Source organism: Xenopus laevis, chromosome 3S (assembly GCF_017654675.1).
Source record: "Xenopus laevis strain J_2021 chromosome 3S, Xenopus_laevis_v10.1, whole genome shotgun sequence".
Taxonomy (NCBI): domain Eukaryota; kingdom Metazoa; phylum Chordata; class Amphibia; order Anura; family Pipidae; genus Xenopus; species Xenopus laevis.
The window spans coordinates 2,597,211-2,658,094 of NC_054376.1; the positions used below are offsets into that span (position 1 = coordinate 2,597,211).

The window sequence follows — 60,884 nt, forward strand, 5'->3', positions numbered from 1 at the left end:
ATCTTCTCTGATGGGTTTGGCCCTACTGAAAAGCCCCGGGGCCCTGTCCATATGGTAAATGTCCGTTAATAAGAGAATGAGGTGAGGAGGAGGTTAAGGCATCACAGATCACCCTGGGGCACCGCCAGATGAATCCAGTTACAGAACCAGACAGGTAGCAATAAAGGATTAATTTTAAAGGCACAGGTCACGACAAAGGAAGAAAAGGCAATTAAATATAAGGCATAATAATTATTTTTATCACTTCCAAAACATAAAACCTTATATATACACAAACATCTACTCCCATTATACACATATGATACAGTAAGAAACAACATCCAAACAACTCATCCTCCTCTTCATCCTTCATTATTTTTAAATGTAGAATGTAGGGAATAGCCAATCCATTTCACTCCGAGCTTAATTCCTTCCAAAGCCTCAAACATGGGGCTTAGTAACCCTGGGTCACGCTGATGTTGCTGAACTACAGCCCCTTACAATTCATCCACATGTGATTAGCTAGGAGAGCATGCTGGGAGTTGTAGTTTGACCACATCTGGTGACCGGGGGTGCAGAAACAGGGCCTTAGAGACCTTTGGTGTATAAATAAATATATTTATATATTACAGAATGTGGCAACCTACATACTTATCCCAGAGACACCGACTAATAAATACTGTGCTTTATTACCAAAATCTTTGTGCCTCATCATCTTTACAAAACAAAACTTAAAGGGGAACTAAAGACTAAAAATGAATCTGGCAAGTATTTTTTATACTGTACTTACTGTACCAGAGCCAGAGGTGCAGCAGCCCTAGAAAAGTAATGATCCAATTGCCCCACAGTAGCTCCCCATCTTGGATCTTGTTAGGCATCTTTTGTGAGTCAGCGGCACTGCACATGCTCAGTGGGTTCTGAGCTGCTGCTGAGAAGCTAAACTTAGGGGGCGGAGAAAATCATCAAGAAGTTTATAAATACACTGTACATTGTGAGTGGGTCCCTAAGTTCAGGTAAGTGACAGCTCAGAGCATGTGCTGGGTATCAGCAGAAGATGATGGGGAGTTACTGGGGACATCTTTAGGGGCCACCTGCTGATGGGCTCTCGGGGTCTTGGGCTGTACAGAAACCCAATTCACAAGGTGCAGCATTTCTAGCCCAATTCTTTGTTTTATATATATTAATGTCAATATTATTATCCATTTATTCCCCTGCCCATGAACTGACTTTCCCATTTAACTCGACAACATAAATGCATCTGTGTGCTTTGCCAAGTCGTAGAGATTCCGATTAAGACTTTAAGGGGATGGGGGGGGGGATCTCAGTGTAGTGCAACTTCAATTTCTTCACGTTTTGTGGTCTAAAAGAATGATCAGTCACCAGCGCTTCTTCCTCTTCTATGAGGTTATACACAGAGCTGTCCTCAGTGGTGGTGGGGCTTCTGAGGTCTCATTTGGCTTCAGTGTGCATGCAATGTCCTACAGTCTCCCTCTTTCCCTACTGACTCCAACTGGTTCCATCATCTCCTACTGTCTCCCTCTTGCCCTACAGTCTCCCTCTTCCCCTACCATCTCCAACTGTTTCCATCATCTCCTACTGTCTCCCTCTTGCCCTACAGCAGGGATCCCCAACCTTTTGAACCTGTGAGCAACATTCAGATGTAAAAGGAGTTGGGGAGCAACACTAGCATCAAATATGTTCTTTGGGTGCAAAATAAGGGCTGTGATTGGCCATTTGGCAACCAACATAATGCTCTGTTTGGCAGTACATGTGGTTTTTATGCAACAAAAACTTGCCTCCAAATCAGTAATTCAAAAATAAGCACTTGGTGTGAGGCCACTGGGAGCAACATCCAAGGGGTTGGAGAGCAACATGTTGCTCACGAGCTACTGGTTGGGGATCGCTGCCCTACAGTATCCCTCTTCCCCTACCATCTCCAACTGTTTCCATCATCTCCTAGTGTCTCCTTCTTGCCCTACCATCTTCCTCTTGCCCTGCCATCTCTAACTATTTCCATCATCTTCTACTGTCTCCTTCTTGCCCTTCCGTCTCCCTCTTGCCCTACCGTCTCCCTCTTGTCTGACCATCTCCCTCTTGCCCTACTAATCTTGAAGCTACAGTGCAATCCCAGGGGTTGTTACAACCCCTGCTAATACAGGTTCTTCTATTCTTCTCACACAGTCTGGTGGTAAATGTTATTGTTCCTACAGTCTTCTAACCTTTAGCTGCAATAACCTATACCTGTAGCCCTGCAGAGTCCAGACCAGTCACATCTTACGTACCCCCAACTACAGACAGCTCCGGTTCTGGATCCACTGGTGGGATCAAACTGAATAGTTCAGTCCAAGGATATCAATGTGAATGGCTTATAAGCCAAAGGAATTCAGTGGATGGCTCAGGGCCGCCTGAGAACATGATTGGACTCTCCCATTTTCTGGGTTGGGTCTGACCCGGAACAAACTGGGCCTTAAACAACAAAATATAAAATCAGGTGGACCTGGCACTGCAGTCCTATCACAGAGAGAAGGAGAGTTCACTTGAATGGAACTGAATGCTGCTGTCCCTTCCCACCAAAGCAAGGGGAGATCTCAGCTTTCTTCATTAGAAATAAGATTTCCGCTGTTGTGATCCTGATTAAATCAGACTCTGGTCCAACTAATGAGAAGGTTACGACTGTCCATCTGACGCTGGGGGAGTCTCCTCCAGTTCCTCGGGTGTCTCCCCTATGACCGCCAGCTTTATCATCTTCAGCCACTTCTGTTTGAGCTCCTCCGTGTCTGCGGAAAACGTGTGCACCGACTTGGACTGGGTCAGCCTGAAGCTGTGGGGCAAGTCCACGTGGCGGGGAGCATCATCAACCATGTAACCCAACAGTGGGATGGTGGCCTGGGCCTTCACGTCCTGCAGATACATAAAGAGATGACTTGTTCTGAGCTCAGTGGGACAGAACTGAATCCCAGACAGAATATTCCCATAATTCTATACCTGAGCAGCGCCGTACATATAGAGCACCAGCGCCTCATTCTTGGGGATCACACACCAGACCTTCTGGCAGGGTTTGGACTTCTCGTTATACTGGAGAAAACTGCAGATGAGGCTGTTCCCTGAGACTTCAGCCGATTCAATCTGTGAGATAAAGGGGAGACCATAGTAGTATTGGCTTGTGACTCCCCCACAAGTCAGGAGTCAGGGGCAGCAGTGCAGAGAAGAGAAGAGAATGAGGAATGAATGGATATTGGGAAGCAGCTTAAAAGGAAATTTTCTTTCAAAACACAATTATTGGGGTTGGGAATAAAGATCACCCCCTCACCTCCAGGATGCCCCTCTTCTTCTCCTTCTCCTCGCTGTCAATGCTCCCCCGCAGGATCTTGTAGCAGTCTTTACACACTTTGTTCATCTTATTTCCGTCATATTCAAGGAGGGCTTTGTAATCAGAACATTTCCAGCAAACCACCTGCAATAGCATGTAACATAGAGGCAAATATGAGATTCAGCTTTATATTATAACAACAGTCACATTTTTGGATCAGAGCATTACATACATAGCCACAAGCCCGGCAGTGATGTCTTCGCCGAGTCAGAGCATTGAACTGCTCCTTACACTTCATACACATCGTCACTTCATTATCCCGAATCCAGCGCGGGGCCCTCAGCCCAAGCTCAGCTCTCTGGGAATGAAGAACACGAAGAGTTAAACAGGAAATAGAAATAAATGATGGCGGGCCACAATTAACCCTATTTTTGCCAGTGACCCCAAATCACCCCCTTATTGAACTTCATACTGGGCCCCCTTAGCTCATAACAAGGTTACAGATATATAGAAACATTGGGGTGTCACCCTGCTATAGTTCCAGGGGTACCCAGGGTACAAATAAACACTCACCCCAAATCTCCCCCTAACTGACCTTCAGAATGGGTCCCCTTAGCTCATAACAAGGTTACAGATATATAGAAACATTGGGGTAACAGTCATCCTGTTATAGTTTCAGGGGTACCCAGGGCACAAATAAGCACTCACCCCAAATCTCCCCCTAACTGACCTTCAGACTGGGCCCCCTTAGCTCATAACAAGGTTACAGATATATAGAAACATTGGGGTAACAGTCACCCTGCTATAGTTCCAGGGGTACCCAGGGTACAAATAAGCACTCACCCCAATTCTCCCCCTAACTGACCTTCAGACTGGGCCCCCTTAGCTCATAACAAGGTTACAGATATATAGAAACATTGGGGTAACAGTCACCCTGCTATAGTTCCAGGGGTACCCAGGGTACAAATAAACACTCACCCCAAATCTCCTTCTAAATGACCTTCAGACTGGGCCCCCTTAGCTCATAACAAGGTTACAGATATATAGAAACATTGGGGTGTCACCCTGCTATAGTTCCAGGGGTACCCAGGGTACAAATAATCACTCACCCCAAATCTCCCCCTAACTGACCTTCAGACTGGGCCCCCTTAGCTCATAACAAGGTTACAGATATATAGAAACATTGGGGTGTCACCCTGCTATAGTTCCAGGGGTACCCAGGGTACAAATAAGCACTCACCCAAAATCCCCCCCTAACTGGCCTTCAGGCTGGGCAGCTTTGTGGCCCCACAATTTGGGGGCCAGTGCAAGTATAGTCTCCCCACCAAGCGACACTTACAGACACTTCTGCGGGTGATTCCTCCAGTTCTTTTGCAATTGCAATTTTAAAGGTTTCGTTCTTGTGCTGCACTTCCGCAATGGTGTCTCGCAGGGCCTATGGGAAATATTCTGGTTATAATCAAGCGATCGCATGAAATGAGCTGGGACTGCCAGTATGACATACACAGAGCTGCTTTACTGATTGTTATATAGAGCAGCCATAGGCAGAACGAGAATGTACCCCAACAAACAGTGGGGTGTAACAATATCATTGCACTCACTTTAATCCATTCTTCTTTGTTCTGTTCGGAGCTGGGAAGAAAAGAAACCAGTGATTAGTTCAGAGTAGATCATCCTTTACTGGCTGCACTGCTGCTCCACACTACACAATCAGGGTCCCTAGTACCTGGCCTGCAGCTCCAGCGTCCGCTCCTTTCCGGATATCTGGAACGTGTGCGGATAATCCTCGTTCTGAGTCTCCACGACCTTCATCCCTTCCAGCCCGATCCTTATGCGGAGGGTGTACTTTGTGCCCACCAAGCTGAATTTCGGCACGCAGTAAAGCAACATGTTGTTCAGCTGGGAAGGAAAGTGATGGCAGATCATTAGGGTCTTAGTTGGGGGCATAACTCATGGCTAATCCAACAATACATCAATGTCACCCTGTGGGGCTCAGGAGGTATAGGGGGTCCAGCTCCAGGATACCCTTCTAAAAAATGTCTTATTTCTAATTCCCAACCACCACCCCCAAAAATGAGGGGTTCAGGGCCCCTGCCCTACACCATTCCTCTTGACTACAGTTTAGCACACTTACCAAGAAGAGGTACCGCTCTTGGGCCGAGGTGTTGCGGGCAGCGAGCTTTAGGATTTGCCCTTCCTTGATTAACTCATTGGACGGGTGGACAATGTCTTCCTCTTCCCCCAACATTTCATAGATCGACAGCAGCTTCTTCAGATTTTCCTGAAATGGCCCAAGAGTTATAAATACCAGACCAGGATTCCAGTCTCCTTCATCTTTACTTAGATCAATGCAGCTTCTTGGTCGGTTTCTTGCCCTATACCCTTCCCTGACTATGGGAAGGAGAACAGTCCAGTGGGCTGCTCTCCTTCCCATTGACAGGTGAGGGGGTAGGGCAAGACCCTGACCAAGACTTTGCATTGATCTTTATATGAATACAGAATAATGTAGGTGCTTTGAGCTCCAGTGTCAGACTGGGATGCCAGGGGCCCACCAGAAAACGTTAATCCAGGGGCCCATTCTCCAAACTATTTCTCCTCTTCCTCACTCAACCTCTATTTTTCAAGACTCTTCTCCTTTTATTCTATTATTTATTATTCTTTATCTATTTAGCCTCTCTTTTACCATACAGAAGTAGGCATTGACCATGAAACAGGACAAATAGTTATAAGCAGGAGGGCCCACTGACACAGGAGGGCCCACTGACACTTGGGCCCACCGGGAGTTTTCCTGGTATCCCGGTGGGCCAGGAACACAGTTGAGCTTTGATCACTAGTATCAGACCAAACCAGGATTCCAATCTCCTTCATCTTGGTCAGGGTCTTGCCCTACCCCTCACTTGACTATGGGAAGGAGAGCAGCTCAGTGGGCTGCTCTCCTTCCCATAGTCAAGTGAGGAGAAAGGCAAGATGTTGACCAAGACGTTGATCTTTATAAGAATGATGTTTATAAGAATACAGAATAACGTAGGTGCTTTAAGCTCTCACCACTAGAGGGAGCTCTTGCCCAATCAAACTACTTGCCCCAACCTAATAGCAAGGATTACTATGAGGATACTCACCATATTCCGGATGGCTGTGTTTGAGTGAGTGGCTGCAAACGAAATGAGCTCCAGGGACTCTGAAATCGGAATTAGAAATGACCTATGAACAAGCATCAGAGGTAATATAGATGCACTAAGAATAATATCCCCATCTAAAGGGCAAGTTGGAAATAAACGTACTTTCGGCGTCTTTGCGGTCCAGCGAGTCCGCGGGCAGTTTGCGGAGATAGTCCTTCAGCAGCATCTCGTAGCGAGGAATCCGCTGGACCGGCCCCAGCATGTGGTGCTGCAGGGTTAAATTGTCGCATTTTCCTTCTCTCTGTAACAGACAGTTGATTATCACTAGATTAAAGGGGAAGTTTGCTTTTAGTATGTCATAGAAATGCCAATTCTTAGAAGTTTTCGAGTGTTTTTTGTTATTATTTCTTATACTTTTGCCTTGTTCTTCTGACTCTCTCCAGCTTTCAAATAGAGTGTCACTGACCTAATCTACAAAAAACAAATGCTCTGCAAGGCTACAAATTGCTACTTTTAAATTACTCGTCTTTCTATTCAGGCCTCTCCTATTCACATTCCTGTCTCTTATTCAAATCAGTCCATAGTTGCTAGGGTAATTTGGACCATAGCAACCAGATGACTGAAATTGCAAACTGCTGCTGAGCTGCCACAAATAATAAAAACTATGAATAATAAAAAAATAATACCCACTGCAAATTGTTTTAGAATATCCCTATCTACGTCGTACTAAAAATTAATTTAAAGGTGAACAGTCCCTATAATAACGGAAGCCCAGTGCAGCTTTGCTGTAATGAAACTACAAAATGACCCAGCAGGGGGCAGTGTAACACCAATCATGGGATCCTATTCTGGGATTGCCGCCTTCACTAATGCAGCCTATTTCACGGCACAGGATGGGATACAATAATTGGAAAAATGGAAGCTGATTGGTTGGTTCGACCTTGATAGTCTAGTATCCCCTAGCAACCAGCAGGCGCCTTAAACTTGCCTGGCACCATTATAGAAATGCTGAGAATTACCTGGATTTCTTCCAAGACATTTTTGAACTGCACGCTCTTCTCCATCCACCCTCTGAGGGTTTCCATGGCGTTGTCGAAGTTTTTTACATACTCCGCATACATTTTTAGGAATGGCGCCAGCTTTTGCAGGATGTCGCCAATCTTTGGGGTGACGGACCTGCAACATAGCGAGTAAGATAAGGTTAAAGGAAGGGATCAGAGACCAGGAGGTTTGGGGGTTCAGTGAGTTGCAAGAGCCCCACCACAATGGAGAAAGTTGGTCTTCCTCCTTGGAGCAAGGGGACACTTCGAAACAGTCAACACTCCTTAAAAAATTTAAGAATCCTGACGCTAAACCGTCAACCCAGTTAGGTACATTACCAACTCTCTAAGGCTGTTCTCTTTCCTATGGCCAAGGGTCAGTGATTTGCACTTTGAAACAGTCAACACCCCTTAAAATATAAGAATCCTAACCCCTAAACGATCCTATTTCTAAGCCCAACACGGTTACCCAATTAGGTACATTACCAACTCTCCAAGGCTGTTCTCTTATCTTTGTCAAGGGTCAGTGAGTCGCAACAGCCCCAACGCAATGGAGAAAGTTGATCTTCCGCCTTGGAGCAAGGGGTCACTTGGAAACAGTCAACACCCCTTCACATTTAAGAATCCTGGCCCCTAAACTATACTATTTCTAAGGCCAAAACGGTTACCCAATAAGGCACATTACCAAGTTTCCAAGGCTGTTCTCTTTCCTGTGGTCAAGGGTTAGTGAGTCGCAAGAGATCCACCTCAATGGAGAAAGTTGGTCTTTCTCCTTAGAGCAAGGGGTCACTTTGAAACAGTTAACACCCCTTAAAATGTAAGATCCTGACCCCTAAACTATCCTATTTCTAAGCTCAAGAAGTCAACCCAATTAACAACTCGGGTACCTCTCCAAGGCTGTTCTCTTTCCTATGGTCAACGGTCCAGATGTAATATTGCTTTGGCCACTAGAGGGAGATCATTAGTCCTCAACCTACTGTACTCCCAGACTGATTAAACCAATAAAAGCACGACATTTTTATTTCGGGTATTTAACCTACTGGCTTGGCCACCTCCAGCTTACCATTCCTTCATCCGAGTCTCCAATTCCGGCAGCAGGAACTGCCCGTGGAAGCTTTGGATCGATGAAATGTTGGAAAATATTTTATTTAAAACCTCCACTGGGAAAGATCCTTGTTTGGCTTCCTTCATTAGGGCATCGTGGAATGTCTGGAAAGAGAGTTCTATGGATCATTATACCAATATAGTGCCCAGTTAAACCAAGTCCAGGCCTCTCCAGCCAGCAGTGCTGCAAATGAGCCTTTCCCATTACATTTCCATTTTTCAAGGGCTGAGCTTTGTTTACTGTACACGGACATGGAGAACAAAGTCTGTTTCTACCGTTGGGGTTGTTGTTTCAAGGAGATTATGATTAATGAAGCAGAGATCTCATCTCATTAAAAATGAGGCATAAGGAATTGTCACGGGGTGTTCCTGTTCCCTTTGCAACAAGTACACGGTGACCCCAAATATATGTGAACTAGATTTTATCTGGAGTTATCTGCCTCCTATTTGTCAGTAAACCTTATGCGAAGCAGTCACCCCCCATTGGTTTTATTACTGGAGCCATTGTGTAATAAACACCACTCGGTCCTCCCTAATGTTACTTAAACCCAAACAGGAGGCACTGAGACTTATACAGGGAACTCGGAGTATCACTCATGTATTATAAGGGATAATGTACCCCCTACTGTAAATGATAAGGATATTAGAAGTCACTGAGGGGTTGTTCTGTGACCATATAAAGGCACAAGGCTGCAGGCTGAGTTATACAGGGAACTCTGAGTATCACTCATGTATTATAAGGGATAATGTACCCCCTACTGTAAATGATAAGGATATTAGAAGTCACTGAGGGGTTGTTCTGTGACCATATAAAGACACAAGGCTGCAGGCTGAGTTATACAGGGAACTCTGAGTATCACTCATGTATTATAAGGGATAATGTACCCCCTACTGTAAATGATAAGGATATTAGAAGTCACTGAGGGGTTGTTCTGTGACCATATAAAGACACAAGGCTGCAGGCTGAGTTATACAGGGAACTCTGAGTATCACTCATGTATTATAAGGGATAATGTACCCCCTACTATAAATGATAAGGATATTAGAAGTCACTGAGGGGTTGTTATCTGACCATATAAAGGCACAAGGCTGCAGGCTGAGTTATACAGGGAACTCTGAGTATCACTCATGTATTATAAGGGATAATGTACCCCCTACTGTAAATGATAAGGATATTAGAAGTCACTGAGGGGTTCTGGAATATTCCATGTACTATAATTATTATAAGCGCAGGTTATATGGAGTATGATCTATAGCACACAGAGTGCATTAGCTTTACAGGAGTTGCTGCTGCTGTTCGGGTCAGAGATCCTGCAGATTTCACCGGTTAAAGGGGAACTGAGCCAAATAACAAGGGGAAGTGAAAAGTCAATGGAAGGGGGGGGGTTGTACCTGCAGAAGTGCCAGGCGGCTGACATAGGCTCTCTCCGTCTCTAGGAGCTCGTTGGCGATGTTGTGAAGTTTCTGTTCGTTTGTCTCCTACAAAACCATAAGAAAGCGACAGGGGGGGAGATTAATTAACAGGCTGATCTTGCCTCATGCACATTAATGAAGCAGATGCCGGGGCTTTAATAAAGCGCGTGAGGCTCAGAGAGACTGTGGTGCCTGAAAGCAGAGACCCTATTAAACGATCATTTGACATTTGCTTGGCCCCTGCTAATGGTACCTGGAATTCTAATTGCCCCCCTCCTTTATTCCAGCACCTTTTCTTGTTTATCCATTGGCTAATCATGTGCTTAAAATACAGACGGGTTTAATGAGAGACAAACGTCCATCTTTTTTTTAAAGACATCATTATATGTATATGTGTATCTATATGGTAAATAATGAACCCCTACTGTAAAATATAAGGATATTAGGTCACCAAGGAGTTCCATTTAAAAGCCCCAAGAGCTTTCGAGGTGATTTCTAATTTCCTCATATTTTACAATAAGGATACATTATTTACTCTAATACACAAGTTTCAGGAAGTCATGTGACAAAATTACTTTTAATCACATTTTAACAACATTACATTGGGTCAACCACTATACATTGGGTTACCAACCCCTACAATGTTTCCAGAGCCCTACAATGAAAGAGCAGCTTTTGGTCTCACTACTCTTCAGTGGATCACCAAACCTACAATGAGTGAACATGCCTACACTGGAATTAGCCAACATACACTGGATCACTAAATGCTATCCTAATTCCAAATATCCAAAGGGTCAGCATTTTAAGTCAACCTACAAGAAATCATCAACCCTACACCTAGTTATCAACCTTACATTGGGCTGACCACCCTTTATCAAGTCATTATCCCTACATTGGGTCACCAGCACTGCATTGGGTCACCTACCACACACTGAATTACTAACCCCTGCACTGATGCTAATGCCCTACAAGGGTTCGATTGACCTACAATGAATCACCAGCTATACCTTGGGTCATCAACCCTTCACCTGATCACTAACACTAACATTATACTGGGCTAATCTCTAGAGTGACCAAAAATACAAGTCAACAGACCTACTCTGAGACACCAGATTCAGCAACCCCTACAGTGATTCCAATGCCCTACTATGAGTCAACCTCTCTTTCATTAAGTCGACAGCTCTTCACCTGGTCTTCAGCCTTACACCTGGTCACCAATCTAACATTGGGTTGACCACACTTCAGCCCTACAATGGGACACCAACCCTACGATGGGCTATTTTTTCCCCCCTCTGTAGATTTAATTAAGAACGGGGAGAAAGAGACACATGGGATCCTCAACACCACTCAGCACCCTCTTGGAACACTTATATGACAATTTCTCCAAATACAAATGCGTTTTCCCTGGGGTTTCCTGGGTCGTCAGAAGTAATATCTGTTTCTGTTTACTGTTTGACCTAGTTGGACCTCATATTAACTTGGTTGAGAGGGCTCAATCATACAACAACTATGCCTTGCCTAGTTCACTAATGGAGTGTTGGGGGTAAAATGGAAGTGCCAGAGATGAGTTCCCCTTCAATTATTACACTTTCCATTGTCCTGAATTCATGCCTCATTTCATCTGTACCAAATCAATCTTTCCAGGCTTTATCTTATTAAATCCATGTCAACAACAATTCAAGGTCTCTATCGAGGTGGTGGGAGGGAGGGGGGTGTTAGAAACAGGAACCAAAAGAGGAACCGCAAAGGACAAAACTGAGCCAATTTTAATTCACACATGGGAAATAAGGATGGCAAACAACACGGGAGCCCCTGGAAACTAACATTTATGCCATATTAATGGGCAGAATTACATATATACAAGGAGTTATATGGATTTATATTATATACAGTGTACATGCACAAGGTACCTTAGCATCACTGGGCTCAGCAAGTGTGATGTTAATGCTGCTTATATCTTCCAGTGCTTCTTCAGTTGGGCTCAATGTTGTAGGAGGTTCTGTCTCCTCGTAGTAGTTGGTTTGGCCTCTAACGCTGGGATTTTGGGACACATCCTTGATCACTTGAGACCCTTCTCCATTCACCAACCTCTCTACAGTGGCCTTGTTAGGGGGCAAGGGAGGTGGTAAAAGGGGTGCAGTTTTTGGCACAGGTAAAACCTTTGGTGTCCCCAATGGAGGACTTGGTTTGCCATAGGGAGGAGGAGGAGGCGTTTGTACGGCAGGAGACGGTAGTGTGTTTTTCCTCCCAGATTCGGTTGGGATCCCATTGGCTGTGATTTTGGGTGGCTCCTGGATGATGTCCTGGCTCATGCCTTGCTTGTGCAGGAGCGGGTGCTCGGTAAACGGCTGCAGAATCACTTTAGTCCTCGGTTTGTGGTTGTGACCATTGCTAAAGTCGCTGGAAGAGGCTTTCCGGATCTCTCCAGGGCTGTGGGGGGAATGAAAGGAAAAGCCTTTTAGTCCATCCATAATAATAATAATAATAATAATGAACTCCTGACAGAATATCAGAGGACTTCAAACCACTTGCAGGAGAATTAAGAGCTGTGGCCATGAAGGTCCTCCCAATGAGCAGATACAATTAGCACTACGAGTAGGACTTCCTTAATGCGGTGGGGCCCGGTTCTGCTTCTCATGCACACTTCCCCCCCCCGGAACACACAGTCCAAAAATACAAAATCACAAACTGAGAGGATGGAACCTACATGGGAGGCCTTGTGCCAAGCATTTGTGTATTCAATAGTTCACTGATTACCACCGATATTCCACACATGGTGCACGCTGGGATCTGTCGCGTGGTTTAGAAAATGCAGAAGGATGGCACCAAAGTAGGGCCCCCAGCAAACTAAGAGTTGGTTCCTGTGTCTGCCGACCCATGACTACATGAAGATGACAGATAGAGGAGGAGGCAACCAGGTTCCGCTGGGATATTCCCTGGCCAGTCTACAGGCTACTAATCTACTGTTCCAATCCAACTGGTGTTGGGTGGTAGGGACCCAATCTGGGTGCTCCCTTGAGAACGTTTTCAATAGATTTTTTGCACTGCTATCCATGCCCATAATGCACCCAACTCACTTAGTTATGCATGCATACATGATACTCCAGACAGGATCCTGCATGTTTTCTAATTTTGTTCTCATGTCCTTGACATGGAGGAGGTTTGGTTCTCTCCTTATCAATATGCCAGTCTTATTAATGGGAAAGGGAGCTAAATCCCATCATATGAAGACCACACCAGATCATGACTGCTGACCTTTCTGCAAAGGCCCCCCAATGTGATTGAATAGTTGGCCGAAGCGCTGAACTGAAAGGATCTGGACAATTAAATACTCGACTTAGACTGGACTAATTGGGCAAAGCTTGTCTTGTTTTTGCAGCTTTACCAAACAAGTGGATCTTCCGCAGAGATTGTTCCCCTATAAATTAACTGTTAGTATAATGTAGAGAGGGATATTCTGAGACAATTTGCAATTGGTCTTCATTTTTTATTATTTGTGGTTTTCGAGTTATTTAGCTTTTTATTCAGCAGCTCTCCAGTTTGTAATTCAGCCATCTGGTTGCTAGGATCCAAATTACCCTAGCAACCATGCACTGATTTGAATAAGAGACTGGAATATGAATAGGAGAGGCCTGAATAGAAAGATGAGTAATAAAACTAAGCAATAACAATAAATGTGTAGCCTTACAGAGCATTTGTCTTTAGATGGGGTCAGTGACCCTCATTTGAAACCCGGAAAGAGTCAGGAGGAGAAGGCAAATAATCGAAAAACTATAAAAAAAGGAAAAATGAAGACCAAAAAGTGGCCAAGAATTAGCCATTCTGTAACATACTAAAAGTTGCCTTAAAGATGAACCGCCCCTGTAATGAATCATGTCAGTGAGATGTAGAGAAGGTCGTTGTTTATTATAAACCCACGTGCGGTGCCGTTAGAGAAGCCAGAGGATATGGGACGTTTATCTGGAGTCACTTTAATATCCGTCAGTATCTCTGTCACTGCACAATAAACAAGCGGCAGATTGATTCTGTATTTTTGGACAGATTCTCGGGCAGAGGAAACAGGCTGAGACCAGGTGCAAAGACACAGCTTAACGGAAGCACCGGGAGAGAGAGCCAAAATAAACATCTCGTCCCTCATTCCACTGCCTCTTATCAGTACCTTCTCCCTAAGCTGAGGGCAGGCAAAGGGCTTTAGGCTGAGGCCCACCATTCATTTGCGTGTATTCAAATCCACTATGGAGATTGTGTCAGGAAGGGAGGTGGGGCGGCCTGGCTACTTAATGTGGTCACAGAACAACCCCTCAGTGACTTCTAATATCCTTATCATTTACAGTAGGGGGTACATTATCCCTTATAATACATGAGTGATACTCAGAGTTCCCTGTATAACTCAGCCTGCAGCCTTGTGTCTTTATATGATCACAGAACAACCCCTCAGTGATTTCTAATATCCTTATCATTTACAGTAGGGGGTACATTATCCCTTATAATACATGAGTGATACTCAGAGTTCCCTGTATAACTCAGCCTGCAGCCTTGTGCCTTTATATGGTCACAGAACAACCCCTCAGTGACTTCTAATATCCTTATCATTTACAGTAGGGGGTACATTATCCCTTATAATACATGAGTGATACTCAGAGTTCCCTGTATAACTCAGCCTGCAGCCTTGTGCCTTTATATGGTCACAGAACAACCCCTCAGTGACTTCTAATATCCTTATCATTTACAGTAGGGGGTACATTATCCCTTATAATACATGAGTGATACTCAGAGTTCCCTGTATAACTCAGCCTGCAGCCTTGTGCCTTTATATGGTCACAGAACAACCCCTCAGTGACTTCTAATATCCTTATCATTTACAGTAGGGGGTACATTATCCCTTATAATACTTGAGTGACACTGACCTGTATATCATTTTCTTCCTTTATACAGTGCATAAGAACCATAGATACATTATAGACCAATCCCATTGCAGGTGCAATCTGTATACCCCTAGTGGCCATAAATATATTGCAGTCTATTTTTCCTATTATTGACCGATGATTGAAAGCTCATGTGCCAAATCCGTTCTCTCTCTATAGCGCTTTTATGTCCAGTTTGTGACCCATTTTTTTCACCATAATAATCTGGAACATACCTGCCACCTTCAAATCGACTAATGAGATCGGAAATCTTCGTAGTCTTTTCCCCTGAGTTGGCGGTGACGTCCTCCATCTTTGGCCGCCCCCTGGGAAAGGTCCGGCTGATGGGAGTTTGGAGTTTTTTAGGAGACGGAGATGATTTCAGAATTTCTGGCTTTGGGGGAACTGTCCCAAACAGAAACACAAAAGGAGCACATTAGTCAATGGCACTTTCCTGTAATGACATCATAGCACAGAACACCCTGATATAATGCCCCCCAATTTCCTCCTAGTTCTGAAAGTTGATGCCCCTCAATCACCTTCTGCAGACACTGCGCAAGGGGAGGGGCAGCACAGACTCCATATACACCTTTGAGCAGAAAGCACTTTTCTATGATGATATCACAGCACACATCACTTTCCTATAATGACATCATAGCACAAGACACTCCCCAACAATGATGCGCAACAGTCGGTCACTTCTTTGTAGGCCGAGGTGGGGCATATAAGTATAATGTATATATAAATTATGGATCTTCTGCCGTCTCATTTAATACCCTGCAGAGCTGCTTCAATACCGGTGCAGCCATAGGAGAAGTGGCGATTTTGAGCCCTGTCCACCCTCTATGACACTGGGCAGATACGCATTCAGCATTTCGGAGGTTTCCGTGGTACAGGGAGTTGTTCGGAGGAAATCCAGCCTCTCCCTTATCCACCTTTCAATAAGGATATAAAAGTAATTGTGTCACATTGAGGAAGATGATGTCAACTGTTAAAGGGCAAGCTAAGCTACACCAGGGCATCATTTGCTAACGAGGGCTCAAGGTGCCATGATCTGCGTCTCATACATATACCAATATTATACTTTATTCAGCAACCTCTCTGGGCAACCAGTATAAAGGAGTGCAGCCTCTATTGTGACATCACTCAAAGCCATGAGCAACGCCTTGTTAATAGTTGAGTCAGCTAATCGCTGAATGCTGATATTTATATACGGACTATACCGGGGTGAATGGGGGCAGTAACCCAAAGGTTCGTGCTGCTTAATTCCGACTTCAGGAAACAGGTTCCCAAGGTGCACCCCAGACCTCCCCGCAGTGAGAGGATGCGCCGTGTATCCTGTGCCGGAGTTTAATGTGGGGCTTGGCCTTTCCAGTTCTCTCTGGGGAGTCGGTTGCGCGGGGAATCTCGGAAGGGACGGGCCCCTGAATTGTCCAGGGAAGGGCCACTAGTCAGCATGTTCCTCCAGGCTCTCCCTTGTTCTTGTTGCACCCGGGGTCACCCTGTGTATGTGCCATTCTCACAGATCAAACACAGACCTGCAGCTCTATAACTACAGAGGGAGCAGACCCTGAGGCTGCACCGGGGCCCCAAATGTATAGGGAGCCCCATGAGGCAATAATTAAGGAGCAATTTCATTGGTAAAACGTCTGCATATGTCCTAAAATGAAATTGCTGTAGGGCCCAGTAATATATGACCTGCTGTGTTATTAAAGGGGAAGTAAATAGGAATATTTTGTACATTCTGGTGGGCAGGATCCAGGACTGCATCTGCTCGTTGATGTGGTCCTCGTCCCAACAGCGGCGATTATGATCCAATGGAGTCCCCGTAGCCCCCCGTTATTCAATATAAAACTGGCGGGGGTCTGAAGCTCTGCATGAATTTAATTAAAGGAGGAAATAACTGCGCTGCTGCCAATATCCCCCAATATTAACCCAGCGCAGATACCGTCGCAACCGTGTAAATTGCTGTAAATAACAATGTCCTTTATTCCAGATTTTTTAATCAAGACTAGCCAAGTGCCAGCCGGGAAGGTGGGGTGTTACATGACAGTTTCTATGGCAGAGCTCCTGCCTCAGATCCTATTGATTATCAGGGAAGAGAGAGTCATTTGGGGCTCATTTATACACACTGGGCAAATTGGCTCCCGGGCAGTAACCCCTGGTAACCAATCAGATAATTGCTTTCAGTGTTCAACCTGCAGCTGACTTAAAAAAAAGCTGATCACTGATTGGTTGCTATGGGTTACTGCCCAGGTGCAAATTTGGCCAGTGTTTATAAATGACCCCCATTATTGTGTCCTCGGCTGCAGATCTATTAACGAGAGCAGACAGACGCGCGGGTCGTTAGCTGGGCAGATTAAACAAGGCGTCATTAATTTATTTCCGCTAATTGGGGAATTTATGATGCAGAAAGCCAACCCATTGATTCACCTGTAGCTCAAGCCCATTGGACAAAACCCAAAATACCTCCTACCTACTCAACTCCTAAGATCAGGGACACTGATAGGGGCCAATGGGATGGCCACAAGCATTAAACAGTCAGTAGTCACGGGGCCCCTTAATACTAAATTATTGGATCCCTCCTCTTTGGGGCCAATTATTATTCTGCTACCTGGTTCCCTTTGATGTTTGGGCAGGGCCAGTGAGACACCGGGAAAAAACCCGGTAGGCCCACGGCTTCCATGGGCCCCTGTTGGCCCAGACCCTCTCCCCTGATTGGCTGGCCCCTAAAGTGTGACACGTCCACCAACAAGTACAGTGGGGACCCAATGAAAAACAAAACTCATCCTCCACGCACTCCACTGCAAGCCCTGTCCCCTGAATCTGTTAACCAGCGGGGTCCTGCTACATTGTTCAGGAGTCAGAAGCAGCAGTGCAGTCATTATAAACCACCAGGCAGATGCTGCATTCAGAAGCAATTACATTTACACATAACAGTGAGAATGTGTAATTGGTGCTCTCTCTGCCCACTTTATTACTCTATTAATTTAGGCTAGAGAATGGCTTTTTTTGTTTCATGGCAGCTTACAAATCCGAGGGCAGCGGCAGCTTCTCTTTCCGCAGAACAGGAAGTGCACCTGGGAAAGTTCCTTAAATGTTTTCTCCCTAATTATTATGGAACAGAATCCATTTATGTAACTCCCTGACTCAACTGACGAGCCATTGGCTGATCAGCAGTGGGAAGTGTTACTGCAGCTCTGGGGTCGTAGGTTCGATTCCGACATGATGCTGAGGGATTTCCCATTTCGGGTCACTTCTAGTCTATAAAATTAGCAGTCTCCCCTTACAGACCCCCTTCCCTGAAATTGGTTTATTCACAGATTAAAGGAAAACTAAAACTCAAAGCACAATTACCTGCGGGCTTCTGCAGCGAAGGGGATTTACTGAGATCCTTCCCCCTCACCCTTCGCTCCTGCTCATTGTGATCCACTAGCCGGTCAGTGCTGCCCAAGATGGGTTTCCAGGCGGGAAGAACTCGGGGACAGTGAACGCTGCTGCCTGCGGAGGAACAGAAATGTCAGGGTCAAAGCAACAAATGCACAGAAATTGTAGATATATTCCTCTCTGTGTGCAGATATCATATATATATATATATATATATATATATATATATATATATATATATATATATATATACACACACACACACACACAGTCTTTGTTAGAGATACTGTCTCTTTAAGACTGTGACTGTACCATGTGACTCTGAGCAGCTTTACCTGTCGCATGTTTCTTATCAGCAGCGCAGTAAGATTAGAAAGTAAATAATTCACTGGACCTGCAACTGGTAACATGGTGTCAGGGTAGAAAAGACATTAGCCCTGAGCTCCCAGCATCCTCCTTGGGACAAAAGTAAAGATAAAAGCATAAAATGTGTGTTATATTGTGTATCTCCCTCAGGGGCCTGATGGTATTGCCTGCATACCTCCCAACATTTTGGAAGTAAAAAGAGGGACAAAAAATGTTTTCGCAAGTAGAACAGCGTCATTTTTGACCACGCCCCTTTCTGTGGCCACACCCCCTAATTACCATGTTCATTTTACAAAATTTGGCAGGTTATGAAAGTTTGAAAATATTTCTCCTTATCTAAACTGTGTTTTTGTGTCTCAAAATTGTTACAAAGTATCTTATTTGCACCTGTTAGCTGTTCTGGGCTCTCTGCTAAAAGCCAATTAAGTGAGAAACTTTGTTTCTTTTTCTGGCTGTTCAGTGCAGAGAAAAGAGGGACTTTCCAGTACAAATGAGGGACTGCGGGTTGAGCTGTCAAAAGAGGGACTGTCCCTCCGAAAAAGGGACAGTTGGGAGGTATGTTGCCTGAGAAAAGGAATGTGGACCTGAAAAACTATGGCACCTCCTCCTCCCATATGTATAAATACAAATATACAGAAGGAATGTTCTGGGCACACAATAAGCTATACCCTCATACTGTACTGTCTAAGGAAATCAATATGGCACCTCCCTCCTCCCATATGTATAAATACAAATATACAGAGAAGGAATGTTCTGGGCACACAATAAGCTATACCCTCATACTGTACTGTCTAAGGGAATCAATATGGCACCTCCTCCTCCCATATGTATAAATACAAATATACAGAGAAGGAATGTTGATGCTTCACTTTATGTATGAGGATATTTTTAACCCTATTGAATTAGAGGAAGTAATAAGCAGTGTGATGTTAAAAATAAAGATTATTGTCTTCCTTTCACAAGTTTGCAGAAACCAATGTTCTTCCATGTCCTGAGTTGTGTCTGCAGTGGTTATTACAGATATGAAGAGCTCGTGGAGTTTTAACCTTGTGAACACCTTGTAGGGGTATTCAGGATATAGTGTTTATATACCTTAGCTTTATAACTATTATATTTACAACTAACAGTGATCACTGTTACATAACGGATACCATAACAAGGAGCTGCTTCTCCCCCACTGGAGATTAATTATCCCTTTCAATACATGAGAGTTCCCTGTATAACTCAGCCTGCAGCCTTGTGCCTTTATATGGTCACAGAACAACCCCTCAGTGACTTCTAATATCCTTATCATTTACAGTAGGGGGTACATTATCCCTTATAATACATGAGTGATACTCAGAGTTCCCTGTATAACTCAGCCTGCAGCCTTGTGCCTTTATATGGTCACAGAACAACCCCTCAGTGACTTCTAATATCCTTATCATTTACAGTAGGGGGTACATTATCCCTTATAATACATGAGTGATACTCAGAGTTCCCTGTATAACTCAGCCTGCAGCCTTGTGTCTTTATATGGTCACAGAACAACCCCTCAGTGACTTCTAATATCCTTATCATTTACAGTAGGGGGTACATTATCCCTTATAATACATGAGTGATACTCAGAATTCCCTGTATAACTCAGCCTGCAGCCTTGTGCCTTTATATGGTCACAGAACAACCCCTCAGTGACTTCTAATATCCTTATCATTTACAGTAGGGGGTACATTATCCCTTATAATACACGAGTGATGCTCAGAGTTCTCTGAATAACTCAGCCTGCAGCTTTGTGCCTTTATATGGTCACAGAACAACCCCTCAGTGACTTCTAATATCCTTATCATTTACAGTAGGGGGTACATTATCCCTTATAATACATGAGTGATACTCAGAGTTCCCTGTATAACTCGGCCTGCAGCCTTGTGTCTTTATATGGTCACAGAACAACCCCTCAGTGACTTCTAATATCCTTATCATTTACAGTAGGGGGTACATTATCCCTTATAATACATGAGTGATACTCAGAGTTCCCTGTATAACTCAGCCTGCAGCCTTGTGCCTTTATATGGTCACAGAACAACCCCTCAGTGACTTCTAATATCCTTATCATTTACAGTAGGGGGTACATTATCCCTTATAATACATGAGTGATACTCAGAGTTCCCTGTATAACTCAGCCTGCAGCCTTGTGCCTTTATATGGTCACAGAACAACCCCTCAGTGACTTCTAATATCCTTATCATTTACAGTAGGGGGTACATTATCCCTTATAATACATGAGTGATACTCAGAGTTCCCTGTATAACTCAGCCTGCAGCCTTGTGTCTTTATATGGTCACAGAACAACCCCTCAGTGACTTCTAATATCCTTATCATTTACAGTAGGGGGTACATTATCCCTTATAATACACGAGTGATGCTCAGAGTTCTCTGAATAACTCAGCCTGCAGCTTTGTGCCTTTATATGGTCACAGAACAACCCCTCAGTGACTTCTAATATCCTTATCATTTACAGTAGGGGGTACATTATCCCTTATAATACATGAGTGATACTCAGAGTTCCCTGTATAACTCGGCCTGCAGCCTTGTGTCTTTATATGGTCACAGAACAACCCCTCAGTGACTTCTAATATCCTTATCATTTACAGTAGGGGGTACATTATCCCTTATAATACATGAGTGATACTCAGAGTTCCCTGTATAACTCAGCCTGCAGCCTTGTGCCTTTATATGGTCACAGAACAACCCCTCAGTGACTTCTAATATCCTTATCATTTACAGTAGGGGGTACATTATCCCTTATAATACATGAGTGATACTCAGAGTTCCCTGTATAACTCAGCCTGCAGCCTTGTGCCTTTATATGGTCACAGAACAACCCCTCAGTGACTTCTAATATCCTTATCATTTACAGTAGGGGGTACATTATCCCTTATAATACATGAGTGATACTCAGAGTTCCCTGTATAACTCAGCCTGCAGCCTTGTGCCTTTATATGGTCACAGAACAACCCCTCAGTGACTTCTAATATCCTTATCATTTACAGTAGGGGGTACATTATCCCTTATAATACATGAGTGATACTCAGAATTCCCTGTATAACTCAGCCTGCAGCCTTGTGCCTTTATATGGTCACAGAACAACCCCTCAGTGACTTCTAATATCCTTATCATTTACAGTAGGGGGTACATTACTGGCTGCATACAATCTAATGACACAGATGAGTGAATGTGAGTTTCTGGTTGTGCAGAGAAAGGGCTGAGAATCCCAATGTAAGTGATAGAAATGCACAAATGTGGCTTCAAAGGAGACGTATTTTTAGCTCCTGAAAATGTTGTTCCAGTCCAGCTGTGCAGGAAAGCCTGGGGCCCAACAAACTCCAGAGAAACAATAAACTGGGGAGCCCATGAAAGAGGGATTTGTTGCCCCCCCTCTCGGATTCTGTAGGAACCAGATGGGGATATGGCAGAGCAATCCGTCGGTTCGAGGGGCTTTTGTTCCGTTCCACGAAGGCTCAGTTTGAGCTGCAGAATTAAATCGAAACATCACGCAGACCCGGAAACCTTTCATAAGTTTGTGGTTGTTTGCACAGGTGGTTGTGGCCCCGGATATTTGCATACACAATATTTTTTATTTAGCCCTATTTTTTTTGTCCATCTTGTTGAGCGAGAGGATCGGATCTACATTTAGCGCTACATTTATTCTTGTGTTTGGCTTTTTCTGACTCTTAAAACACTGTAGCAGAAGTCAGTTCTCCTCCTGCTGGCTTCTGCTACATTGTCTCAGGAGTCAGGACCAGCAGTGCAGAGAATGCAAACAGCCGGTCAGAAACGGCCCCTAAAAGAAGCAATCGCAATGTGTGAAATTAATAGTGTGGCCCTATAAACTAGTGGGGCCCATAAGATAGGGATCTTGGGTCATGAATTAATATGCAAGGATAAAAATAATTGCACAACTACCCCTAGTTCTGGCTTTGCCATTAGCTGTTGGACTACAACTCCCAGCACCCCTAACAGCTTAAAACTCTTCCCCCTTTAAAAGGTGTTCACCTTTAAGTTTACTTTTAGAATGTTACAGAATGTACCAATTCTATGTAACTTTCCAGTTGGTCTTCATTTAAAATAGTTTTTGTATTCTTTGCCTTCTTCTTCTGAGTCATCCCAGATTTCAAACGGAGGTCACTGACCCATATAAAAAAACAAATGCTCTGTAAGGCTACACATGTATTGTTATTGTTACTTGTTATGACTCATCTTTCTATTCAATCCTTACCTATTCATATTCCAGCCTCTTATTCAAATAAATGCACGGTTGCTAGGGCAATTTGGACCCTAGCAACCAGACTGCTGAAATTAAAAATCGAGGAGCTGCTAAATAACTCAAAAACCACAAATAATAAAAAATGAAAACCGATGGCAAATTGGCTCAAAATATCCCTCTCTACGTCCTACTAACAGTTAATTTAAAGGGGAACAACCCCTTTAAGTGTCCGGCAGAGAACAGAGTGAGATAGGGATGGAGACTCTTTCTCTCTGGTGCCCAAATTCTTATTTCAGAATAAACCACAGGGGTGAAATACATGTCAAGGCTTTTTCACTTTGGGGAAATATCGAGGTGCAGCTCTGATCCCTCCAAACGGCTGCAGATTGATCAGTAACAGATCCAAGCTCTCTATTGGGGGATTGAAACTATTAGTTGAGGAGGAAGATTTTTGGCCTGTGGTTCCTCATGACTCGGAAGCCAAAAATCTGAACTGAACTTGGACTCTGAATTAAGCAAAGGCCAAGTAAACTCTGTCCAAGTGGATAATGAGCTCAATACCGAACGCCAGACTTCCAAATCCAACGTTGTTTTAGAGTCTTAGCGTCGTGCCCTGCACCCTATTAAATATATGATGCCCCCTATTTAGTCTGAGTATCTGACTCGACTCCTTAATGTGTTATAAGAATGCCGAGATGGATAATGTCTTTGCAGCAGTGCCATATTCCACTGATGTCAACTGAGCTTTGTCTCCATTCCTGATTTCTTCTACATGCGCCACCTAGTGGTAGAACATCAAAACCAATGATAATATTCATAAAGCTTTATGTGATTCCAGATTTCTAGATCTCTATCTGTCTCCGTGTAAAACGTTTTTTTTACTGTGATCCTTATTAATTGGTTAAAGACCCGGGGGGTGAATATTGGGCCAATAAATAGTTGCATAGTTGAGAATAAAGGGAAACTGGGATACATGCACCAGCAAGGAATGCGGCAAACAATGCGACATTGTGTCGAAGGCAGAAGTGAAAAAAACATTTTAAAGAGACAAGTCGTTTAGCAGCCCTGCGCTTTCTCTCGCTGACATTTTCTTCTGACGAGTTTCCTCTCTCTTTGTTACTGTTCTGGTGGATTTGTTCCAACTTCCCTGCGTCCAGCAAGTGCAGAAGGATAAAATAATATGTAGGATAAAAAAGTAAAATAAAGAAACATCATTCATCCACACGACTGGGCGGCTAAAGGCCTTGGGCTTGTTAAAGGGGAAGCTCACCTTGACAGAGGGTATTGAAAAGCCCAGATGGGGGGACCCCATGACTGAGGAAGAGAGAGAGAGAGGTTCCTACGATTGAGGCAGTTAGAACTAGATAGTAGCTGGGATGCCGCAAGTACAGGGGACCCCAAATGTAGGAGTGAAGCCCTAAGAGGACCCCAAAATAACTTATGCGTTATTGTAAAGCCAAGTGAGGGGTGTTGGGAACCCCCTGTTGACAAAAGTATTATAAGACTTTTTCCTCTTGATTTCTCATCAGTGTGAAAAATAAACACTTCCTTGTCCCATTTTCTTTTCCAGTTAGCGGAACCGTAAAGGGATCTGAGATTCTTTCACTTTCCAAAATATGTTTTGTAGCCAATAATAGCCTGCCCCCCCCCCTTTCTGTAAAAGTCACTGTGGGGTTGTTCTGTGACCATATAAAGACACAAGGCTGCAGGCTGAGTTATACAGGGAACTCTGAGTATCACTCATGTATTATAAGGGATAATGTACCCCCTACTGTAAATGATAAGGATATTAGAAGTCACTGAGGGGTTGTTCTGTGACCATATAAAGGCACAAGGCTGCAGGCTGAGTTATACAGGGAACTCTGAGTATCACTCATGTATTATAAGGGATAATGTACCCCCTACTGTAAATGATAAGGATATTAGAAGTCACTGAGGGGTTGTTCTGTGACCATATAAAGGCACAAGGCTGCAGGCTGAGTTATAGAGGGAACTCTGGGTATCACTCATGTATTATAAGGGATAATGTACCCCCTACTGTAAATGATAAGGATATTAGAAGTCACTGAGGGGTTGTTCTGTGACCATATAAAGACACAAGGCTGCAGGCTGAGTTATACAGGGAACTCTGAGTATCACTCATGTATTATAAGGGATAATGTACCCCCTACTGTAAATGATAAGGATATTAGAAGTCACTGAGGGGTTGTTCTGTGACCATATAAAGGCACAAGGCTGCAGGCTGAGTTATACAGGGAGCTCTGAGTATCACTCATAAGGGATAATGTACCCCCTACTGTAAATGATAAGGATATTAGAAGTCCTACATACTGACTGCAAGTCTTAGGGTGGGGGAACACGTGGCAATTCTGAGTTGATTCTGTGCCCCCACCCTTAAGTCTCACGGTGAGATTATTGGGGGGGGTAGAGCAAATCACATCCACTATTCTTAACTGTCATTAGCATTACTGAGACCTTTAGCACAGCAGCCAGTCAAGGCTTTTTGTCACCATTAGGATTTTGGGAAAGGTGAAACAGTTGAAAGGAAGAAGACTTCCAAAACATCAAAAATCGGTTTTGTTGTAAAGACTTTTTGATAACTTATCCCCTGGTGATAGTTTCCAATTCATTTGTACAGACCCCCTCCACCTTCCCTACTGTCTCCATCTTGCTCTACTATCTCCGTCTTGCTCTACTATCTCCATCTTGCTCGACTGTCTCCATCTTGCTCGACTGTCTCCATCTTGCCCTACTGTCTCCATCTTGCTCTACTGTCTCCATCTTGTCCTACTGTCTCCATCTTGCTCTACTGTCTCCGTCTTGTCCTACTATCTCCATCTTGCTCTACTATCTCCATCTTGCTCGACTGTCTCCATCTTGCTCTACTGTCTCCATCTTGCTCTACTTGCTCTACGGTCTCCATCTTGCTCTACTGTCTCCATCTTGCTCTACTGTCTCCATCTTGCTCTACTTGCTCTACTGTCTCCATCTTGCTCTACTGTCTCCATCTTGCTCTACTTGCTCTACTGTCTCCATCTTGCTCTACTGTCTCCATCTTGTTCTACTGTCTCCATCTTGTCCTACTGTCTCCGTCTTGCTCGACTGTTTCCATCTTGCTCGACTGTCTCCATCTTACTTTACTGTCTCCATCTTGTCCTACTGTCTCCATCTTGTCCTACTGTCTCCATCTTGCTCTACTATCTCCATCTTGCTCGACTGTCTCCATCTTGCTCTACTGTCTCCATCTTGCTCTACTTGCTCTACGGTCTCCATCTTGCTCTACTGTCTCCATCTTGCTCTACTGTCTCCATCTTGCTCTACTTGCTCTACTGTCTCCATCTTGCTCTACTGTCTCCATCTTGCTCTACTGTCTCCATCTTGCTCTACTTGCTCTACTGTCTCCATCTTGCTCTACTGTCTCCATCTTGTTCTACTGTCTCCATCTTGTCCTACTGTCTCCGTCTTGCTCGACTGTTTCCATCTTGCTCGACTGTCTCCATCTTACTTTACTGTCTCCATCTTGCCCTACTGTCTTCATCTTGCCCTACTGTCTCCATCTTGCCCTACTGTCTCCATCTTGTCCTACTGTCTCCATCTTGTCCTACTGTCTCCAGCTTGCCCTACTGTCTCCATCTTGCCTTAGCCTCTCCATCTTTCTCTTCCATCTCTATCTTTTTTAGCTAATAAGAGATTCGTTATTAATTCTGATAATATGGCAGATGTACTCAGCGCTGTACACAGACTGTTCCCCATGCTGAATCCCTGCCCAGTAATATGTGTTGCCAGAAGCACAAAGCTCTTCGTCACAAAAACCAATCACAGAAATGAAGCCAAATTCTATAAGACAGTGTTTAGTCCCCAAGCCCAGGAGAAACCAATTATAATCCTCAAAGGGGACATTACAGGGACCTCGTTTTACTAAAGTAATTTCCCTATACTACTGTCATCAATTGAAGGAGTTCTTTGTCTTTAAATTAACTGTCAGTATGATGTAGAGAGGGATATTCTGAGACCATTTGCAATTGGTTTTCATTTTTTATTATTTGTGTTTTTTTTAGTTATTTAGCTTTTTATTCAACAGCTCTCCAGTTTGCAATTTCAGCCATTTGGTTGCTAGGGTCCAAATTCCCCTAGCAACCATGCACTGATTTGAATAAGAGGCTGGAATATGAATAGGAGAGGCCTGAATAGAAAGATGAGGAATAAAAAGTAACAATAACAAAGAAACGGTAGCCTTGTGGAGCATTTGTCTTTTTAAGATGGGTCAGCGACCCTTCTATTTGAAAGCTGGAAAGAGTCAGCAATCTGGTTGCTAGTATCCAAATAATCCTAGCAACCATGCATTAATTTGAATAAGAGACTCGAATATGAATAGGAGAGGACTGAATAGAAAGATAAGGAATAAAAAGTAGCAATAACAATACATTTGTAGCCTTACAGAGCATTTGTTTTTTAAATGGGGTCAGTGACCCCTATTTGAAAGGTGGAAAGAGTCAGAAGAAGAAGGCAAATCATTCAAAAGCTATAAAAAAAGAGATAATAAAGACCAAATGAAAAGATGCTTAGAATTGGCCATTCTATAACATAATAAAAGTGAACTTAAAGGGAAACAACCCCTTTAAGGCTGTAAGCTCCCAGTTCAACGTATTTACGGGCAGCCCAGACATTGGTTTAAACTGGTTTCCTATCAGTTACACAGGCTGCAATAATCTGGTGCGTGTTAAAGGACAACTAACCCTTTCCTTTGTGTTACTATTCACTATAGGAAACACACACACAAAAAAAGCAATAAATTGTTCAGAGCTTCCTGTGCCTCATTTGATGGATTCATTACAGACGTGGGAGCTGCCATGCCGAGGGCCCGATAGTAAATAGCATCCATACATTCCTATAAAAAATGCGCCCCTAGTGGACACAAACAGAAAGGACTCTTGAATAAAGCAGCTTAGAGGCCCTGTGACTTAATGCTGAAAAATGATTGTGTCAAATACAAAATATAATATAACTTCTGTGCATTTATTGACAGGGGCCTACTGATGCTTGGAGGGGGCCCCACCCCTGAATGGATTCACCTGCTAAATGTTCCAACAAGGAAACTTTACAACAAGGAAAACTTGCTTTGAAATCTCAGTAACAAACAGCAAATAAAGTATCAGCTATTGGATTCTGATATTCTGTATCTGTGGCTGCCGCTGCGCTTCTCTGAGCCCACTGTGCTCACAATCTATTAGTAACCAACCCCCTCCAGCCCAGCAGAAAGGGGCCCTTACCTGAGCCAGGTGCCAAACTGTTCCTGTGCATCGGGGAGCCAAGTTGCACTTAGATTGTCAGACATAAAACCTCCCCAAGATCCAGGAACCAGGGGCTTGGGAAAAGCAAAAGCGAATGCAGGTATTTCGCCGTAGACTTTGCTCGGAGCTCACATTCTGCTCTCACACTGTCTCTTCTACTGACCAAAACAATTCAGGCGCTGTCACTTCTCCTCCTCCTCCTCCTCCTCCTCTTCACTTTAGGTCACTAAACTTCCTCCCCAGCAGCAGCGCAACCCCCCCCTGCAACAAGTGTGTCTGTGTGTGTTTTAGTGAGTGTATGTGAGTGAGTGTGAGTGAGTGTGTGAGAGTGTGAGTGTGTGAGTGAGTTTGTGAGTGAGTGTTTGAGTGTGTGTGTGAGTGTGTGTGTGTGAGTGTGTGTGTGTGAGTGTGTGTGTTTGAGTGAGTGTGAGTGTGTGTGAGTGAGTTTGAGTGTGAGTGAGCGTGAGTGTGTGTTTGAGTGTGTGTGAGTGTGTTTGAGTGTGAGTGTATGTGTGTGTGAGAGAGTGAGTGTGTGTTTCAGTGTGAGTGTGTGTGTGAGAGTCAGTGTGTGTGTTTGAGCATGAGTGGGTGTGAGTGTGTGTCTTAGTGTGAGTGTGTGTGAGTGTGTTTGAGAGTGAGTGTGTGTGTGAGAGAGTGAGTGTGTGTTTGAGTGTGTGAGTGTGTGAGAGTCAGTGTGTGTGTTTGAGCATGAGTGAGTATGAGTGTGTGATTGTGAGTGTGTGTATGTGAGAGAGTGAGTGTGTGTGTGTGTCTGAGTGTGAGTGTGTGTGTAGTCACTTGTCATATTGTTTAAATATGGGGCTGTGACAGACGGGTTGGGTGGTGGTTAACTTATCCCATAACAAATAGAAGTATATAAACCCTCACGTACTGCAGGGTGAATGAGAAAGTCATAGGCATATTTGCATGGCTGCATAGAAGCAAACACAGTCTGCAGCTGGATTCCCAGGGTGGAGGAGGGGCTGTACCTGTGCTGGATAATAGTCTATTACAGGGATCCCCAACCTTTTTCACCTGTGAGCCACATTCATATGTAAGAAGGGTTGGGGAGCAACATAAGCATGGGACTAGTTCCTGAGGATGCCAACGAAGGACTGTGATTGGCTACTGGTAGTCCCTATGTGGACTGGCAGCCTATAGGAGACTCTGTTTGGCAGTACAACTGTTCTTTATACAACCAAAACTTGCCTCCAAGCCTGGAATTAAAAAATAATCACCTGCTTTGAGGCCACTGGGAACAACACCCAAGGGGTTGGAGAGCAACAAGTTACTCACGAGCTACTGGTTGGGGATCACTGGTCTATCAGATAAGGCAAGAAGGTGCCAGGTGGGGGTTAGGAGTAGTGCATCAGTTATTATGGGGTCCCATACTAGTAAGTCAGTAGGACCAGTGGTGTAACTGGATATTACTGGGCCCCACAGCAAATTCTTTTTCAGGCCCCCAAAATGTCTAGAGGTTGACTTGTTTTATCAATATTTTGAAACTGTATATGAATTGGGGCCTCATGGGTCCCCCCTATACCTCATGGGCCCCCCGGCAGCGGCAGAGTCTGCTTCCTCTGTAGTTACCCCCCTGAGCACGACCTTTCCCCAGGGGACCCCCGATATTAGTCGACTGGTCACTGCCAACAATTTTATACATTTTTTTAATGCCCTTCACATATGTCATAACCCCACCCATATTATTCTTGAACTGCCCCATATCAGCCCTTTTTGTTACCTTGGAACTGCACCTACTTGTCTCTTGGGCCCCTCCCTCTGTCTCTTGGGCACCTCCCCCTGTCTCTTGGGCTCCTCCTCCTGTCTCTTGGGCACCTCCCCCTGTCTCTTGGGCTCCTCCTCCTGTCTCTTGGGTACCTCCCCCTGTCTCTTGGGCTCCTCCTCCTGTCTCTTGGGTACCTCCCCCTGTCTCTTGGGCTCCTCCTCCTGTCTCTTGGGCCCCACCCTCTGTCTCTTGGGCTCCTCCTCCTGTCTCTTAGGCACCTCCCCCTGTCTCGTGGGCTCCTCCTCCTGTCTCTTGGGCACCTCCCCCTGTATCTTGGGCTCCTCCTCCTGTCTCTTGGGTACCTTCCCCTGTCTCTTGGGCTCCTCCTCCTCTCTTGGGCCCCACCCTCTGTCTCTTGGGCTCCTCCTCCTGTCTCTTAGGCACCTCCCCCTGTCTCTTGGGCTCCTCCTCCTGTCTCTTGGGCACCTCCCCCCTGTATCTTGGGCTCGTCCTCCTGTCTCTTGGGCCCCTCCTCCTGTCTCTTGGCCTCCACCCTCTGTCTCTTGGGCTCCTCCTCCTGTCTCTTGGGCCCCACTCTCTGTCTCTAGGGCTCCTCCTCCTGTCTCTTGGGCTCCTTCTCCTGTCTCTTGGGCCCCACTCTCTGTCTCTAGGGCTCCTCCTCCGGTCTCTTGGGCCCCTCCTCCTGTCTCTTGGGCCACACCCTCTGTCTCTTGGGCTCCTCCCCCTGTCTCTTGGGCTCCTCCTCCTGTCTCTTGGGTTCTCCCCCGTCTCTTGGGCTCCTCCTCTTGTCTCTTGGGCCACACCCTCTGTCTCTTGGGCTCCTCCCCCTGTCTCTTGGGCTCCTCCTCCTGTCTCTTGGGCTCAGGGCTTTCAAATGGGGGGTCACTGACCCCATCTAAAAACAAATGTAGTGTACTGCTCCAAATGTATTGTTATTGCTCATCTTACTATTCCTGCCTTGCCTTTTCATAATTCATGTGTCTTAATCACATCAGTGCATGGTTGCTAGGGTAAATTGGACCCTAGAAACCAGATAGCCGAATTGCAAACTGGAGAATAAAAAGCTAAATAAGTCAAAAACCACAAATAATAAAAAATGAAAACCAATTACAAATTGTCTCAGAATATCCCTCTCTACATCATACTAACAGTTAATTTAAAGGGGAACAACCCCTTTAAGAAGCTTCTCACTTTATGGAAGTCAAACAGTGAACCTAAAGCTTTTATGATATTCACTTACTATGTAAATGCAACGCAGGGAAATCACTGGCAATAAACCCGGAAACCTTTTATAAAAATGTACTGATTGCTACAAATTTGCACAGCGACTCCTGCAGCAAAAACATGAAATTGCCTTAAATCCTTATTTGTGCCTTAATGGGAAAAATTATTCTTAACAACTTCCCAATATCCAATATCCATTCATTCCTCATTCTCACTGGGTTTATAGTTCTGTGTAACTGTCATTGTGTCTGTCCCTTTCTCTGCACTGCTGCTTCTGACTCCTGATACAACTTCCCAATATCCATTCATTCCTCATTCTCACTGGGTTTATAGTTCTGTGTAACTGTCATTGTGTCTGTCCCTTTCTCTTCTCTGCACTGCTGCCTCTGACTCCTGATGCAACTTCCCAATATCCATTCATTCCTCATTCTCACTGGGTTTATAGTTCTGTGTAACTATCATTGTGTCTGTCCCTTTCTCTTCTCTGCACTGCTGCTTCTGACTCCTGATACAACTTCCCAATATCCATTCATTCCTCATTCTCACTGGGTTTATAGTTCTGTGTAACTGTCATTGTGTCTGTCCCTTTCTCTTCTCTGCACTGCTGCTTGTGACTCCTGATACAACTTCCCAATATCCATTCATTCCTCATTCTCACTGGGTTTATAGTTCTGTGTAACTGTCATTGTGTCTGTCCCTTTCTCTTCTCTGCACTGCTGCTTCTGACTCCTGATACAACTTCCCAATATCCATTCATTCCTCATTCTCACTGGGTTTATAGTTCTGTGTAACTGTCATTGTGTCTGTCTCTTCTCTGCACTGCTGCCTCTGACTCCTGATACAACTTCCCAATATCCATTCATTCCTCATTCTCACTGGGTTTATAGTTCTGTGTAAACTGTCATTGTGTCTGTCCCTTTCTCTGCACTGCTGCCTCTGACTCCTGATACAACTTCCCAATATCCATTCATTCCTCATTCTCACTGGGTTTTATAGTTCTGTGTAACTGTCATTGTGTCTGTCCCTTTCTCTTCTCTGCACTGCTGGTTCTGACTCCTGATACAACTTCCCAATATCCATTCATTCCTCATTCTCACTGGGTTTATAGTTCTGTGTAACTGTCATTGTGTCTGTCCCTTTCTCTTCTCTGCACTGCTGCTTCTGACTCCTGATACAACTTCCCAATATCCATTCATTCCTCATTCTCACTGGGTTTATAGTTCTGTGTAACTGTCATTGTGTCTGTCCCTTTCTCTTCTCTGCACTGCTGCTTCTGACTCCTGATACAACTTCCCAATATCCATTCATTCCTCATTCTCACTGGGTTTATAGTTCTGTGTAACTGTCATTGTGTCTGTCCCTTTCTCTTCTCTGCACTGCTGCTTCTGACTCCTGATACAACTTCCCAATATCCATTCATTCCTCATTCTCACTGGGTTTATAGTTCTGTGTAACTGTCATTGTGTCTGTCCCTTTCTCTGCACTGCTGCCTCTGACTCCTGATACAACTTCCCAATATCCATTCATTCCTCATTCTCACTGGGTTTATAGTTCTGTGTAACTGTCATTGTGTCTGTCCCTTTCTCTTCTCTGCACTGCTGCTTCTGACTCCTGATACAACTTCCCAATATCCATTCATTCCTCATTCTCACTGGGTTTATAGTTCTGTGTAACTGTCATTGTGTCTGTCCCTTTCTCTTCTCTGCACTGCTGCTTCTGACTCCTGATACAACTTCCCAATATCCATTCATTCCTCATTCTCACTGGGTTTATAGTTCTGTGTAACTGTCATTGTGTCTGTCCCTTTCTCTGTTATTGCTTTTGTCTGTCTGTCTGAAAATGCAGAATGAACAGGGAAACTGCTTACAATTCCATTTTCTTTCAGTAGGCAAAACTGTTGTTGGGTGTTGTTCCCCTTTACACGTTACTGATGGTTTTTGGGCCCACGTTCTGATGACCACATCTTATTAAATCAATGTATTTCAAGGCAAGACACTGGGAAAAACACATTTCTGTGAGACAAAGTCATTATTCCAGAGTGAATTTAAAATTTCTGTGTTTCAAGCTTTTAGGACAAATCGATTGGCCGAGACCCAAAATCACACCCAGTGCAAATACATGTAATATATATTTGTGATCTACCACCTATAGTTACAGGGGCCCCAAACTAATTCTGCTGGGGGCCCAGTAACTACTAGTGATGAACCTATGAGGAGGAGGGATACAGTGTTGCCTGTAATATCCTAAATTATTATAGCACCTGTCACTGAACAGCAACTGGGCCATTAGTGGGATCTGTCAGATAATCCCTCAGTCTCCTAAATCCAGAAGAGACGTCTCTCTTACTCAGCGGCTGGTGCTTCTGGCAGGTGTATGATAATAATTTTATAATGCAGAGACCGACTTCATAGCCAAGGAATGTTCTGGGCACACAATAAGCTATACCCTCATACTGTACTGTCTAAGGGAATCAATATGGCACCTCCCTCCTCCCATATGTATAAATACAAATATACAGAGAAGGAACGTTCTGGGCACACAATAAGCTATACCCTCATACTGTACTGTCTAAGGGAATCAATATGGCACCTCCTCCTCCCATATGTATAAATACAAATATACAGAGAAGGAATGTTCTGGGCACACAATAAGCTATACCCTCATACTGTACTGTCTAAGGGAATCAATATGGCACCTCCTCCTCCCATATGTATAAATACAAATATACAGAGAAGGAATGCTCTGGCAGACAATAAGCTATACCCTCATACTGTACTGTCTAAGGGAATCAATATGGCACCTCCTCCTCCCATATGTATAAATACAAATATACAGAGAAGGAATGTTCTGGGCACACAATAAGCTTTACCCTCATACTGTACTGTCTAAGGGAATCAATATGGCACCTCCTCCTCCCATATGTATAAATACAAATATACAGAGAAGGAATGTTCTGGGCACACAATAAGCTATACCCTCATACTGTACTGTCTAAGGGAATCAATATGGCACCTCCTCCTCCCATATGTATAAATACAAATATACAGAGAAGGAATGTTTTTGGGCACACAATAAGATATACCCTCATACTTACTGTCTAAGGGAATCCAATATGGCACCTCCTCCTCCCATATGTAAAAATACAAATATACAGAGAAGGAATGTTCTGGGCACACAATAAGCTATACCCTCATACTGTACTGTCTAAGGGAATCAATATGGCACCTCCTCCTCCCATATGTATAAATACAAATATACAGAGAAGGAATGTTCTGGGCACACAATAAGCTATACCCTCATACTGTACTGTCTAAGGGAATCAATATGGCACCTCCTCCTCCCATATGTATAAATACAAATATACAGAGAAGGAATGCTCTGGGCAGACAATAAGCTATACCCTCATACTGTACTGTCTAAGGGAATCAATATGGCACCTCCTCCTCCCATATGTATAAATACAAATATACAGAGAAGGAATGTTCTGGGCACACAATAAGCTTTACCCTCATACTGTACTGTCTAAGGGAATCAATATGGCACCTCCTCCTCCCATATGTATAAATACAAATATACAGAGAAGGAATGTTCTGGGCACACAATAAGCTTTACCCTCATACTGTACTGTCTAAGGGAATCGATATGGCACCTCCTCCTCCCATATGTATAAATACAAATATACAGAGAAGGAATGTTCTGGCACACAATAAGCTTTACCCTCATACTGTACTGTCTAAGGGAATCAATATGGCACCTCCTCCTCCCATATGTATAAATACAAATATACAGAGAAGGAATGTTCTGGGCACACAATAAGCTATACCCTCATACTGTACTGTCTAAGGAATCAATATGGCACCTCCTCCTCCCATATGTATAAATACAAATATACAGAGAAGGAATGTTCTGGCACACAATAAGCTTTACCCTCATACTGTACTGTCTAAGGGAATCAATATGGCACCTCCTCCTCCCATATGTATAAATACAAATATACAGAGAAGGAATGTTCTGGGCACACAATAAGCTTTACCGTCATACTGTACTGTCTAAGGGAATCGATATGGCACCTACTCCTCCCATATGTATAAATACAAATATACAGAGAAGGAATGTTCTGGGCACACAATAAGCTATACCCTCATACTGTACTGTCTAAGGGAATCAATATGGCACCTCCTCCTCCCATATGTATAAATACAAATATACAGAGAAGGGGAAAGCTCTGGGCACACAATAAGCTATACCCTCATACTGTACTGTCTAAGGAATCAATATGGCACCTCCCTCCTCCCATATGTATAAATACAAATATACAGAGAAGGAATGTTCTGGGCACACAATAAGCTATACCCTCATACTGTACTGTCTAAGGAATCAATATGGCACCTCCCTCCCATATGTATAAATACAAATATACAGAGAAGGAATGTTCTGGGCACACAATAAGCTAAACCCTCATACTGTAATGTCTAAGGGAATCAATATGGCACCTCCTCCTCCCATATGTATAAATACAAATATACAGAGAAGGAATGTTCTGGGCACACAATAAGCTATACCCTCATACTGTATTTTATATTTAAGGGGGATTTGCCTGGAATGGTCGTAACTAAACAGCTGAGATTGGAAGAGACAAATAACATTCCCTCCTGCTGTCATCAGCGCATTAATAATTGAGTGATTTAGTTGTAACCTTTACACAAGGGCTGATTAATATTTGACTCAGTGTCTATATAGTGATTAGTAGTAGATCTTTTCCTCTACTTCAGGGAAAGTTCTAGAATAACCTCTTTGTTCTGTGCGACCAAGTGTATGGGGGAGGGGCATTAGTCCATATAGATTGTCATGGGAATCAAGTTTATCTTTATGGTTAATACACACAGACAACACACGCACGCAAAAGTCAGCTCTGTCCTAGTAACAAATATGGTCTAACTGCATGATGTGCTTTGAAATCCCAAATCGATGGTCACCTTCATAACTGTGTTAGGCCACGCCCTCTTGTCCACCAAGCCACGCCCAGCAGCCTACATCACTTATGGGTTAAAGCAAGCTCGGAATGTTAGTGCAGCATCATCTGGAGACTTAATATTAAGGGTTGAGGTGTTGGATCAGGCCGAGCCCAGTTCTCTTTACCATTTATAGTTTTCTACCCTAAGTCAAGAATATTCGGCCAGCAGAGGGAGCCACTTCATTAAACGGGATCATCAGAACCAAGATGGCGGCTCTCAGCAATAAAAAGTGACAGTTAGACAGGCAGACGCAACGACTCCACGTGTAGAATGGACTGGGGCAATGTGTTTTATAGAGTACTTACAGAAAAATAAAGGCCATATAAACCCTGCAATAAAAAGGCTATAATATCCCTTTAAGGGTGTAACCTAAGAGTCATATATTTTTGGCTCTTGCTTTCTAAAAGGAAGGTGTGGATGGTGTGAATTGCCATATTACATATACAGGTATAGGATCCCTTATCTGGAAACCTGATATCCAGAAAGCTCCGAATTACGGAATAAACTCAATTTTATCCAAATAATCCACATTTTGAAAAATGATTTCCTTTTTCTCCGTAATAATAAAACAGTAACTTGCACTTGATCCCAACTAAGATATAATTAATGCTTATTGGAAGCAAAACCAGCCTATTGGGTTTATTTTAATGTTTAAATAAATTTCTAGTAGACTTAAGGCATGAAGACCCAAATTACAGAAAGATCCGTTATCCGGAAAACCCCAGGTCCTGAGCATTCTGGATAACCGTTCCCATACCTGTATTAAATATATATATATATATATATATATATATATATATATATATATATATATATATATATATGTATATATTGGTGGTGTTTGCCTGTGAGCAATGCGGATAAGCAATATGGCAGCCCCAATGAATTTAACTATGGGATGACGTTTCCCTGCCCTGAAGCCCTCCTGTCGGCCGAGGGTTAAGGTTGAGCATGTGATTGTTCCAAATGACCCAATTGGGGCAGACGCAGTGTAAGTAGGTTACAGACATTCCCCGAAATGCGACTTGTCCTAAACCATTAGGAATATCCCAGTGGGTGACAACAAAGGGGTTTTTATAGAGATTGTGGTGTCGATATTCCCCCCTCCTCCTGCCTGGCTGCCCCTTTGCATTATCCGTCCCCGGCCTCCAGCACAGTGGGGGGGGGCAGCCCTCCAGCCCCGTCTGACCCTGTTCCCATTGATTCCGCATCTCACATCATGTCGGGGGGGGGGTGTTAGGGGCCGTTTACTGGGATCAGATGTGGTGACAATAGTTTTGTGTCAGCGCCACAAACCCAATAAAAAACAAAAGGATAATTTATTCTTATTGACAGACAGTTATTTTTATCCTGTACTTCTACAGAGCTTTGTATGAAGCAGAAGTGCTGGTTTTTACTGCAGGGAGTTATAGTTCAGCGTCCAGTCTTCCCGGCTCTTTATTCCCTGTTAAACCCGCTGGCATCAAGTGCAGAGTATGTCCCATTCAGGTGGCACCCGGAGCCTGCACCCATCTGCTCTCTAATCATGTCTCCCTGCTTGGGTGCCAAATGTCTCCCCGCAGAATTACAAGTGAAGTCCCTGCACTGGGAATTGGGGTTTCTGGTCTTTAGTCTCTGCAAATGTTTGTGTTTTTAAAGGGGAAGTAACCCCCTAACATTGCTCCTTCACCATCACCAATGGAACCAAATAGACACCCCAGAACAGCTTTGCTCCCCTATAAATGGACTGAAAATGTAGAGCCCACACAGCAGGGTTGGTGGTCGCCATGTCTACCCATGCCCCTTCCTCTCTGGCAGTGGTGTAACTAGATATTATACTGGGCCCCACAGCAAATACTGGGTCCCCCCGACATATCCAGAGGTTGCCCTGTTTTACCAATACACTGTATATTCATAGTGCCTATTAATTATGGCCTCCTATACCTCCTGCAGCCACAGGGTCTGCTTCCTCTATAGTTACTGCTCTGGAGTCAGTGATGTAACTAGATGTTATAGGGCCCTACAGTGAATTCATTTTATCATATCTGCAGGTTGTCCTTTTTTACAAATATATGTTAAAAATACAAATTTTTTGGGTCCCCTATACCCCCTGGAGTTGCAGGGTCTGCTTCCTCTGTAGTTACGCCCCTGTCTGGAGGTGATCGCTGACCCCTAGACTATTAGAAAGGTAAATGCTTCCTCTGCATGACCGAGCAATAACATTTAGCGGCACTTAGACATGGTCCCTTTTTTTTTTAACCCCGCGGCTCACATATTCTGCCAATGACCAGTTACAAGTCCATTAGCCGCTGCACTGGAAATAAAAAGACCTTTCATTTTTACCAGGACTGGTTGTATTAATGGATTTGATGGAATCAGCCCATTATGTTGAACCTGACAATGCTCAGACTTAGATATAGGGTCTCCCCCAAGGCAGGAGAATATAAGGTACAGACAAGGGAGCAGCAGACTCTGACCCAATCATTTCTTTTCTGCCTGACCTGCCCCCGATAATATCTGTTGTGGGGCCAACAATTGGGCCCCTGGCTATGTTTGCCCCCATGCACACTTTCCTTTTGCTCGGATTTCAGCATTCACTATACATATGAATATATACAACATACCTCCCAACTGTCCCTTTTTCGGAGGGACAGTCCCTCTTTTGACAGCTCAACCCGCAGTCCCTCATTTGTACTGGAAAGTCCCTCTTTTCTCTGCACTGAACAGCCAGAAAAAGAAACAAAGTTTCTCACTTAATTGGCTTTTAGCAGAGAGCCCAGAACAGCTAACAGGTGCAAATAAGATACTTTGTAACAATTTTGAGACACAAAAACACAGTTTAGATAAGGAGAAATATTTTGAAACTTTCATAACCTGCCAAATTTTGTAAAACAAACATGGTAATTAGGGGGGGTGGCCACAGAAAGGGGTGTGGTCAAAAAATTGCTGCGCTACATGCGGGAAAAAAATTTTTGTCCCTGTTTTTACTTCCTAAATGTTGGGAGGTATGTATACAGTACACTATACTATATACACTATACAGTGAATATAAAGCCTTTCCCTTCAGTCCCGGCACAGCAGAGCTTACAATCTAATTTCTCTACCGCACAGGCACTTATAATAACGGAGAGTTTAATACAGGTAGGGGGACCTGTTATCCAGAATGCTCGGGACCTGGGGGTTTCCAGATAACGGATCTTTCCGTAATTTGGGTCTTCATGCCTTAAGTCTACTAGAAATTCATTTAAACATTAAAGGGATACTGTCATGGGAAAAAATGAATCAGTTAATAGTGCTGCTCCAGCAGAATTCTGCACTGAAATCCATTTCTCAAAAGAACAAACAGATTTTTTTATATTCAATTTTGAAATCTGACATATTGTCAATTTCCCAGCTGCCCCTTGTGTTCTGATAAACTTCAATCACTCTTTACTGCTGTACTGCAAGTTGGACTGATATCACCCCCTCCCTTCCCCCCCCCAGCAGCCAAACAACAGAACAATGGGAAGGTAACCAGATAGCAGCTCCCTAACAGCTGCCTGGTAGATCTAAGAACAACACTCAATAGTAAAAACCCATGTCCCACTGAGACACATTCAGTTACATTGAGAAGGAAAAACAGCAGCCTGCCAGAAAGCATTTCTCTCCTAAAGTGCAGGCACAAGTCACATGACTTGGGGCAGCTGGGAAATTGACAAAATGTCTAGCCCCCATGTCAGATTTCAAAATTGAATATAAAAAAATCTGTTTGCTCTTTTGAGAAATGGATTTCAGTGCAGAATTCTGCTGGAGCAGCACTATTAACTGATTGAAAAAAACATGTTTTCTGATGACAGGATCCCTTTAAATAAACCCAATAGGCTGGTTTTGCCTCCGATAAGGATTAATTATATCTTAGTTGGGATGAAGTACAAGTGACTGTTTTATTATTACAGAGAAAAAGGAAATCATTTTTAAAAATTTGGACTATTTGGATAAAATGGAGTCTATGGGAGACAGCCATTCTGTAATTCAGAGCTTTCTGGGTATCGGGTTTCCGGATAAGGGATCCTATACCTGTATTATGAGTATGTGTTTTAGGGGGTTTCCTGCTGCAGTTTAAAAACAGCCAGGGGGCTGCAGGCAGCGGATACCCAACTGAAGCCATTATTGCCCCCTATTATTACGAATCTGGAATGATTCAATGAACTGTTGCCACAAGGAGTTAATGTTGGGAGTCACATGGCTGAGGGGGGTGAATCTAAAAATCCGGAGTTGCCTGTGGCCCATAATCACTGTCTAACCACAAGCGCAGGAACATTCCTGGGGGATTTCACTGGATAAATAAGGCAATGCCGCTGCCACTCTCTGCACCTCAGTCTCCGGGTTGGCAAACCACAGCCATTGTTTTACATAAGGGGCCAGTTTATGACAGTGGGTCATGGATTTTATTGATGCACTTTATTAGATGAGGCAAAAGAGATGCCCTGGAAACGATGCTCCTGGAAGCATTTGTTTTCTAATCCATTGAGAAGATTAATCCTCTGCACACTGGGTTTCCTTGGGACATGGGACTATCCTTGGCACATTAAAGTATCCTGGGCATGCAGGGCTATCTTATTGCACACTAAGGTGCCCACTGGGCATGAGACTATCCTTGGCACATTAAAGTATCCTGGGCATGCAGGGCTATCTTATTGCACACTAAGGTGCCCACTGGACATGAGACTATCCTTGGCACACAGCACAGGGGGCTCTCCTTGGCACACTAATGTTTCCTCTGGGGATGTCCTTGCCATTCTCTGTTATTCATCAAAGGAATAAAAAACAATTGACACCATTGGTGCTTCCTTCCCATGCCAAGCCTTACAGATGAATAAGGTGAGAGATTGTCAGCTCTTTGGTACAACACTGGCCCTTTGGATCACAGGGTGCACTAAGCCCATCCACACATAGTTGCCCGTGCCAGTGTCACTAGTTTAAACGTACAATATATCAAACGACTGCAGTTTCACATCCTTAAAAAAGTCGAACAACGTGAGATTGTGCAACAGCAGCGAGAACCTACAGGCGGCAAGTGTGAAGGCAATAAATAGCGACAAAGTTACACACAAATACGTACACACTCATACACACTCCCACAGTGCAACATGTCATAGAGAGCAGATACAAAAGCAACAACAGTCTGTGATTCATATCCCCCCAGGCAGAGAATAAGGGATCAGGCAGCAACTCCCCTTTGATAAAACATTGTACCTCTGCCAACCAACAGGGCAGCTCCAGGCACAACACAACATGATGGGAGCGTCCCCATAAACACCACCACCTCCCAGTGACCTTCCCTTTATTAATATCATCAACAAAACAAAAGTGCAGTGATTTGCAGTTGCCCTTTTTTTAACATTTTTGTCTTGTCTTGTGTTGTAGCATCTTGCAGCTATCTGGTTGCTAGGCCTGCTGAGCATAGCAACCATGCCTTTGTTTGATTAGTAGCGTTCTTCAAAAAACAACATAACACAAATCAGGACTCACAATCAGTCGGCCGTGTGGTTGCCAGGGATGCAGACCCTAGCAAACATTCCATGCGAAATCTAAACAGACCAACTGCAACTAATTCATAAGTTCATTTCTAAGCAAAAACAAGCCCCTGTCTCAAAGCCAAACGTGCATTCATGGCTCAAGCATCTCATCCTCCTACACTGCCGACAGGGAACAAAACAATTCCAGCCTGGGAACGGGAAGGATTTTCTATCACTCGTGTCCATGGACTGGAATTAGAGGGGGGCGGGTGGGGGTTACCCCAAAAACCCACGGCCTCCTGTAAATAAAGATTTGCACAAGGGTGTACATCCCTGTGATAAAATAAAGACCCCCATTCTCTGCCATCCAGTTCCAAGCAGCCTGATGCTCAGCAGACGTAAACTTGTGCCCATTAATTGCAGACTGCAGCAGAATACTAAGCAGGGGGGACCCTCACTCCCCGATTCCGCATAGACCAGACTGCAGACACCCCCATTGTCACGGCAGCAGATTATACAATTCACCTATCAGCTCCGGGGGAACCAAAGGGTGGGCAATAAAAACAGGGCAAATATTTGCATTTTAAAAATCCTGGCACAATGAAAGGCATTAGAGTGTCAGCTCCAGAAACATACTGACCTCCGAGGGGCTGACGTACCCACTGTGTCTGGCTCAGCAATTGTCTGAGATCTGCACCGAATCCTTAATGATCCCCCACACACCGGCCAATCCCCCCATTCCATGGACAGACTTCATTGCAGGCTTTTTAGGACGCCCTCCCCTGCTCTCCACATTGATCCCTGATAATCACATTCCAGCGGGGAGGGAACATATGGTCGGGCCCTTAGTAACCGGCTGTGATTGGTGAATGTGCTTCCTGCTCATTGGACAACAATTGCTGCCATTGTGCTGCCCCCCCTGCAAATTTCTTAATGAAGAGACCCCCCCCCTCCCAGTCTGAGGACCCGGCCGGCAGGTGCTGCTTTATTGTCATTTAAACGAGGAGCTTGTTTGCAACATAAAGGGAGGGACCTCAGAGAGAAGCATTAGTGATGAGTACATAGGGACGGCACAGCCAGGAGCTGCCAATCAATAGGGAGGTTTATTCAATGAATGGATTTCTCTGCTCGTGTGTCACTGTCTGTCTGGTTGTAAATTTATATTACTGGTCATAGTATAGACCCCCAAAGTGTGCCCCCAAAAGCACCTACTCTCAGGGCCAGTTTGGGGTGAGCGCCTTGGGTACCCCTGGAACTATAGAAGGGTGACACCCCAATGTTTCTATATATCTGTAACCTTGTTATGAGCTAAGGGGGCCCAGTCTGAAGGTCAGTTAGGGGGAGATTTGGGGTGAGTGTTTATTTGTACCCTGGGTACCCCTGGAACTATAGCAGGGTGACTGTTACCCCAATGTTTCTATATATCTGTAACCTTGTTATGAGCTAAGGGGGCCCAGTCTGAAGGTCAGTTAGGGGGAGATTTGGGGTGAGTGTTTATTTGTACCCTGGGTACCCCTGGAACTATAGCAGGGTGACTGTTACCCCAATGTTTCTATATATCTGTAACCTTGTTATGAGCTAAGGGGACCCAGTCTGAAGGTCAGTTAGGGGGAGATTTGGGGTGAGTGATTATTTGTACCCTGGGTACCCCTGGAACTATAGCAGGGTGACACCCCAATGTTTCTATATATCTGTAACCTTGTTATGAGCTAAGGGGGCCCAGTCTGAAGGTCAGTTAGGGGGAGATTTGGGGTGAGTGTTTATATGTACCCTGGGTACCCCTGGAACTATAGCAGGGTGACACCCCAATGTTTCTATATATCTGTAACCTTGTTATGAGCTAAGGGGGCCCAGTCTGAAGGTCAGTTAGGGGGAGATTTGGGGTGAGTGCTTATTTGTACCCTGGGTACCCCTGGAACTATAGCAAGGTGACACCCCAATGTTTCTATATATCTGTAACCTTGTTATGAGCTAAGGGGGCCCAGTCTGAAGGTCAGTTAGGGGGAGATTTGGGGTGAGTGTTTATTTGTACCCTGGGTACCCCTAAAACATGTTGTTGGATGTAGATGGGAGATGCATCTCTCGGCAGTTGCTCATGTTATTAAAAGAAATATAAACTGAGTAAAGAATTACAGATATAAAACTGTCAGTAGAGAAGAGGGAAGTCATTTCAGTTTACAGTGTTTGTCCATTACGACTGTATAATTCATTTTATAACTTTACAAGATAACATTATTTTCTGGTATTTCATTTGCCAAGGAAGAAATGGCATTTCTAGTATTACATCCAGTATTGCAGTTACAGCCTAGGATTCAGTAAGAGAATATTGTGACTCGACTGAAGAGCTTGCAATCTGAATTGAACATATAGCGTTACATTTGCAAATGTTCATTGCGCACAACAAACTTATTCTGTATTGTCTAAAGGAATTAATATGGCACCTCCCTCCTCCCATATGTATAAATACAAATATACAGAGAAGGAATGTTCTGGGCACACAATAAGCTATACCCTCATACTGTACTGTCTAAGGGAATCAATATGGCACCTCCCTCCTCCCATATGTATAAATACAAATATACAGAGAAGGAATGTTCTGGGCACACAATAAGCTATACCCTCATACTGTACTGTCTAAGGGAATCAATATGGCACCTCCTCCTCCCATATGTATAAATACAAATATACAGAGAAGGAATGTTCTGGGCACACAATAAGCTATACCCTCATACTGTACTGTCTAAGGGAATCAATATGGCACCTCCCTCCTCCCATATGTATAAATACAAATATACAGAGAAGGAATGTTCTGGGCACACAATAAGCTATACCCTCATACTGTACTGTCTAAGGGAATCAATATGGCACCTCCTCCTCCCATATGTATAAATACAAATATACAGAGAAGGAATGTTCTGGGCAGATAATAAGTCATACAATGATGTTGTACTATGCAGTATGTACGTCAGCCCTAAGTCCTGCTGATACAGGCGAAAGCGACATTTATTTCAAGCATTCTTCAACAATTAGGGTCTGACCACAGAAATGTAGAAACAGAGGAAGGCTGGGGGTGGAAACAGCTGTTACTTAAAAAAACCATTAATGTTGTTCAGTTGCAACTCTCTCAACCTCAACTGGGTGTTCTGGTTTAACATCACCCAAGAACAAAAGCACAGGATACTCACAGAGCCCCATATGTGCGGATGAACTGTAACTCTCATCACTACATCTCTTGCGACTGCATTAGGGACTGGGCACCAGCTGCGACCCCTGAGCTGGCAGTTACCCATCGGCTAATAAACAGCGATATAGGAAATGGTGCATTATGAAAAGATGTGAACTATTTGCAACCACAGGAAATATATGTAAGAGAGTTTCAAAACAAAGCGGTAACAGCTCCCACGGTCACTGTTTTTTAAGGATTGTCTTCATCCCAATTAAAGTTCGAGGTCCCCAGCCCTAAATCAGCAGCTGACAAAAATATTTACCTGTTCCCGGCAATGGCTGAATACTGGTGTGTCCCCCACCCCAGAAGCTTCTCATTGGGAGGTAAAAACAATAAGGAATACACACATGTAATCTTCAGCCAATAGATGCACATCTGATAACTTTGCTATACTCTATAGGCCAGTTCAGGTGATTTCAGGGATTTAGGTAAAAAATACCATTTGTAGAACAGTCTCGATCATCCTTTTTTATTCTACACTTACATTATGTGCATATATGATATGGGGGTGACAGGGGAAAGATGGGGGGCTGTGCCTATATATTATACACTTACATGATGTGCATATATGATATGGGGGTGACAGGGGAAAGATGGGGGGCTGTGTCTATATATTATACACTTACATTATGTGCATATATGATATGGGGGTGACAGGGGAAAGATGGGGGCTGTGCCTATATATTATACACTTACATTATGTTCATATATGATATGGGGGTGACAGAGGAAAGATGGGGGGCTGTGCCTATATATTATACACTTACATTATGTGCATATATGATATGGGGGGTGACAGGGGAAAGATGGGGGGCTGTGCCTATATATTATACACTTACATTATGTGCATATATGATATGGGGGTGACAGGGGAAAGATGGGGGCTGTGCCTATATATTATACACTTACATTATGTGCATATATGATATGGGGGTGACAGGGGAAAGATGGGGGCTGTGCCTATATATTATACAATTACATTATGTGCATATATGATATGGGGGTGACAGAGGAAAGATGGGGGGCTGTGCCTATATATTATACACTTACATTATGTGCATATATGATATGGGGTGACAGGGGAAAGATGGGGGGCTGTGCCTATATATTATACACTTACATTATGTGCATATATGATATGGGGGTGACAGAGGAAAGATGGGGGGCTGTGCCTATATATTATACACTTACATTATGTGCATATATGATATGGGGGTGACAGAGGAAAGATGGGGGGCTGTGCCTATATATTATACACTTACATTATGTGCATATATGATATGGGGGTAACTGGGGAAAGATGGGGGGCTGTGCCTATATATTATACACTTACATTATGTGCATATATGATTTGGGGGTGACAGAGGAAAGATGGGGGGCTGTGCCTATATATTATACACTTACATTATGTGCATATATGATATGGGGGTGACAGGGGAAAGATGGGGGGCTGTGCCTATATATTATACACTTACATTATGTGCATATATGATATGGGGGTGACAGAGGAAAGATGGGGGGCTGTGCCTATATATTATACACTTACATTATGTGCATATATGATATGGGGGTGACAGAGGAAAGATGGCGGTGTATTTGTGTCTATGCAGATGTTACAGATGTTGGGTGAGGGGGAGCGGATCTTTATTTACATTATATTATACACAAAGTACAGGATCAGTTTCCCATTACAGAACCCCTGAGGAAACTACAGAAGAAGTAGAAGAAGAAGAGGGGTCTTTATAAAACAGAAGCTCCCCCTCATTACATCCTGCTCATAAATAATGACATAAGGAATGCGCCATCTCCAGGGTGTTAGAGGGGTGTCACAGAGCCCAGTGCATTTCCTTTTTGCTCTTGCAGTAAAAACCACTTCATCTCTTGCAAAGGACCTTTTGCCCACTAATCCCCTGTGTGGGGGGGGGGCTGAGCCGGGTCACATGTCTCCAGCACCTCTTATATAAAAAAAGAAAGTTGAATTGCTGAGCCCAAGGGTTTTCTGTTGAATCACCTGAGACTGAGCCAAATGCAATATAAAAGGGGCAGCAAAAAAAACTAAAGTGGAAGTTCCTAAAATATATCTCATACTTTCACTATAAACATACAGCCCTACAGCTCTCTGTTATCTACTTTATCTTATATACAGGTATTTCTAAGAATTGCCTTAGGGCAAATGTACCCAAGTACAAAGTAACACTGATAGCATTTGTATTCAGTATTATATATACAGTATATGACAAATGCATAGGTATCCCCTGTACTAAGCACAATTCAGCAGGAACAGTCCCTAAGTTTGCTCATAGTCTGTCCAGAGAGATCCCATAAAACTATGGCAGCATAGGTATTCCCTGTACTAAGCACAATTCAGCAGGAACAGTCCCTAAATTTACTCATAGTCTGTACAGAGAGATCCCATAAAACTATGGCAGTATAGGTATTCCCTGTACTAAGCACAATTCAGCAGGAACAGTCCCTAAATTTACTCATAGTCTGTACAGAGAGATCCCATAAAACTATGGTACATAGGTATTCCCCTGTACTAAGCACAATTCAGCAGGAACAGTCCCTAAGTTTGCTCATAGTCTGTACAGAGAGATCCCATAAAACTATGGCAGCATAGGTATTCCCCTGTACTAAGCACAATTCAGCAGGAACAGTCCCTAAGTTTGCTCATAGTCTGTACAGAGAGATCCCATAAAACTATGGTACATAGGTATTCCCTGTACTAAGCACAATTCAGCAGGAACAGTCCCTAAGTTTGCTCATAGTCTGTACAGAGAGATCCCATAAAACTATGGCAGCATAGGTATTCCCTGTACTAAGCACAATTCAGCAGGAACAGCCTCCAACGTTTACTCAGAACATAAACAATATGTACTATAAGCTTTGCTCTGTTCTGGGTTTAATTGAGAAAATACTGATGACACTGGGCAGAAGTTAATAATAACCAGACCTGACACATTTCAGAGTTGATGCACAGAGGAGGATATATAGTGAATAAAGTAGCCCCTCTTGTAAAATATAAGGATATTATTAGTTACCGAGGAGTTTCATGACCATATAAAAGTACGAGGCCGAAGGCCGAGTGTTTTTATACAGGTCATGGAACTCCGAGGTAACTTCTAATATCCTCATATTTTACAACTGGGGGTACTTTATTTATTATAATACACAAATTTTAGTGAGTCATGTGACAGAAATGACATCACTACTCACCGTTTATAACTGATGACATCACTACTCACCGTTTATAAGGATATAATTTACAGGATATTCATGGCTTTTGTGTATTATATATATATATATATTTAGATGAATTCTGTCCCCTGTCTTTGTCGTGTTTCACATGAGGAAACAAATATAAAAGAAGCTTCACATGAGATACTTTGTATCTTTCCCAGATGTTTCTCACTTCCTGGTCAGAGGGACGAGGTCTGAGGGGTGAGAGTGTCGGAGACACTTGGGAACAGAGACCCCAATGACATTTTCTATGGGAATTGAGATTGGGCAGCAGAACTTTAAAGGTGTTGTTCACCTTTAAATTAACTGTTCGTATGATGAGACTTGGTATGATGCAATTGGTCTTTATTTTTTTTATTATTTGTGGTTCTTGAGCTATTTAGCTTTTTATTCAGCAGCTCTCCAGTTTGCAATTTTAGCCATCTGGTTGCTAGGATCCAAATTCCCCTAGCAACCATGCACTGATTTGAATAAGAGACTGGAATACGAATAGGAGAGGCCTGAATAGAAAGAAGAGGAATAAAAAGTAGCAATAACAACACATTTGTAACATTACAGAGCATTTCTTTTTAGATGGGGTCAGTGACCCCACTCCCCATTTAAAAATTGGAAAAAATTTGAAAATTAAGGCAAATGTTGCAAAAAAACTACAAGTAAATCATGATGACCAATTGAAAAGTTGCTCAGAGTAAACCCTTCTTAAAAATTCTAAAAGTTAAGTTAAAGGTGAACCAAGTGGTTTAAATAAAGGAAAGAATAAAAAGTAATTAAGAGGGGCAGCAGGGGGCCCGGCTGCTCAGGAAGGGAACTTTGCATGGGAAATAGGGGCCCATTGATAACACTGAGCTCTTGTAGAATACAGATCCTGCAGCTTTGGGGTCACAGACCCCCAGATAAGGAATCCACTGGAAAGGATCTTTGTTTTGCCTTTAAAATGTAAAACCAAAGGGGAAGCTTGGAAGAGATAAAAGAAGAAAAAGCCAAGTGTTTTCTATAAGAGGAACTTGGACCCCAGCACTGCAGTTGCTAGGGTAAATTGTACCATAGCAACCAAATACAAGCATTATCCTGCTGCAGGATCAGCTGGGGGGGAGGCACAAAGTCTTTGCTGCTGCAGAAACACAAGGGCCCCCCCGGCAGACAATAAACAATATGCGGAACCTGCTCTGGGTTCCCTAAATAGAAGCGCAACTCAAACTCTCTACCAGGAAATGTCACATTTCTTTACAGGAATCAGGAAGGGGTTTTTTTTTCTGAATTGTAGCAAAACTGGTCCAAAATCTCTGTTTTTTTTTTATTGATCTATTAAGTTGTTCTAAGCACAAACAAGGCTGTTCCTGCTGGACAGTCAGACGTTACTGATAATCCAATTACCTGAACCTCTCTGAGAATAAAAGAGAATTCTGTGTCTGATCATCCCCCTCCCATCTCATTTATATTAAACACAATCTAAAGAGTGAACTCATTCTCCTCGGTGTTGGTTTTAAAACCTATTTAAGGTGTTATGTGACCTTTAATTTTGCTGCATCATAAAGAAACTGGTTTCATGTTATTGTATATTTTATATGGACCGTTCTCTGCTTCACTTCCTCTTCTAATATCTGTCACTCATCCTGATCCCCATTGTAAGCAGCAGTCCTGTCCTGCTTTATGGCAGCTGAGATTCTAGCTATCTGTATAACAGAACATTCTGTCCCAGTGGCTGCACAGATCCTATCTGATCCCCATTGTAAGCAGCAGTCCTGCCCTGCTTTATGGCAGCTGAGATTCTAGCTATCTGTATAACAGAACATTCTGTCCCAGTGGCTGCACAGATCTTATCTGATCCCCATTGTAAGCAGCAGTCCTGTCCTGCTTTATGGCAGCTGAGATTCTAGCTATCTGTATAACAGAGCATTCTGTCCCAGTGGCTGCACAGATCCTATCTGATCCCCATTGTAAGCAGCAGTCCTGTCCTGCTTTATGGCAGCTGAGATTCTAGCTATCTGTATAACAGAACATTCTGTCCCAGTGGCTGCACAGATCCTATCTGATCCCCATTGTAAGCAGCAGTCCTGTCCTGCTTTATGGCAGCTGAGATTCTAGCTATCTGTATAACAGAACATTCTGTCCCAGTGGCTGCACAGATCCTATCTGATCCCCATTGTAAGCAGCAGTCCTGTCCTGCTTTATGGCAGCTGAGATTCTAGCTATCTGTATAACAGAACATTCTGTCCCAGTGGCTGCACAGATCCTATCTGATCCCCATTGTAAGCAACAGTCCTGTCCTGCTTTATGGCAGCTGAGATTCTAGCTATCTGTATAACAGAACATTCTGTCCCAGTGGCTGCACAGATCCTATCTGATCCCCCATGTACTGTCAGTCAGGTAAAGACAAACCATTAAATGTACCTTTTCCGTGGCACGTGCATCGCTGTCTCCCCTGGCACCGGCGACACCTCGGAGTTGATGACAAAGTGATTCCAGAACGAAATGATGACATTGGAAGAGCGGGAGCTAAAGATAAAGTCACTGTATTTCCAAACTAAATATCCAGAGAGTCTCGGCTCAATATGGGTCAGAAATCCACCAAGAAATGTAACGATGCGTCCGGTGATATTCGCATTAAATACCCTCGTGCGTCAGACGATGAAAAAGATCGTGACGGCCAGAATACACATGTGCCAAAAGCAGGAAAGTGAGTGTATTTGTGATAAACATACGGAGACCTAACCACAAACAGACGACTTTAAACCTTGCTCTGATCATTACAGGATCAACCTGTTTGGCAACATCAGAGGGAAAAAGCAAATTCTACATGAAAAATCCCCGGTTTGTATTGCGGAACATTCACAAAAATGTAATTGTGCGAAACTCTGCGCTCTGATTGGTGCAAGGAACTCACTATTACCCAGTACCAACCCCTGTCCCAGTTACACCCCCATATCATATATGCACATAATGTAAGTGTATAATATATAGGCACAGCCCCCCATCTTTCCCCTGTCACCCCCATATCATATATGCACATAATGTAAGTGTATAATATATAGGCACAGCCCCCCATCTTTCCCCTGTCACCCCCATATCATATATGCACATAATGTAAGTGTATAATATATAGGCACAGCCCCCCATCTTTCCTCTGTCACCCCCATATCATATATGCACATAATGTAAGTGTATAATATATAGGCACAGCCCCCCATCTTTCCTCTGTCACCCCCATATCATATATGCACATAATGTAAGTGTATAATATATAGGCACAGCCCCCCATCTTTCCCCTGTCACCCCCATATCATATATGCACATAATGTAAGTGTATAATATATAGGCACAGCCCCCATCTTTCCTCTGTCACCCCCATATCATATATGCACATAATGTAAGTGTATAATATATAGGCACAGCCCCCCATCTTTCCCCTGTCACCCCCATATCATATATGCACATAATGTAAGTGTATAATATATAGGCACAGCCCCCCATCTTTCCTCTGTCACCCCCATATCATATATGCACATAATGTAAGTGTATAATATATAGGCACAGCCCCCCATCTTTCCCCTGTCACCCCCATATCATATATGCACATAATGTAAGTGTATAATATATAGGCACAGATATACCCCCATCTTTCCCCTGTCACCCCCATATCATATATGCACATAATGTAAGTGTATATAACTAGATGCACGTGGACCAGATGATTATTCTACAAGGGATCACAAAACACTATGGCATCTCCCTCCCAGAAAGCAGTTGCTAAACCCCATGTAGAGATTCAGCTCTTGGGACAAGTTAGAACGAATACACAGAGGAGTGTCTGGATCTCACTGACTGAGGGATTTATAGGAGATGCACCCAAACAAGATTTCAAGCCATTCATTGTGGTCTCAGTTCAATTTAATGTCACTGAAGACCCACATAGTTCTGTCCAGAAGCAGGTGAAAATGGGATTTATTAACCCAGGGGAAGTTTCTGCTGGACCATGGGGAAGAGAGCAATGACGAGCATGAAGTACAGAGAAATAGAGCTCAATACCAGGCTTAGGATCTGGGAAGATTCAATTCACATATTCTAGGGATGATTCTTGTTTTACCATGGGGAAGAGAGCAGCTCATTGTAAGAAGCAGAGAGAATTAGAGCTACACACCTGGATCCAAGGCAGGAGCCTGACCATGGGAAAGAGGCAGCCTAGGAGTAGGAAGCACAGAGAACTAGAAAATTTGTGTTATTTTCCATGTTTTGGTTGAACTTACAAGGTTCCCACCATAGCAATGGATAGAGGACAGCGCTGTCCAACTGGAGGACCCTCGGACTTATGATGGAACACTGGCATCTCCATAGATCTCTTTCTATGACACCATTATTTTATAATAATCCTTCCCCAAATACATAGCACAGGGGGTAATTGGCCCTCAGCATTGACTCAGCAGCATCTCGGAGAGCACTAACTTAGTCTAGAAGTCAACATCGCCACCTGCTGTCCCACTGCCTAAATGACTACATAACACAGAGGATAACATTTATGGAATACTGCCTTTCCAATAAAAACATGTGTAATGTTAGGGAATGAAGAGCCTTTTCTGAAATAACTGATTTACTTGTAGTCACCTTGGTTTTTTGTTGGTTGGGGGAAGGTATTGTCTGATGATATTTCTTTTCAACAGCCTGGTCTTGCTTTACGGCAAGGATTACACTCAGGATCATGGCAGCAGTCGCACAAGGCACACGGCAGGATCAGTTACCCTTTATCTGAAATACTCATTCATATATAGTACTTCTGCCTGGCAATTTAAAGCATCTGATCAACTACATATCCTTATGCAGAATGATAAAACATACAAAATATGAATGCCAGGAGTCTTCTGAACAGCTTGATACCCAATATGCCTACAATTACCCAAGTATGTGGCACGTAGAGACCCATAAACTCATATGAGTTTCTTCAGCTGACATTTTAGCCATACATCTTATTTGTGAAAAGAGATCCTTAAGAGTAAAATGACCCTAAAAAAAATATATTTTTAGTAAGTACACATGCTGACAAATTAAAAATGGGAAATCATGGATTTCTACTCCAGAGCTTTACTACTAGTTGCAGTTATGAAATGTCACCTCAAAGCTTGCAATTTAAGGCATCTGGTCAACTGCATATCCTTATGCACAAGGATAAAACATTCAAAATGTGAATGTCCAAAGTATGTGATATGTAGAGACCCCTAAATGCATATGAATTTTCAAAGCTGAGACTTAAGCCGCACACTTCATGCACTTTATTTGTGAAAAGAGACCCTAAAGAGTAAGATTACCATAGAAAACCATACATTTTTAGATAGTCCACATTCTGAGTGTAACCTTATAGCTATGGGCACACAATAAGCTATACCTTCATACTGTACTGTCTAAGGGAATCAATATGGCACCTCCTCCCATATGTATAAATACAAATATACAGAGAAGGAATGTTCTGGGCACACAATAAGCTATACCCTCATACTGTACTGTCTAAGGGAATCAATATGGCACCTCCCTCCTCCCATATGTATAAATACAAATATACAGAGAAGGAATGTTCTGGGCACACAATAAGCTATACCCTCATACTGTACTGTCTAAGGGAATCAATATGGCACCTCCTCCTCCCATATGTATTAATACAAATATACAGAGAAGGAATGTTCTGGGCACACAATAAGCTATACCCTCATACTGTACTGTCTAAGGGAATCAATATGGCACCTCCTCCTCCCATATGTATAAATACAAATATACAGAGAAGGAATGTTCTGGGCACACAATAAGCTATACCCTCATACTGTACTGTCTAAGGGAATCAATATGGCACCTCCCTCCTCCCATATGTATAAATACAAATATACAGAGAAGGAATGTTCTGGGCACACAATAAGCTATACCCTCATACTGTACTGTCTAAGGGAATCAATATGGCACCTCCTCCTCCCATATGTATTAATACAAATATACAGAGAAGGAATGTTCTGGGCACACAATAAGCTATACCCTCATACTGTACTGTCTAAGGGAATCAATATGGCACCTCCTCCTCCCATATGTATAAATACAAATATACAGAGAAGGAATGTTCTGGGCACACAATAAGCTATACCCTCATACTGTACTGTCTAAGGGAATCAATATGGCACCTCCTCCTCCCATATGTATAAATACAAATATACAGAGAAGGAATGTTCTGGGCACACAATAAGCTATACCCTCATACTGTACTGTCTAAGGGAATCAATATGGCACCTCCTCCTCCCATATGTATAAATACAAATATACAGAGAAGGAATGTTCTGGGCACACAATAAGCTATACCCTCATACTGTACTGTCTAAGGGAATCAATATGGCACCTCCTCCTCCCATATGTATAAATACAAATATACAGAGATGGAATGTTCTGGGCACACAATAAGCTATACCCTCATACTGTACTGTCTAAGGGAATCAATATGGCACCTCCTCCCATATGTATAAATACAAATATACAGAGAAGGAATGTTCTGGGCACACAATAAGCTATACCTTCATACTGTACTGTCTAAGGGAATCAATATGGCACCTCCTCTCATATGTATAAATACAAATATACAGAGAAGGAATGTTCTGGGCACACAATAAGCTATACCCTCATACTGTACTGTCTAAGGGAATCAATATGGCACCTCCCCCTCCCATATGTATAAATACAAATATACAGGGAAGGAATGTTCTGGGCACACAATAAGCTACACCCTCATACTGTACTGTCTAAGGGAATCAATATGGCACCTCCTCCTCCCATATGTATAAATACAAATATACAGAGAAGGAATGTTCTGGGCACACAATAAGCTATACCCTCATACTGTACTGTCTAAGGGAATCAATATGGCACCTCCTCCTCCCATATGTATAAATACAAATATACAGAGAAGGAATGTTCTGGGCACACAATAAGCTATACCTCATAATGTACTGTCTAAGGGAATCAATATGGCACCTCCTCCTCCCATATGTATAAATACAAATATACAGAGAAGGAATGTTCTGGGCACACAATAAGCTATACCCTCATACTGTACTGTCTAAGGGAATCAATATGGCACCTCCTCCTCCCATATGTATAAATACAAATATACAGAGAAGGAATGTTCTGGGCAGACAATAAGCTATACCCTCATACTGTACTGTCTAAGGGAATCAATATGGCACCTCCTCCTCCCATATGTATAAATACAAATATACAGAGAAGGAATGTTCTGGGCACACAATAAGCTATACCCTCATACTGTACTGTCTAAGGGAATCAATATGGCACCTCCTCCCATATGTATAAATACAAATATACAGAGAAGGAATGTTCTGGGCACACAATAAGCTATACCCTCATACTGTACTGTCTAAGGGAATCAATATGGCACCTCCTCCCATATGTATAAATACAAATATACAGAGAAGGAATGTTCTGGGCACACAATAAGCTATACCCTCATACTGTACTGTAGTGAACAATAGATTAAGTATAATCCCTACTTAAATACAGGGTTATGCTTCTCCTTTATCTATGAAATGAGGGAATTCCTATTGGATAAAGGTTCCTTGGTTAATAGACAATCTCTGAGCAAACATGTGGCACAGGGAGCAGATAATGAGACTTGGCCTTGAGTTTACAGACAATTGTCTCATTGGAGCAAAGTAAGAGATTCTCACAGGCAGAAAATTAACTGCTTATCAGTGGCCATTGCCCTGGCGATATCACACTCCTACGCACCCAATATTCTCACTGGGGGCCCCAACTATTAAGTTGCTTGGGGTTCCAAGAATTTAGATGGCTGCCAGAAGATAAAATTAAATTAAATAAAAGTTTCTCTGCCGGCATTGAGAATAAAACACTAAGTCTGACGGACTCGGATTCTTTGTAGATCTGCTCCACCCTGGCGGCTAAATAGAGGGGGGCGGGGCCTGGGGCGAAGCTTCATTAAGTGACAATAGAAACGGTTACAGGTCCCTGGAGTCTTCCAATGGCAACTGCCAACAAAACCAATTATAGCACATGGCTTTAAAGGGAAAATAACCCAAGGGAAACTCCTGTACTACAAAGAGCTACAAGAAAATAATCGTGAGAAATTCTAAATCATTCTCATGCCGCGGACAAACATTGGCACTAGAATAGGGACAACATGTCAATGTAAACTAAGTACATTGTAAGCTCATAGTCTGTACAGAGAGATCCCTTAAAACTATGGCACATAGGTATTCCCTGTACTAAGCACAATTCAGCAGGAACAGTCCCTAAATTTGCTCATAGTCTGTACAGAGAGATCCCATAAAACTATGGCAGCATAGGTATTCCCTGTACTAAGCACAATTCAGCAGGAACAGTCCCCTAAGTTTGCTCATAGTCTGTACAGAGAGATCCCATAAAACTATGGCACATAGGTATTCCCTGTACTAAGCACAATTCAGCAGGAACAGCCCCTAAGTTTGCTCATAGTCTGTACAGAGAGATCCCATAAAACTATGGCAGTATAGGTATTCCCTGTACTAAGCACAATTCAGCAGGAACAGTCCCTAAGTTTGCTCATAGTCTGTACAGAGAGATCCCATAAAACTATGGCAGCATAGGTATTCCCTGTACTAAGCACAATTCAGCAGGAACAGTCCCTAAATTTGCTCATAGTCTGTACAGAGAGATCCCATGAAGCTGATAAGAAATGAGGCAAAACACTAAATAGTGAATGCGACAGGTTTCAGTCCATTGACTCTTTTTGGGAAGAAGAGCTTTAGACTCTGATTGGCACATATGTTTGTCTCCAAGGCCAACCAGTAGTAACACACTCTTATCCCTCAGGGGATTCCTGGTTATGGGAAACCTGTGCGTCTTACAGTTAATTAACCCTTGGTACACAATTCAGAAGAAGGTCATGATTTAAATATGGAAGGCAAATGGAGAGGAGAAATATAAAAGGGGAGAGAAGAGCGAGGATGGGGGGGAGTAAGGCCAAACAGTTGGGGGGGAAAAGGAAAGGGGGGTCCATAGCAGGAGAGAGGAAGGAAGGTCAGACAGAAGCAGCACATCAGGGAAAACACGGACTAATAGACAAGTAGGGACTCATTTATTGGCAAAAAAAAACAACAGCCCAAATTCAAGATAATAATCAAGGCATACATTAAAGGAAAAATTAAACCAATATTTTTAAAGACAAAATCTGTATTTATGCTGGAAAAAGAATAAGACATTGCCACAAATATATGGACAAATACATTTGATATCTGTGTCAGCCCCATACACTCTTTCTATATAACCTAGAGTCTAGCTATATATCTGTATAACAGAACATTCTGTCCCAGTGGCTGCACAGATCCTATCTGATCCCCATTGTAAGCAGCAGTCCTGTCCTGCTTTATGGCAGCTGAGATTCTAGCTATCTGTATAACAGAACATTCTGTCCCAGTGGCTGCACAGATCCTATCTGATCCCCATTGTAAGCAGCAGTCCTGTCCTGCTTTATGGCATTTGAGATTCTAGCTATCTGTATAACAGAACATTCTGTCCCAGTGGCTGCACAGATCCTATCTGATCCCCATTGTAAGCAGCAGTCCTGTCCTGCTTTATGGCAGCTGAGATTCTAACTATCTGTATAACAGAACATTCTGTCCCAGTGGCTGCACAGATCCTATCTGATCCCCATTGTAAGCAGCAGTCCTGTCCTGCTTTATGGCAGCTGAGATTCTAGCTATCTGTATAACAGAACATTCTGTCCCAGTGGCTGCACAGATCCTATCTGATCCCCATTGTAAGCAGCAGTCCTGTCCTGCTTTATGGCAGCTGAGATTCTAGCTATCTGTATAACAGAACATTCTGTCCCAGTGGCTGCACAGATCCTATCTGATCCCCATTGGAAGCAGCAGTCCTGTCCTGCTTTATGGCAGCTGAGATTCTAGCTATCTGTATAACAGAACATTCTGTCCCAGTGGCTGCACAGATCTATCTGATCCACATTGTAAGCAGCAGTCCTGTCCTGCTTTATGGCAGCTGAGATTCTAGCTATCTGTATAACAGAACATTCTGTCCCAGTGGCTGCACAGATCTTGAGTAATTAAGATAAAACATTATAGAAATTCAAAGGTAAAATATGAAATGAAACAATTGTATCCCTTTAGGTTTCAGGTACCAGAAGAGAAAGGTAATTACCAATAAGAGATCAGAGAACAAGTTCATTACAAGGTGGAATAACAGAGAAAGGTGTTGGCAATTTTGGAGGTTGATTACAAGTGGGTGGATGTCAGTTTTCCAAGCAGAACCAGTAAGATGATCGAGCCCTAGGGAGCTGTTTACCTTTTGGAGTTTAGGGAATGTGGGACGTGTTGCTGCTGGAAACATGAGGCTGAGAATAACTGCACTTTCTCTATAACAGGGACATGAGCCAATAAACCTCCCTATACACAGGTAAGTGATACGTGAGTATATAGAATATATCCTGGGGGTATGGATTGTTGTTACTCAGGGGCCCCAGAAACACATTCATGTAACAAGTTCAGGAAAATGAACTTCAGAATTAAAGGGGTTGTTCACCTTTGAGTTAACTCTTAGTATGATATAGAAAGGGATATTCTGAGACAATTTGCAATTGGTTTTCATTTTTTATTATTTGTGGTTTTTGACTTATTTAGCTTTTTATTGAGCAGTTCTCCAGTTCGCAATGTCAGCCATCTGGTTGCTAGGGTCCAAATTACCCTAGCAACCATGCATTGATTTGAATGATAATATGGAAAATAAACAGGGGAGGGTCGGAATAGAAAGATTAGTAATAAAAAGTAGCAATAACAATAAATGTGTAGCTTTAGAGAGGATTTGTTTTTAGAGGGGGTCAGTGACCCCCATTTGATAGCTGGAATGATTCAGCAGAAGAAGGCAAATAATTAAAAAAAACTATAAAAAAAGATATAATGAAGACCAATTGAAAACTTGCTTAGAATTGGCCATTCTATAAAATACTAAAAGTTAACCTGAAGGTGAACCACCCTTTAGGTTCCATTGGGCCAGTCCAATACCCAGGGTTCCAGTTATACCCCTTAACCCCCCATATTACCTGTTCTCTGCCCATTCACCCCCTCCGGGCGCACAGACAGCAGCAGTGAAGCAGTTACAGGTCCTGGGTTGGATTTTCTCCGGATTGCCATCCTCCTGAATCCCTCTCCGCTCATTCCTTCCCTCTTGGAGGGGCCGCATTCCCCTTCACCCCCAGAAATCATATAATCCATGAGGTCTCTATTCCCAAAAACCCCACAGGCAAATTCCAGGCACCATCTTATTTACAAAAGCCACTGCGGCTCCTGCAGAGAAAAGCCCAAGGTGTCTGTACAGGTAATGATTGACAGGACTGGGAGGGATGGGTGTGACCAAGCCACGCCCACAGGAATGTTTGGGAGACCCGCCCCCATTGTTACAAAACCACTGATCTGAATAAAGCAGCAATAGGGATACAAACAATACAACTCCAGTAATATATATATATATATATATATATATATATATATATATATATATATATATATATATATATATATATATATATATATATATATACAGTATATATACACGCAAATATGTTTATATATATATATTTTTTTTTTAAAGGGGCAGTGAAGGTTATAAGAAGATTTTGGTATGAAGCTTCCTTGACTTCATGGTTGCCAGGCCCCACTGACCCTAGCAACCACCAAGACATTTTCGTAAGCAGTATCTGTTACGGTGTGTTGCACTTAAATATTCAACAGCAACAATAAAAAACTTGTCTGCCCAGAACATTCCTCCTCTGTATATTTGTATTTATACATATGGGAGGAGGAGGTGCCATATTGATTCCCTTAGACAGTACAGTATGAGGGTATAGCTTATTGTGTGCCCAGAACATTCCTTCTCTGTATATTTGTATTTATACATATGGGAGGAGGAGGTGCCATATTGATTCCCTTAGACAGTACAGTATGAGGTTTTAGCTTATTGTGTGCCCAGAACATTCCTTCTCTGTATATTTGTATTTATACATATGGGAGGAGGGAGGTGCCATATTGATTCCCTTAGACAGTACAGTATAAGGGTATAGCTTATTGTGTGCCCAGAACATTCCTTCTCTGTATATTTGTATTTATACATATGGGAGGAGGAGGTGCCATATTGATTCCCTTAGACAGTACAGTATGAGGGTATAGCTTATTGTGTGCCCAGAAACGCACCACTGAGAGGCCAGGAGGGGGCGCTCATGTTCATGTTGGGAACTGCTCTAGTTCCTGTTAGTGACAAGTCTGTACTCGCAAGTATGTGGGTTCAAGGCCAAACACAGACTCAGTAAAGATTTTAATTAAACACTACAGCCAAATATGTCAAAGGGAATTCTGCCAAGTATTGATATTTACTTTACCTGTATAAAAGTAGACTGATTTATCTACTGTTAAGTATTTGTTTGTGAGTGGGATCCAAAAACTGTGCTGGACAGATGGAAAATAACAGAAACCTTGCTAAAGCTATTGGATCCAAGCCCCGCCCCCTGCCTGAACAATGGGAGGAGAACAGCCCAAAAGAAGGATATCAGCCTTGGATATCAGTGAGAACTGAAGGCAATTGGGTTTACTTTACCTATACAGATGGGCCAAAAGTTCACTTTGACTTCCACACTGCTGCCTGGTTGCTAGGGTAAGGGAGCCCTACCAACGAGACTAGAATTGAAAATTCCAGACAGTAAACTATACAATGAACAAGTATTTCAAAAGTCACTTTAAAGAAAAACTGAAGACTAAATGCA

The 60,884-nt window shown here is 43.2% G+C and overlaps 1 protein-coding gene across 5 annotated transcripts; it reads right to left on the reverse strand.

Annotated features, from left to right (window-relative positions):
• Positions 1–218: 218 nt before the first annotated feature.
• Positions 219–59,454, reverse strand: fgd4.S (FYVE, RhoGEF and PH domain containing 4 S homeolog). Of its 5 annotated transcripts, none has more exons than XM_018254758.2 (17): positions 59,172–59,454; positions 18,227–18,370; positions 15,106–15,274; positions 11,876–12,395; positions 9,945–10,031; positions 8,512–8,657; positions 7,428–7,584; positions 6,571–6,709; positions 6,409–6,467; positions 5,424–5,570; positions 5,016–5,188; positions 4,891–4,921; positions 4,629–4,724; positions 3,522–3,647; positions 3,290–3,433; positions 2,965–3,105; positions 219–2,880 (listed from the first exon to the last, which is right to left on the reverse strand). In XM_018254758.2, exons 1-17 carry the CDS (start codon positions 59,341–59,343, stop codon positions 2,647–2,649), a joined length of 2,685 nt encoding a protein of 894 aa, XP_018110247.1. In that variant the 5' UTR covers positions 59,344–59,454; the 3' UTR covers positions 219–2,646. The 5 variants fall into 5 exon arrangements, with proteins under 5 accessions (XP_018110247.1, XP_018110248.1, XP_041443799.1 ...); XM_018254759.2 differs by lacking the exon at positions 59,172–59,454 and adding an exon at positions 50,477–50,802; XM_041587865.1 differs by lacking the exon at positions 59,172–59,454 and adding an exon at positions 42,279–42,539.
• Positions 59,455–60,884: the final 1,430 nt, after the last annotated feature.

Bases quoted from the DNA above. Each gene is read 5' to 3' on its own strand.
- fgd4.S (XM_018254758.2), bottom strand. From the start codon at position 59,343: ATGGATTATATGATTTCTGGGGGTGAAGGGGAATGCGGCCCCTCCAAG. The intron at 4,922-5,015 runs GTACTAGGGACC...TTTTCTTCCCAG, and splicing joins ACGCTGGAGCTGCAGGCCAG to CTCCGAACAGAACAAAGAAG. The intron at 3,434-3,521 runs GTATGTAATGCT...ATGCTATTGCAG, and splicing joins ACTGCCGGGCTTGTGGCTAT to GTGGTTTGCTGGAAATGTTC.